This window comes from Eleutherodactylus coqui, chromosome 7 (assembly GCF_035609145.1).
Source record: "Eleutherodactylus coqui strain aEleCoq1 chromosome 7, aEleCoq1.hap1, whole genome shotgun sequence".
NCBI classification, from domain to species: Eukaryota; Metazoa; Chordata; class Amphibia; order Anura; family Eleutherodactylidae; genus Eleutherodactylus; species Eleutherodactylus coqui.
This window is the reverse complement of record NC_089843.1, coordinates 76,494,232-76,566,320: the sequence shown is the minus strand read 5'-3', so window position 1 is coordinate 76,566,320 and position 72,089 is coordinate 76,494,232. Positions and strand designations below refer to the sequence as shown.

The window sequence follows — 72,089 nt, the reverse complement described above, 5'->3', positions numbered from 1 at the left end:
CCCAAACAGTGTATACACCTCCCTCTTGTGACTAAGCCTACAAAGTGAACTCTGGCATGGCAGGAATATTCTTTAATGTATTCTGATTAACAACGGCCTTGAAGAAGTAGGAGGAGTGCATGACCAAGAAGGGGGCAGTCACCACTTCCATATGGCGTGAAGTCATCTTATTGTGGCAGGTGGGCTCACAGTTTAATCAAAATGGGTGCTAATAACCTCACATTTATAGCATAGATAGCAGTAATACAATTGAAATTATAGAAACACTACACACACTATAGCGCCCGCTGGCTTTTGTTGCATCTCCATATGTATTTGTCTTTGCAATCCCAATAGACTCATGTCTGCCTATTTATTTCACTTTGTTAGAAAGTGTTTATCTTTTGCATTGACACATAAGACGGGAAGGGATTTGTTATTTGTATAGCGCCAACTTATTCCGCAGCGCTTTTCAGGTAATTTATTTATTAGGATGGAAGACTGAGTCAACCTTGAGCCGGCTACCTAAACCATGCGAGGATTGAACCTGCAATCTTCAGGTCGTGAGTGAGAGCTTAGAACTGCATTCTGCTGCCTAAACACTCTGTGCCACACGAGGCTCAATACATGAGAAATAAACCCTACGGGCAAATGACAAAGTCCTAAGTAGAGATGAGCGAGCATACTCATTAAGGGCAGAAACTCGAGCGAGTATCGTCCTTTTCGAGTATCTGCCTGCTCGTCAGAAAAGATTCGGGCGCCGGCGGGGGTGAGCGGTGGGTTGCGTGAGTGAGCAGGGTGGAGCGGGGGGGATGAGAGAGAGAAAGATCTTTCCCCCCTCTGTTTACCCTCCCCCACCGGCACCCGAATCTTTTCTGATGAGCAGGCAGGTACTCGAAAAGGATGATACTCACTCGAGTATCTGCCCTTAACGAGTATGCTCGCTCATCTCTAGTCCTAAGTCATCTCCAAATTGGATGGTTTTCTGCTGGAGCTGGGCAGTTGTTGTATGAGGGGCTAATCACTCCATCAGGGCTTGAATCCATTGGCAGATCCTTTGGTGTTCAGGTGGGCCAGTATAACCCTGCCTGTAGAGCACTGCAAGTTTTTCTCCACCGCTCCCAATTTATAGAACTTTTTACATCTTCAAAATTTAGAAAATAATTTTAAAAATGCCATAAAAATATGCAGTTGCATGAAAGTTGTAACATATTTAGCGGCTTGCAACCACCCCTGCACCGGGAGAGGTTCATAAAACTTTTTCGCAACCATCAACCAGTACCATAATAGTTGCATTAAGCACTACTAACAGTAGGGTGTTATACTGTCATTTAACACGTACCGTATTTTATTTCGATTATACCAATACAACTGCCCGTTTAAGCCGAATGAATATAATTCAAGCATGCAAGTCTGATGTAAATCTGCAATAAATCAGCACATTATATTGTCCCTATTTAGTAAAGTATTAGGCGATGGTGATATAAGCCACATTTTGGCCGGATTTAGTATTTTACAGCATTTTGGCTCTGCAGAGAGGGGATGAGATAGAAACTGTGAAATCCACAAAATTCCATCTGTTACAATGTCATATCTATTACTTCACGCTCTGTTGGCTCATTGAACAGTTTTGTCATTTTAATTGGACTTTTACATATATTAGTACAGTGCAGAAATGTATAAACTCTTACACTAATGTGATCATCACAGTTAAGTGGAGATTTACATTATGGTCTTTAAAAAGGAAATCTATGAATGAAAATAATTGCGCCCAAAATAAATTAGTTTTGCAGATCATTTCTGATGGAAGCGTTCTTCTCATTACTGCATTTAGGCAGAATTCCTTGCAAACCTGTCGAAATCCTTAACCCCATAAAAACCAGAGTGATCCGGTAAGAAATGGGCAGATGCTTTGCACATGCAGTTGTCTCTTTTTATAGTTTCCTCTCATTGTACTAATAAGTTTTTATTTATTAGGGGTAATTTGTACAAGTAATAAAATAAAGCACCTTAATTATTTCAATTTATATTTCTTTAACTTTGTAATTTCAGGAATTCATACCATAAAGGATTAAAATGGGTCATGTATTTTGCATTAGTAATTGTTAATCTATCGCTGGCTCAATTCCAAAAGGTTCTACCGGGTTTCCCCAGAAATACATCCTACCCTGATAGTAAGACCTACTGGGGTTTTTTGGGGGAGGCTTGAAATATAAGGCCTCCCCGAAAATAGGACCTAGCTAACATGCCCCCCTCCCCCCAAAAAAGCAATACTCACCTGGTCTCCGGCGGCGAGGCACACTGCTGAGTCCGTCCCGTCTGCTATCTCAGCTTCTGCTGGTGATGGGGCTTTGAATAACCCGGCTCCAGCAAAGTGAGCGCTGTGATTGGCTGATCGAGCGCAAGCAGCCAATCACAGCCGGCCGCGATGAGCCAATCACAGCCATTCAGTGAATGACATCACTGAATGGCTATGGTTGGCCCATTGAGCGCCGACTGTGATTAGCTGCGGAAGCTCGATTAGCTAATCACAGCGCTTGCTTTGCTGGAGACGGGGTATTCAAAGCCCCATCACCAGCAGAAGCTGAGATAGCAGACGGGACGGACTCAGCAGTGTGCCTCACCGCTGGAAACCATCGGGAAGCCGCGGACTAGGTGAGTATTCCGTCACCAGGAAGAAACTCAGCTGTGAGACGAGGAGGACGCAGTTTACCGCAGTGCCGAAGACCATCAGGAGGCATCAGGATGCTACGGATCAGGTGAGTATAAGACTCCCCCCCCCCCCCCCGAAAATAAGACACTGTGCCCTTTTTGGTGCAAAAATTAATATAAGACAGTGTCTTATTTTTGGGGAAACGCGGTAACTCCTAATCTGAAAAATCTTCATGGTGGCACCTTGAATGTTTCAATGTTTTAAATGTAGAAATTTAAAGTATACATCTCTTCCTTAAAAAAAAAAAAAGTTTTTTTAATGTTATTTTACAATACATTAGGCTTACATGGTTGAGAGTTTTTTCCAATGTTAACATATTAGTTCCCTTGGAGTTAGAACACTATTCTGACTGCATGAATTGTTATAGGATAAAACGCATTCTAACTCCTGGTCTTAGCTTACCATTTAATATCATAACTTCGACAAGGACATTCCCTTCAGTTCTGGATGAGATTAACCCCTTGAGTGGCACGCCCGGAAATTTTCCGGGAGGAGCTCCACTGCTCATAGCAACATAGCCTGGAAGGTTTCCGGGCTATGTATCACTATGGGAGCTGCAGAGCACAATGCCACAAGCTGTGACAATGTGCTCTGCCTGCACAGTCCCACAGAGAACAAAGCAAGGGCTTTGAAAAACGAGCAGAAGATATTGCCGACATGCCGGCAATCTCCTGCACTGGTTTGTTTACAGGTTGCCATAGAGACCATCGGCTTGTCAGAAGCAAGCCGATGGTCTCTGTGGCAGGGAGAGCTGGTTGTTAGCTGTCAGAGGACAGCTAGGTACCTGCTCTTACAGCAGAGATCAGAGAAAACCTCCGATCTCTGCTGTGTTAACCCTTTACATGCTGCAGTCTATGTGACTGCAGCATGTAAAGGGCTGTCACTGCAGCATGTAAAGGGCTGTCACCATCGGACCCCCGGAATGTGATCAGGGGTCCTGATGGGTCCCTGTGGAAGTCCCCTAAAGGGACAAAAGAAAAAAAATAAATTAAAAAAAATAAAAAAATAAAATAAAAACACTTGTCTCCCTTTACTTTGTAAAAAATCAAAAATATAATCACACATGTGGTATCCATGCGTCGTAATGACCCAGAGAAGGAAGTTAATACATTATTTAACCCCTTAATGACATGGCCCCTTTTTTTCTTTTTTCCCCATTTCTTTTTTTCCTCCCCCGTTTAAAAAAATCACAATTTGTCCCGCAAAAAACAAGCCCTTATATGGCCATGTCAATGGAAAAATGAAAAAGTTATGGCTCTCAGATAGATAGCCCTGACCTACCACCAAGGCCAGAGGCGCTACCTCTCTGATCCTATACATATGGACACTCCTATAGCACAGCAGAAAAGACTAAATAACCTATAGCAAGGAAGATTGCACCTTTATTTAGAATGATAACCTGCTTATGCTAGTCTCTGATATTGTTTGCTGTCTAGCATACTGTGATTTCTGCATACACTTTGCAGTTTCACAATGAATATGGATGCGATTGAGTTACTAAGGAGATGCCAATGAGATATAGGTCATACTCCCCATATGGTACAGCAATCGCATCTATTATAGGGTCTTGTTACCCTTGCCAGCTAGATGCAAAAAATAAAAAGAGATAATACGCTTAATACCAGTAGAACATATGAAAATCTTTCTACTAGGTAGTAGAGCAACCTGTGAGCTTCATATATATAAAAAAGAAAGCTTAAAGAAATTCATGAGCAGAATATATGAACTGTTATTACAGTGCACTGAATAATTGCTTTTATAGCTCACTGAAGATGCTCAGATAAACGAATACTACTTACGTGGTCGGTGCTTACTTGCTTAAATAATCAAATAATACAGTGACGACATCAGCCACTGTCTTTCTGCTCCTCTAAATAGAAGGGCTATAGAAGTGAGATACATGATTTATGTTACTGTTCTTAAAAACGCTGGAACAGATACGACTACATACAGATGGTACTAACTAATAAGATCTCCTGATGATCCGTTCTATGAACGGTGAAACGCGTTGAGACTTGAGACCTAGACTGAGATTATATATAGTACTACTAGTTGACATCTGAAGTATATGAGAAAATATGAAGTGTTTGCTCTAAGAGTAATCCTGTTCAAAAGAAGGTTACTGTCTGTACCTTTTTCTGTACATTACGAAAGTATATAAGGTGATGGTATTGAGACATTTGGAGACAGTATAACACCACATATTAACTGCCTCTACCATACTATCACCTAAATAATTCCACAATCCTAAAATAAAGGAGAAATAAATACTTTCCCACTTTGCATCTTGCCATAAACACGTATCAAAAGAAATTTTGGGGTGATGATGAGAATTAATCCACCCCAATAAAATATTCCTAAATACGAACACGTGTAGAAGAAGGACACAAAGTTGGGGAAAAGTAATTAAAAAAAAGGAATTTTTGATCTATTAGTTCCTGCGTTTTTTCTTCTCACCACTTACCAGGAGTGTACCCATATCAGGGCCTCTTGATATATAGAAAACCGTGGTGATAGTCTCTTTTGTGAAGGTAATGGAATTTATTGCTACATCTCCTGCTGTTTCCATCACAGAAAGGGAAGCATAAAGATTTGCTTCCGTGTTCATACGCAGGTCTTCTGCTGCAGGAATATGCTTGCAGAATCCAACCTGTTTGTATGAGTCCAGCTTAAGCCCGGTGTCAGAAATGCCAGGTTTGGTAAATTTTCCCCATTATCTGAGCTTTCCATTTACATGAATATCCACTGGAGCAGCTTCTGCAATCAGAGCAGTGAGGGACCAGGGCGGCCACACTGGATCAGGGGACAGCTAAATGTAGCATGCTACCAACATCTATCACCATTTTTTTGTATCTCATGTGCGGTCTACTATTTATGTATCCGCAGCTATACATATAGACTTTCCCAGGGCTTGACAAGTGGTTTGGAAAATCTCTGTGTAGCGTTATTGATGTGCCTGCTGGACGACTGCCATGACCATGGCAGGAGTGACTATCACTCAACAACTACTATAACCTAGTATATGGCGATACAAGGAAAGGCAACCTCATGTTGAAGATCACTAAGCATATACGGACGGTAGTTTATCAGGTTATGCTTAGATTTACAAATTCTATAGGTAAATTTCATATAAGCAGTAAAAGAAAACTCCAGTAAACAATATACATGTACAAAATATATGGAAAACTCTGCTGAACCCTAAACCTGGACAGATAACTCTGGGAATAAGATGACTACAAATTTCTTAACAATTTATGGTTTTGAAACATTCAATCAAATTCTCTCTACCCAACTTTTCTTTAAATGACATAAAATGTTCCCATTTCCATAGATGTATGTAATCAGTGCAGTATACAAAACTAATCTGCACTGTAAAAGTACAATACAGGAAGATCAAACCTGTAGAAAAACATATACACCACAGCCAGGGCTAGTCATCTTTTTCATTTGCTGACTTGCAGTTACAGGTCGGTGCCTGTATTTTGTCATGCAGTCCCAATGGACGTATTAATGAAACCTAGTATGGATGTCCATGCAGTAAGAGCATGCCTAAGGTCCTACCACCCCCAGAGTCCTCTGCATCATCCAGTCGGGCTGAAATACTCTCCACTCTCCTAGTGTCCATGCTGGAAGCTACAAAAGAAGTCGAGGTGGACTGGGCACAGATTGCTGTCCGTGTGCTAGGGAGACGAGAAGTGGATCCTGTTCTTATAGAATTGGGCAGATTGCAGCTCAGGGTGGGAGGAGGACAGGCTACAAGACAGTCTTCTCTGTAGAAACTGCTTACCATGGACAAGACAAAATCAGATTTAAAAAAATCAACGGGTATAATAATCCATTTTCTCATCATTTAGAATGATACAAATAGTTTTGACCATGCTTATGCATGTTCTTTGAACTCCACAATGAGTTATTGATGCTATCCACCATTGATGTTTTAGTCACCAGGGTTATGTGTTCAGGGTTCCAGCTATCAAAGACTCCTACATTTTGCTGTTTAGGGAGCTTGAAAAAAGTGTTATTTACTAGCTGTTTGGTTACGTCAGGGTTTTTTGTTGTAGCTCCTTGCTGCACGTATCTCATCTTAAAGGTCATTTCCCACATAGCATGTGAGGCAGCGCGGAGGATTAGTGATATACACGCGGTGGTCTATATCTTAGAAGGCAATCAGGAGCTTCTGTTACTTGGCACAGCACTGCTTGAATGTGTAAGCAGGTCCTTAATCTACAGGCCCTTCATTCTCTAAGGAAATAGAGCATTGCTTTGGTTCACTGCAAGCATTAAGAAGCAGGTCTTAAGGCCTCATGTCCATGGGGAAAATCAGGCCCACCGCGGATTCTCCATGCAGAATCTGCAGCGGGTCCCTCCTTTCCCGGGAACATGAGGCCTGAAAATCAGAATAAACTCACCTGTCCTGGATGCTGCGTGTCTTCCCTCCGTCGTGGCTGGATCTTCTTTCTTCGGCCCAGCGGATGTGCTCGGCAAGCCGGCAGCGTGCCGCGCGCATGTGCCGGGCATATCCGCCCAGCCGAAGAAAGAAGATCTGGCTGCAACGGATCTGGCTGCAAAGATCCGCAGCATCTGGACAGGTAAGTTTAATTCAGGTACGGGTGTTCCGCGGATCCGGACGGCTTCCATAGGCTTCAATAGAAGCCTGCGGGAGCCTTCCCCGCGGGAGACCCGCACGAAAATGGAGCATGTCGCGTTTTTTTCCCGCACGCGGATCCGCGCCTGACGGGAAAAATGACATCCGCAGGTATTTAACTACCTGCGGGTGTCCAATACATCCCTATGGGGCGCGGATCACGCGTAAGGGAAAAACGCTGCGGATTTTAACCCCCGTGGACATGAGGCCTAAATACTTTTCTCCGTTAGTCAATTGCCTATTTATTTCCATGAAATGATGGCGTTTCACCATTATGCTGCTTTGCAGGAAAAAAAGAGGGGGAGATGTTTTCTGCACCACAAAAGTCAAGGCGAGGGGTGCGGGAGATTAACGGTCTCATCTTTATTGGGGGCACCAGTGCCCATTTAATAACTAACCTCAATAAATCAGACTACACAGGCTATGCTTGTTGTCTGTTACCAAGGAGACACATAGCTCTACATGACCGCTGTAGATACAGAACAGAAGGGAACATTTAACTCCTTAAAGGACACAGCCCATTTTGGCCATAAGGGCATGCCGATTGTTTTGGATTTTCATCTCCACTTTTCAAATGCTATATCATTTTTATTTTTATGCCGACATGGCCGTATGAGGGCTTGTTTTTTGTGTGGCCAACTGTAGTTTTTATTTATACCACTTCTTGGGTACATATAATGTATTGAATAAGTTTGCTTTTCCTGATTCTGCCATTTTTTTTGTTACACAGTGTTAATCATGCAGCATAAACAGTGTGATGCGGTTTTTCTGCGTGTTGCTACAATAATACCAAAATTGTATATTTTTTCTTAACTTTTGCACAAATTGTACTTCTGGAAAATATATATATTTTTTTAATTGCTTCATTACCTGGGTTTTGTGAGGGCTTATTTGTGTGCTGAACTGTAATTATTGGTACCATTTTGGGGTAAATATGGCTTTTTAAAAAAAATCATTTTATTGCGTTTTCTTGGGAAGCGAAACAAAAAAGCATTTCAGTTCCTTTTTTAAAAAAAATATATATATAGAGAGAGAGAGTTTGCTGGGTAGAAAAAAAAGTGTGTTTAATTTATTATATGGATGCAATTCTACTAAACGTGAGGGTTTACCATTGTTTTTTTTAACAAAGAGGAGAAAGTACGCAAGAGGCTTTTTATGTCCTTGTAGAGGACATCAAACGGTGATGCTATGATTGCACAGATAATACAGGCCATAGCAGACCCGGACGCCACTGTCTGATACAATTAAATGGCGGCGAGCCAATGACGTCACAGGTGGAGCATCCGCCCTTTGTGAATCCTTTATATGCCATTTACAACTAGCGATTTTGCCTTTGTGGAACTAGAGTGGGGAAAGCTCTATGTCAAAGGTGATAGCTTTAAAGTTTAGTGTAGACCAACCAGCTGCATGATCTTTGGACAAGAGATCATCATATCTTGGTCCTGAAGCTGGGCTATGAAAGCCATTGTGCAGAGTGAAGTGCATGGTATGACGGCGGAGTCACTAAAGCTCCAGTTTCCTTGCTCAAGTGATATCGCAAAGACTGCAAAACAGCTTGTAGGAGATCCCTCTCTTGTCAGATAAAGCAGATTGACCAGTGGGAATCTAGTTAAATTCCATAATCCATCCAATTTGAATAGCCATCAAACCTGATAGTGAGTATGCAATACTGAACAGGTCCTAGTATACCTCTCTTATGCAGACTATGATCTAATTTTGCATACAAGCTGCAGGGGAAGTGAGAAACTTGTTAGGCCATATGACCAATATGCCAGCCATTTTGAATGCTGCCATCATGGATTAAACTATTTTTTTCAATGGGAAGGTAGGTGTGTGATATATCAAACGGGCAGAGAATTTCACCAGAAACACAATGGTGTGCTTCATTTTAACATAACTTTATTCGTTCTCTTGCTTACACAGTGATTTGTCCTCATTACAGGCAATGTGAATGATGGCATTATCTCAAGCTGTTCGTGTTGGCATCATCCTTAAGTTAAGTGAACAAAGCACATGTGTCACCGCAGATTTCAATCAACACCACCCAACCAGACCTCCCATTACTCACAATGCAGTTGCCAAGCCTCTTTCCAAAATACCCTGTAGCTTGTGTGCAAAATTGGATTACCTTAGGCCAAACTGTTTTTATTCCATATGGGCGTTTCCACACTTTTGAGACAAGCTGTATTATCTCACACTGCAGATAGTTCAGCAGGAGGCTCATTATTCCTCCATCACATTGCTGTCAAAGCTGCAGAGACATGCTTAACTTAAGAAAAGAGGATCGGTTTATCCAAATTCGTTTGAGAACATTTAATCAGAGAATAATTTCAATATTTTATTCAGTGTTATGGATGAGTTGCTGAGCATTTAAAATACAGTTTACAGTATTGAAAGTGGTTGTCGGGAGTTGTAATATCTCGGTACAACCTTTTCCCCATGCACCAACATAAACCCACATATCCTCACCTCACCCCACTGTGCCGATGATCGGTCTGCGTTTACAGCTGCAGTCCTGTCCAGTTTACGGGACGTCACAGTGGCTGCAGCCAATAACAGAGCTCAGCAATCGATCGCTGAGCTCTGTTATTGGCTGCAGGCACTGTGACGTCCTGCAAACCAGACGGGACTGCAGCTGTAAGCGCAGACTAGAGCTGGGGACCGAGCATCGGCACAGGACACAGTGGGAGTGGAGAGAGATGAGTATATGACTATTTCTTATGTTACAGCACGTGAATGGGGGTTGTACAGAGATGATGCAATTTAGACAACCCATTTGAAGTCAAAAACCAGTAGTGGAAAATACTAAGAGAAGAGTATTATGGATCTGCACCTCTTCATGTTTTGGACCCATTCCTGGTTTTTGCTTACAAATGCTAAATATTGACCATGTCATGTATAAGTGGCCAACAATTGTAACATTTAATTCAAAGCAAAGTTAAAGTTAGGCTTTGCTCGCAGACCCTTAAGTACTGGATCAAACTGGAAAACAATGGATAAGAATGCATGTCTTACCTTTCAATCATTGCTCTATTGATTACTGCATAAAAAGTTTATTCTTTTTACTGTGCAGATTGCAGGTTCTCCCTACCAACAAGAATTTTCCAGTGAAACGGATGCACTGATAGCATTTGCCATAAGAAAAATTCTATTGACATAAACATACCTTTTGGCAGTTTTTCAATAGAATTAAAAAATAATAAAATAAAAATAGAAGCCCAAAGATCAGACTTGGCTCAGATATCTCCAAGTAGCTGTGATGATGCTAATGTAAGAAATAAAACCACCTGCTACAATATATATGGTGCAGAAAATCCTCTGCCTAAGAGGTCAGAATATTTCCTAATCGAGTTAGTGATATAGCTGTCGGCATCCGATTGGTTTTCGATGATGTTCGCTTCACGTAATGTATTTATCACTTGATATATTTATAAGGATCAATACCACTCTACAACTTTTACTGGTTTTGGCAGCCAGCTTACTAATACTTTCCACTGAGTCAAATGTGTTTCATCGGGTCATTAAAGACGCAGTAACGCTTCAACATCTATCGAGCGATAGAACTGTAGCATGAAAAATCAGGACTTTTGGTATAACTTACCGTAAAATAAATTTCTCGTCACGTTCATTGGGGGACACAGAAAGACCTTGGGTATAGCTTCTGCCACTAGGAGGCGACACTAAGCAGAAACGTGTTAACTCCTCCCACTAGCTATACCCCTCCTGCAGGCAATCAGCTAACTCAGTTTGTATGCAAGCAGGAGGAGCAGCCAGTAGGATACCAGAAAAGTATAAAATAGTTAATAAATAACAATGCTTGAGAACTGTAACTCATTCTACCACCATGTGCTGAGTACACTCCAACCAAGGGGAGTACATGTTACAGTTCTAATACCACACTGGGTGGGTGCTGTGTCCACCAATGTACGTGACGAGAAAGTGATTTTACGGTAAGTTATACCAAAAATCCTGATTTCTCGTCCGTATCATTGGGGGACACAGCAAGACCTTGGGATGTTCCAGAGCAGTACCCAAGGGGGTGGGAAATTATAACTACTGTAAACAGATGGCTCGGTATCCAGCAGGCTCAGAGATAAAGCAGAAACGGTACCATCCATCCACCGGAAGGGAGCAGCTCACAAGGAGCTTCGACGAGGCACACCCTATCCGAATCATATGTGCCGTAACACTGCCGGACGATACGATGTTCTCGGCACTGTAATCCTGTACTGCCGCGGAGTGGAGTTAGTACGAGGAGACGACCTCGGAGTCCAACGACATGACTTGTGTTGTCAGGAGGACCAGCAGGGAGAGCTAAGGCGAATGAAGAATGCTACTAGAGGGAATCTTGCACAGTCAGACAGAGCCACCTGTGATTGGCATGTTACTAAGATGAGCCGCCACTGATAAAAGTGTTGACCGAAGTCTTCATTGAAGTGGATGCAGATACTACTTGCCATGAGGGAATATGCAACAAGTGGATAATGACCTAGTCCTGATGACACAACGACCGTAGAAGCATACGCCTGATAGAGTCTCCTGCTCGGAAGGTGGACTGATAGCCAAGGCGAGCTGTACGTGACCTCAGGGCGTGAAACAACATCGTCGGTTACACCTTCTGTACAAATAGGCACCCAGAAAAGAGCTGTGGTGTCATCAGCGGCACTGAGGCCTTCTAGCTGTCGATCTGGCTGAACTGCAGCCTCCACCGAAATCTAGACTGTAAACACATCTTTCATAGACCTGTCATGAAGAATGATCGATACCAGACATCAAAAAAGAAAACACCCGTTGAGGTTCCCAATTGTGTCTGATCAGAGTTACACGATGACCATAGGCGGAAAGCTGGTGGGGAGGCTCACGTTTCCCTAGGTCAACTGTCTTGTGGTAGTCGTATGGGCAGCTGACCCCTGTCAGAATGTGCGGTACCTAGAACACTGGCACTGCTGTTCGGCCCAAGGCTAGACAGCTGAAGCGCGGCATGGCCCTGATGCCACGTATCCCGACAACCCCCACACGCAATGTCGGTTGTCTTGGTAGCTGTAGGGTGAAAGGGACTTTTACCAAGAAGTTCGTGGGCCCCTCCCATTCAGCCATGCTGTCGTTAAATGACCGTATCGCTGTAGATCGATGAGAAAGCAGCTCACTGAAACTGTGACATTCTCCACAGCGGCCACCTCCTGCTGAAGCCTATGGATATTCCATAGTCCAGCCTTTGACTACACAAAGAGTCGCCATTCCAATAAGGGTTGGCCGTTTACGAAATGTCGGAGCAAGCACATCCCTCTAATCGTTGATGTTATGGCAATATTGCACAATACGTGAATCTTGCTGGCTGCCCTGTAGAAACATCAGGAGTAGGGAGGGTGAGCGCTAAGCATTGAAAGCAGTATATGCATATACTGTTCCACAGCCTCCTACAAGCAACAATGCAGGAGGAAAAAGTGCAGGAGGATCGCTACATGATTCCAGATCCATCCGGTTGAAACGCTCTGGTCATCGGACGGCGCTGTATAAGGTGGAGTCCAAAAACTGAACCAGACCTGCCAGCGGTGTCTCCCCACCATACTGGTTGTAGAGGCCCTGTTCCAAATGAGAGGACTGTGACAAGTGGCATCTGTGTCTAGAGATGTTAAAATTCAGGACCAGTAACTCCAGAGGCATAGTCCATGGGCGTCAGAGACGGCCAACTAAGAACTGACCATAGATGGGAAGCTTAGTTGCTAACTTCCCACACAATTCGTCCCGCGAGAAAGAAAAATGACCTGCGTAGAAAGAATTTGTGGAGAATGCTCAAGGAATGTAGTTGAAGACCACTCTTAATTACAGAGTACGCGTTACGGCAACAGTCCTGCCATCCATGATAGGGGAGAATTCGTGGCCCATTATACAGCCAAATTTGGTTCTCCGTGGGATTCTGTTCCAACAGATCACATTCCTGCATTACAAATGCCATGAGTAACCCACGGCCACCAGGCCATGGCTGACGGATCTAGCTGTCCCGTCGTTCTAAAAAGCAGTACATGCTGTTTTGGTTCTGAAACTGCCTGGAGAGGGATCGGACCCCTAGTGTTTCAGTGTCTCATAGAGCTAACCGAAGGGGAGGATGGAACCGCAGAATTACTGTGCACAGTACTCTTGCCACAAGGAAGGTACCACGTATCAGCAAGCTCGGAGTAAGTTGAAGGGAAGTTGCTGAAGAACCATAGCAAATACTCTGCTGATGCAAATGCACCCACCTAAAGGAAGGCTCGTCAGCCATAGAGCGAATTGACTATGCCAAATTAGACACCGGAGGATGCATGACATTCCAATTCCTCGGCTTAGTGAAGCAGTTGTTGGACAGGCTTCAAAGTCAGACCAGAACTCTACACAGTGTTGCTGACCACCAGTTTTAAACAAGGTTATTCGTAAAACAAGATATTCTCCATCTGGGTGTAATGTCGTACTGTAGCGAGAGCACACATAGTATGTGGCTCTGGCCGGCTCCTGTTCGCACGTCATCCTGGACTTGGACACTGTTCTGAAGCTGCCTGCAGAGGACTGCAGGAGGATGTGGAGCGGAGATGGGGAGCGATGTCTCTGCTGAATACCTGTGCACAGTACCCTTTCATATGGAGGGTATCACAGGTCTTCGCACGCCCGGAGCCATGCTGATAACCAGGTTGAACACTGTTGTTCGTAAGACAAGACAATCTGTGGCTGGATGTAAATCTTGTACTGTAGCAAGAGCACCTGTAGTATGTGTCTCTGGCCACCCCTGTCCGCGTGTCGTGTCGTGTCGTGCCAGACACAGACACTGCACTATGATGCCTGCAGGGAACTGCAGGAGGGTCCGAAGCGGAGATGAGGAGCGATGCGTCTGCCAATTCCTGTGCTGAGTACATTTTCCATATGGGAGCTACCACAGGTCTCAGCAAGCCCAGAGGAACGCCGACAACCAGGTCGAACAATGTTGTCCGCAAGACGAGATATTCTCTGCTGGATGTAGATCTCGTACTGCAGCGAGAGCGCACATAGTATGTGGATCTGGCCGGCCCTGTCCGTGTGTCATCCTGGAGACGTCTTGCAGGCCACAACAGGGACTCTTTTCGCGGCAGCTGTACGATGCATGGTGGCATTGACAGCGACAACTGTGCACTAGGCGCAAGGTGCAGGGCCAATATTAACATAGGCCGCACAGCGCAAGATACAAATGGAATGCATTTCTGCGTAAAGTGGATGCAGACGTACTAGCCGTGCGTCCTGTTTCTACGGCGCACAAACTGCAACAAAAACGACCTGATATTTTTATTCTATGGGTCAGTATGATTACTACGATACCAAACTTGTATAGTATTTTTTTTTTGTAAGATATTTAATTTTTTTCAATTGTTTTCTGCCTTCATTTTGTGCGTGCAATAACTTTATTTTTCCGTCGACATAGTTTAGCAATGGCTTATTTTTTTGCGGGATCTCCTGTAGTTTCCGATAGTATCAATTTGGGGTACATACGACTTTTTGATCGCTTTTTATTAAGTTTTTTCTGGGAGACAGGGTAACTAAAAAAGTGTATTTCTTGCGTTCATTTTTTTTTTCGGACGACGTTCACCATGCAGGAAAAATAATGCGCTACTTTGATAGATCGGACTTTTACGGACACGGCGATACCAAATACATATTTTTATTTTATGATTTAGATTTTTTTAACATGCGATGCTTTGATCGCTCCTGCAGTATGACGTAATGCTATAGCATTACGTCATACTGCTTTTTCACAGGCAGTCTATCAAGCCACCCCACGGGGATGGCTTGATAGGCAGTCTGCTAAGGCAGCCCTGGGGCCTTTCTAAAGGCCCCCCGGCTGCCATGACACCTGCACGGCTCCCCCGATCTCACCGCGGGGGGCCGTGCGGGACCCCCGAACAGCGTTCGGGGCATTTAAAGGGTTAAAAGCCGCGAGCGAACAGCCGAGCGCGGCTATTGCCCGCGGGTGTCAGCTGCAATAAACAGCTGACGCCCGCGCTGTATGGAGGGAGAAAGCGGCACTACCTCCCTCCATACAAGTCCTACAACAGCAGGACGTAGTTTTACAATAGCGCCGTCACTAAGGGGTTAATAGTGTACAGAGCCCGATTATGACAGCACTGTGCACTGCAACAGTTCCAGTTGATATTGCAGGCATTCAATGGAGTGAACATAGCTTTTAATGCACATGCATAGACTGATAATAAACTGAGCAAAACGATTCCCACAGAAAATCCACATAAAGAGTAACACGTTCATGCTGCAGTCCTTTCCAGTCTTTTTTAGAAAATAGAACTTGCTTTCTTTCACCATCTTCTGACCACCATAACTTTTATTCTTACTTTATTTTTACTTAGGAGACTAAACAAGTGATCATTTGCTTGCTTGTACCCTATACTGCAATACTTCAGTTTTGCAGTATGCTATACATTTAGGGTACCTTTACACATAGCAGAAATGATGCAGAATTTCCAGTGGACTTGACCTCAGTCAGCTGTGGATACGCACCCAAGATATAGTGCTCCCCTCACTTCAAAACTCTGCTCTATCAGCGCTCCCCAGTTTACGGCGGCCTGTAGTGAATGCAGCACTGCTGGTCAGGCAAAGTCACTTCTGTATCACCTAACATGGGGCACTGCACTCCCTTACCGAGTACCGGGAGTGCTGACAGCACAAAAACTTCAGCCGATTTCAGTAATACAGCGCTTCCCTCATCTCTGTAGATACACGGCTCATTTCAAGTCAACGGATTTTGATTCTGTTGTGGGTTGGGGAAGTGCAGCGGAATTTCTGCTAGATGTAAATGTACTCTAAAGCTATATACGAGGGGCTGATAAGTCTTTGGCTTTACCCAGAAAGAAACTAGATAAGATGAAACTTTACATTTATTCCACATACTCGCCACTGATGTCAACACACTTCTTACATCGGTATTTCAAGTTCTGTAAGCCTTGCAAAAAGAAGGATTTCGGTTGTGCCTCAAACCAGTCATCCGTAGCAGCCATGGCATCAGAAATGGTGTGAAATGTGGTACCCTTGAGGTGTTTCTTCAGGTTTGGAAACAGATGATAGTTGGAGAGAGCTAGATCTGCTGAATAAGGTGGGTGGTCTACCAGCTGGAAGACTAGCTCCACCAGTTTTGCCGTGGTCGCTTGTGCAGTGTGAGCAGAGGCGTTGTCTTGCAAGAACTAGATTCCTTTGGACAGCTTGGAGTGCCTTTTAGCCTTCAGAGGTGCCTTCAATTGGTCCAAAAGTTCAATGTAATATCTTGCATTGATGGTGGAACCATGTTGAAGGTAGTCCACTAGCAGCCACCCTCCTTATCCCAGAACACAGACGCCATCACCTTGGCTGATTTTTGCACCCTGAACTCCTTTGGGCGAGGAGAACCACTGTGCCTCCACTATTGACTGATCCTTGGTTTCAGGGTCATACAAATAAATCCAGGTCTCATTCATAGTGACCAGTCGATCCAGGAGGTTCTTATCAGTCCGTAAACACTGACAAATGGACCGGGAAGTTTTCACTCGCATGCTTTTCTGATCTGTTGTCAAACATTTGGGGACCCACTTTCCAGATAGCTTCTTCATGTTCAAATGTTCATGGATAATGACAAACATCCACGAGAAATCCCCATGAGGTCTGCTATTCCTTTAGCTGAAATTGGCCGATTCTCCAGTATGAGGTTGTGCACAGCATCGACGATCTCCAGAACAACCACCTCTCTCGGTCATCCAGGACGTTCCTCATCATTGGTGCTGAAGTGGCCTGTTTTAAATTTGACAACCCAGTTCTTAACTGTAGAATATGAAGGGCATTGATGATCCCCCAATGTCTGCAACATATCACCATGAATATCCTTTGGGGACTTTCCTTGCAGAAACAAGAATTTTATCACTCCTCTGCTCTCATTTGTTGTGAATATCGCCTTAGACTCCGCCATGTTGTTTTCCCGTGTGCCTAGATCACTGTTGCCATAAGCTACAAACACAACATTTTGAAGACATATATTAGACACAAGGCTTTCATGTGATGTAACATTCGTTACCATAGAAACAAAAAAGAACACAAAGCCAAAGACTTATAAGCAGCCCCTCGTAATATATATATATATATATATATTTATATATTTATTGAATTACATGACTGTTACCTTGGCGTTTATGGGATCTGCTACATATTCATCATTTTGTGAGGTGGTGGGACATTTGCGTTAGAGGATAGAGAGTCTCCCTCCCCATTTGACCCTACAACTGTAGATAACAAAACTGCTGCAGTTGGCAACAGAAGACAGATGTCCACATCAACATGGTGGTGAGATAAAATTAGAGAGAGGGATACAAGTTCTGTGATCTAGTATGGAAAGGGAACCTCAGTTGCTGACTAAGTCTGAGGTCCCCCTTTCATACTAGATCACAGGATTGTGTTCTGATTATTGCACTTCTGGATAGCCAGGCTGAAACTTTGTTGCCATTCACCCCTAATATTTCAAGTTTATCTATATGCTTGATAAAGGGCATTTGAGCCCAAAACGTTAATGTTGCCTCAACTTTATGTGAACGTCTGGACTGGCAAATACATTTTTTTTAATGTGCATTCAAGATACAAGTGTGTGCTGTCCAAACCGTTATTTTTGATATGGATAGAGTCTGGGACACTGCACCACATTCAATCTACATAAGGGAGTGCTACCAAACCCCGTTTTATCCTTAAGCTAGGTCATCAATAGTAGATAAGCGGGGGTCTGCAGGAAGCAGATAGCTCCGTTCCCACTGCAGTGTGCAGGCTAAAGGTCCTTTTAGACAAGCCGATTCTTCTATGATTGAGAGCGATGTCAAAGTTGGCTTGCTGTCTCTTATGAAGTCTGTTTAAACAGGCAGAGGCATTGTTGGTTTGTTCAGTCTTTGACATTTGCTGTGTAAGACTGAGCAAGCACTGTTTAAGCGTAAAGATAACTGAGCGAGCCAACAACGCTTTTCAGGCCTGCATAAAATGGACGAGCGAAAAGCGAACGATTCTCATCAGTCGTTGGTTCGCCTTAGACCGAATGATTATCTTTCACTTTCGCTGGTTTGAACAATCTGTTCCGTCTAAATGCACTCTTAGTATTACAGGCAAAGTTCAAACCGAAGTGAATGGCCTGTAATACCAAGCCTGGCCACTGCAGTGGAAATGGAGCAGTCTATTTCCTGCAGAAATAATGTCAGTGCAAGAGCGCATCAGCCTAACAAAAAAGAGCTAATTTGCAGAGATCTTGGATAGCAAGTCCTCACTGATCTACTACTGATGGCCTATCTTAAGGACAGGTCATAAATAGTATACAACCGTACAGCCCCTTTAATATTATATTTTGGACCTGTAGGTCCTTCTCATGGAGTACCTTGTGACATCTCCAGGCTCCTTTCCGCTGCCCGCCCCACCACCTGCGCTAGCGACCCTCTCCCCTCTCACCTCCTCTGCTCCCTTTCCCCAGCTCTCATTACTCACCTTACCACAATCTGCAACCTCTCCCTAACCTCTGGCACTTTTCCCTCCTCATTCAAACACTCCATTATATCCCCTCTGCTTAAAAAAAACAACCCTGGACCCGACTAATGCTGCCAACTACCGACCCGTCTCAAACCTCCCCTTTATCTCCAAATTACTGGAACGCCTGGTCTACTCCCGCCTTACTCGCTTTCTCTCTGACAACTCGCTCCTCGACCCCCTCCAGTCTGGTTTCCGCTCTCTACACTCGACCGAAACTGCCCTTACAAAAGTAACAAATGACCTGATGACTGCAAAGTCGAGAGGTGATTACTCCCTACTAATCCTCCTTGACCTGTCTGCTGCATTTGACACTGTTGACCATAATCTCCTTCTCACTATGCTCCACTCTATTGGTCTAAAGGATACTGCTCTCTCCTGGTTCTCTTCCTACCTCTCTGACCGCTCTTTGCGTTTCCTTTGCTGGTTCTATCTCTGCTCCGCTTCCTCTCGCTGTCGGGGTACCCCAGGGTTAGGTCCTTGGTCCCCTTCTTTTCTCTATCTATACTGCCCCAAATTGGACAAACCATCCACAGATTTGGCCTCCAATACCATCTCTATGCTGATGACACCCAACTATACACCTCCTCTCTTGAGATCTCTGGACCATTCCTCCAAAATATCACCGACTGTCTGTCTGCTGTCTCTAACACTATGTCCTCCCTTTTTCTCAAACTAAACCTCTCTAAAACTGACCTCGTCTTTACACCTTCTAACCGACCTCCCCTCAACATCTCCATTCCAGTGTCTGGCACCATCATAACCCCCAGACGGCATGCCCGATGCCTTGGGGGGGAAGGGGGGGGGGGGGGTCACACTGGACTCTGACCTCTCCTTTGCCCCCCATATCCAATCTCTGGCCCAAACATGCCACATGCACCTCAAAAATATTGCTAAAATACGTCCGTTCCCAACCACGGACACGCTAAAGACGCTCGTGGTTGCGCTCATCCACTCCCGGCTTGACTACTGCAACTCGCTACTCATTGGCCTCCCCCGCACTAGACTCGCTCCACTCCAATCCATACTAAATGCAGCAGCTAGACTCATTTTTCTATCCAGTCGTTATTCAGACGCCTCTACATTATGCCAGTCGCTGCATTGGATGGCCATCCACTGCAGAACTAAATTTAAACTCCTCTACCTCACTCACAAAGCTCTGCATGGCGCTGCACCACCATACATCGTCTCCCTACTGTCAGTACACCACCCAGCGCGCTCACTCCGATCGGCTAACACCCTCAGACTAAACACCCCTGTAATACGAACCTCTCATGCTCGCCTACAGGACTTCACTAGAGCAGCACCCATCCTCTGGAACGCTCTACCCCAAGGCATCCGGACAATTCCCGATGCACGAAATTTCAGACGTGCCTTAAAAACGCACCTCTTCAGGGAAGCATACCAAATCTCCTGACCTAGTCCCTCGCCCCTCCCTATGGTGCTCCACCCTGTTTGCCTTCTGATAAATGATTTGTACATAAAATTTCCTATTGCCTGTGTTCCCCACCCCCTGCACCTCCTGTACCACCCTTAACCCATTTGTGTCTAACCCAATGTATCTCACATTGTAATTGTTGTATTGTTTTGCATTTATCCATGCCTGAAAGCGCTGCGGAATAAGTTGGCGCTATACAAATAAAGATTATTATTATCTTATCAAGCACAATTGATGCAAGACAACTGACTCTATATGAAAAGACAATAGTGACAATAAATGGAAAAGTAGTGTGACATTCACAAACGCTGTTTATTACATGTTTAAATACAAATCCGATAAGAAACAAGGCATCCGATATGTGTCAAAAAATACATAAAAAGTTTTTTTTTTCATTTTGCTTTTCTTACAAAAAAACATTTAAAAAAATATTAAAAATCACACGTGGACAAAGTTTTAAGTATAAAGTCACATGAAGTTAGACCAGATCTCCTCCTTCATAGTTCGTATTCTCCCATAATGTACAGGCTAAAAAAAAGTGTCTGTAAACAATCATAATGGAAAAGCCTTTGAAGCAATGCAATTGTCCCTTTCATGTGAACTTCAAAGGGTAAACCAGCATGGAGATACTACACAGTAGTTTCATGTTTCCATAGACCAGTCCTAACATTTCCATTGCTGTCTGTGTTTATAGGTGGCTCCTCGATCACTTCATCTTTAACCGGTTCATTTTGGACAGCCAAGTTTAAGCCGTATGACTTTTGCTGACTTTCGAGCTCCACGGCAATGGGTTCTCTCAAAATGTCTTTTTTGTGGTTTGCGGACGGAGGTTTTTCCATATTTCTGCTATACCTAGGAAGAGTGCTTCCAGCGTCGCTACTTTCTTGATGGCACTGGTTAAAATGGCGTTCCCTGTAGGCCAAATAAGCCCTCCTGCTACGAGAGTGCCCTTCAGAGTAGCTCTGGCGACTTTTTGGTACTGCATTCTGCACACTGCCATCAACACTGGTGGGAACGTCATATGCATATTCCCGAAGGACAGTGAGTCTACTGGACCGGTGCTTACTTCTGTTTTTGTGATGCCTAGACGGATGACCATTGGGGCGATACTGCACCTCCACTGGCGCAACGTGCATCTTGATATCATTATCCAAGGAATGTTCAGTCAAGCTATTGTCAAGTTGGGGTGCGGGGTTGACTGGCAAGGGGTTTGTGTTACATTGTGCAGCGGCTGCTTGTAAATTAGTCAACTTGCAGCCCTGGGAGGAGTTCTTGACACTGGATACGCTTTTATTGGTACAGGAAGACTCAGCGCTGCTGTTCGTACATTTTGGAGCGTCACCGTTAGCGGCAGAAGAGTTTGAAGGAGGGACGTTAACTTGCACCGAATATGTACTCCTACCTGGGCAGAAGGTGTTGATTAATGCCCGTCTCACGTCTTCCCTGTTCATACAGTGATGCACAACCAAAAAGGCACCAAGGCTTAAGCAAGTCACCCCAAAAAAGCAGCTGAAGACCAGGTCCATTGGATAATACAAGGAAACGGATAAAGCACCAAATATCCAAAGGGAAACATATAGGAATAAAGTAAGGCTGGCACCGAGAAGCTGGGCTTGGAAGGTCTGCTCATTCTCCAAGGCAGATGTAGATACCAGTGAAACGGAAAGTGAATCCGGCTGGTTCCCCTCCCCGTTTTCACTAGCTGCTAATCGTTGCTGTTCTTCTGTTTGCTCCTTCAATTCAAAGACTCTGTCGGGATGCCGCTTCAGCTGGATGAATATGCTAAGGAAGTACATGCAGTTTATAAATACGATGAAACTGGCAGGACCGTAGAAAGCTCCAAGGCTGGGCTCCCATGCCATCCAGCAACTACAGAGATGGAAAAAAAGAACAGCAACATATTTAGAACCACCACCACAAAGTTGTAAAATAGCACTTTTCTTACTAGTACCAATTATAGAAACATGGAAGACTAATGGCAGAAAAAGACCACATAGCCCATCTAGTCAGACCTTATACTATTACCATTATAGTTCTCTCGTAATAAAGATCTATACCTATCCCAGGCAGCTAGAATTTATGTATTGTTGATTTTCCAACCACGTCTGCTGGAAGTTTGTTCCCAGTATCTACTACTCTTTCAGTAAATATTTCCTGACATTACACTGATCTCCCCCAACTAATCTCAAATTGTGCCGCCTTGTTCTAGTATTTGGTTCCTTCCCTCCTGATCCTTATTTATACCTTTAACATATATAAAGCTTCCCATCATATCCCTCCTTTCCTCTTGTAAAGTAAATATATGGTAGTGGCAGGCACACAGATTACAGTGATATGTCTACTGTATCTGAGCAGCAGTTTTGGAGAAACTTTCATTCAATGAGTAGCAACCAGACACAGAACTAGTCCTGCATACTAATGAGCTGCAACCTAGCCACACCCACCCCACCCTGCCAGCCAATAATTGGCAGCTCTCTCTCTATGCACAGTAATAATCAGAGAGCTGTCAATCATGGGCTGGAGGGCAGAGTGGGTGGGGCTAGCCTGCAGCACATGAATATTCAGGACTACTTTAAGTAGTCCCCTATGCATGTGCTACTACTGACAAAATGCACATTTCTCAAAAAACTACTGCACAGTCCACATTTCAGACACATCACTAATCAGCGTGACTCAGTACCTTGTGTTGCCCTCTGAGAGGGGTGCAAAAATATGGTGACAGAGGCCAAGCCTTTCCTGATAAGTTTTGCTTTTGAGACCTTCCACCATTTTTGTAGTCAGTCTTCGGACTTGTTCTATTTTGTTCCATGTCTTTCTATAGATTGGGTTTCCAGAACTGAACACAATATTCCAGAGGGGACTTCACCAGACCTCAATACACATCACAATCTCCCTCTTTCTACTAGTTATACTTCCAGCTATGCAGTCGAGCATCTTGGTTTCCTGGCTGCTTGACTGCACTGTGGACTCATTTTAAGGCAGTCATCAATCAGAATCCCTAAATCCTTCTCTCCTGAAGCCCCAGTCCTTAGGATATACTCACTAATGGGCGGTCGTCTGGTTTCCATAGTTTTTAATGTTTGCTGCTGCTGTTATCCCGCATACAATGATAGGAATGCCACCTCCGATGAGATAGAATCTAAGAAAAAAAAAAAAAAAAAGAGTGAGATTAAAAAGGAAACAAAGAACTCCAAAAGAAATATTAAACTAAACACAAGCCAACACGAGGAAACACTCAGAGTAAACAACCATTTCCTTAATGGTTTCCTACTTCTGGTGGATTGCTAACCTATTTGACTTCATTGAAACCTCCCTTAAGCAAACATGATCATTTCATTCATCCCTTTCACGTGTGTATAGGACTTCAAAAGTGTTTTCCTTGGATAGGGTCCAAACGTTAAAGCTTAAAGAGGCTAACAAAAATAAACATAGGGCCATTAGGACTTCTGTGTCGTCTACTGGACGAACCTATAGAACTACAATAGGTTCATTTCTGTATGTATGAATGTTAACTACATGGATATATAAACAGTATATAGACAGTATTGTCACAGACAGACTTTGTATTATTACAAACCTCAGCATAGGTCTAGGGGGCGGAGGGAGCTCGTCTGGATCCTGACAGCGCTTGGCTTTTTTGGTGACTTGCTTGTATATGTTGCGCGCTGTTACTCCCACCCAGAGCACAGTGGCCAGGGTGCAGTAATGCAGAAGAATCCCAATCTACAAAGCAATGGAGAATTACTAACACATTAAAGCAAACCTGTTGTATTGATAAGTACTTGCAGTCTTGAGATCTGCAGTCTCGCACAAAGGGGACGACTATTGGTGGCCGTGTTTACACTGATCATTTGTATCTACATGGTGTGTTGCTAGTTGTATGACATTTATCACCACCGCCATCCAACAACTAGATGTATAGTCCGAGCTTTAACATGTTTCACCATAGATGGCTTTTATCAGGGAGCTAGGTTCATATTAGGCGTCCCATCTATGGCAAGATACACCAGCGCGGATGATAATGAGAAATTAATTTTGCACTCAGCGTGCACGACTGTATGCAATATTAATATGACAGTCATTTCAGAGCCAATCTGGAGATTTCATACATGACTGCATCAAACTAAAAAAAACGCAAGATGGTGGAGTTGTAGTGTGGATTTGTAACACTGCTTAGTGTATTCGGACCCGTAGTCATTTACATAATTAGTGAGGTTGCCTTTTGGGGTTGAGAATATATAACGGCCCTTTTACACGAGATGCAAGTTGGCTAAATGACTACAGGAGCGCTGACGTCACCGCTCAGGACTTCAGCGCTCATGCAGAGCGATTAGACAGGCTGGATTGTGGGCCTCTTGCTCAGCGCTTCACTTTCTATATGAAGCACTGAGCGTTTACACAGAACGAGAAGCCAGCAATAGTTTTTATGCTGACTGAGTCAGCGATAACGACTTACAAAAATGGGGAGTGATTTTTTTAAAATTTACATTGCACGATTATCGTTCAAGTTCATACGGTTGAACGAATTTTAAACGATAATCGTTACGTGTAAAAGGGCCATTCGTTTAATTGGAAATGGGTAAACTTGTAATTGCCTCCAGTAATGTCATAGTAGCCCATAGTCTTGTTATATAGAAAAGTTGAAACTTACAGCCTGACACACTCTGGCATCTTTTGTCTGGTTTATGCCTCCCACATAGACCGCGCAGGTCAGAAAGATGTGAAGACTGAGGTTGACCAACATGTGCCAGGTCTTCAGGCTAACCCGAATCAGGCTGAAAAATAAAACACACACCATGTACTTCGGTTAGAAGGTTAAAGAGCAACACTTAAAACAATCATTCACAGACATATAAGAGAGCAGATTATATATGTTCTGTTCCTATATAATCCAGACAACAGCCAGTTAATGCCAACTGAGCCAAGAATACATGAACCTATTGGAAGCAGCAGATACAGGGTGACAATCCATACCTGTGATAGTACAAATAACTGATGATCATCATCAGCAAGCACAAAAGCAGCACCACGGCGGACGCATACACCACTGGATGCAAGAGAGTCACGGGATGAGTGTCCACTCCGGTCAGATCCTTTATGGAAAAAAGGAACATCACAAGTCAGATTACAGGGCTGTCCAGGATTAGGTAAAAAGATGTGCCGCTCTTGTATATGGGATGGGTCTGGCAGTAAAGGTTAGCTCCAGTTTCAGAAAAATTAGATACGTCAGAAAGTTTTGATCGGTGAGCGTCCGGGTGCCAAAAACTTTAGCTATCGCTAAGACAAAGGGATAGAAGTGCTGAGCTGAGCACTGTGGCTATGCTTGTGTGTTAAGCTCTACTCTACGGGTTTGTACACTGGTCTGCTCACATCTCTGGGCATCAGCAGAGCGCTTTCACCCCTTTAGTCTCAGCATTTGGATTGATTAAAACGTCTGACATTAAGTTTTTTATTCTTTTAGAAACACTATGTAATTGATAGGGATGAGCTGCCGATATCCCATGAACATGAGTGGGGTTGTGTCTCGAAATAAAGCAGATTCTTTGATTTAACCCTATGAAATAATAAGGTAGAACTACATGACATGGCACAAATACATATACAGCCTTTCCCTCACACAGTATGGCAGTAGCAGGGATTCCTTACAAGTGCACATACTATTGATTTATACACTCATTAGTTCAGCAGTTGTTAGCGCCACATTGGAGAATATGAACTTGCTAATTGTAAATATGCTTCATGCATGGATGAAAGGTGGAGCCCGTGGTGCAGAGTGCTCGGATATACTTCGTACCATTAGTACTGCGTAGTTGCTGAGCGTGTGGCACTGTATTGTAGTTATATTCTCATCAGATGCTATGATACTGCAGCCTTCTGACTTCCAACCACCTTGTCCATTAAGAAGGTCAAAATCCCACTGGGCTGCCACAGGGTCCTTCCCATGAGCAATGCGACGGAGAGTGATATTAATGGGCACACTGGGAGGGTTCTTGTTTGGACCATCTAAAAGGAGGGAAAGAGAAAAAAAAATATGAGACACTTCCAGTCCTCCATTCAGTTTGGACATTTAGACCTCCACCAATCCCAAGAATAAAGTCCCCTCCTCCTCACTGCAAGCTCACTATAGATTGAATGGAGTGGCAGCTGTGCAAGTGCAATGCTGATCCAATTCCTCTTCAATGGGACTACCAAAGATAGCCAGATGCCTGTACTCTGCCATTTCCATCATTCCCTTTTATTAAACTTTCTGATAGTGAGAGTGATCAATGAGTGGAACAAGTTGTCACGGGAAGTGGGCAGACATCTGTCTGGGATTACTTAGTGATCCAGCATGGAGCAGGGAGTTGGTCCCTTCCAACTACCATTCTACGAAATGAACGAAGCAGCATTGCACATGCTCAGCCATCGCTTCATTCAATCCACATGTCACAGCGGAAGGTGCAGTAAGCAACAGCGAGCAGGACAAGGACAACATGGGACTCCTGTTCCCAAGATCAATGGATGCACAATAACTGTAAATCTTGGGAGTACCCCTTAAGAGTATGCTCACACGTAGCAGATTTTGGTGCGGTAAATCCACACCAATTACGCCAAGTTTGAACGTACCCTTAAGTGTTAACTATATAACTGCTTACATTTTAAACCTAATATATCAGCATATTTCTGTATGACACAAGTTATTGTTACAGCAGGACTTGGGGTGCTGCATCAGCAGGCTCAGTCTACAGACAGCCCTAGAGTCCTATCTAGAACTGCACATGGGTCCCTCAGTATACCCAGTGAAAAGATCAACGGGGGAAAAGCCAACATTGATCATGCCTCAAACACCATACATTGGAGCATGAGTTCAGCTGGAGCCTAGCAACTACACTAGGGTGGCATGGGGAACTCATGCAGAGCTTAAGGCCCATTTACACGGAGTGATGATCGCTAAAAAAAAAAATATATATAACACAAGCATCCAAGAGAACTACTTTAATACATGTTGGAGTTATGTGAGGACTGCAGCTGGGAAACACTGCTAAGACATTTTAATACAAACCTAGCTTGGCGAGAATGACAGGCGTCACTACGGAGTGTCTCCTTCCGTCTTCCTGGAGGTGTGTGGAGTTTCCTGTGGTTGGGAAGAGCTTTCCATTTCGGAATGCGATCAGCTGCAGCTTATACACAAACTCGTCCGCCGCTCGCCTCTCCCGCTTGTCTTTAGGTAGAAACAGTGCTGCCGGCAGCTGGATGGAGGCCTCCACAACGGTGTTCTAGGAAAGACACAAGGCAACTGATAATATATACAAGACGTATCCATGAAAGGTGTATCAACACAAGTCAATGGGATCAGAATCTCTGCCTAATGCATAAAACCATTGCCAGGGCTCTTCATTCCCAATGATCTGCTCTGTACACCTAAAGGGCCACAGAACCAGTTTAGCTGTAACCAGTTGGCTGACTTATTTATTTTACTCCATTTTTGTCAACTTTTTATTTCGTGTGGCCTCTGCATTCAATCCATATTTGCTGTGTCAAGTTTTTTGTCTATGTATGCCAAAAGAAAAAAAAAGAAAACCGAAAACACTCCCAATCCTTTTTTGTTTCTGCATCTTAAGAAAACACAACAAAAACCAAAACACAAAGTCTGCACATGGATGACACCCGTCTTCTGTCCGTTTTTTTTCCTCTCCCCATTGACGTATATGGACAGTTCTCATCCATAAAACAGATCACAGTAGTGCATGCGATGAGTTTATTAGGGCGTACACCCCCAACCAAAAATGACAAGTATTTCATGGACCAGTATATTTAAGACAATAGCAAAAATTTTTATTATGCAATACTACTTTTAAAAAATAAAAATCTCTTTTCAAAAGGCTTTCTAAACTTGTGATACTTATTTTTCACAATGACAGACCCCCCCCCCCCTCACTTATTTTTAATTATTTTTTTCCCCCCATGACTTGTACTTGCAATTGTTGGAATGCTTACACCATATACTGCAATACTCTAGTATTGCAGTATATGGTATTTCCGCCAGCATTCTATTAGGACTAGAGATGAGCGAGCGTACTCCTTAAGGACAGATACTCGAGCGAGTATCGTCCTTACTGAGTACATGCCTGCTCGCAAAGATTTGGGTGCCAGCGGGGGGTGAGCGCTGTGTTGCGGGAGTGAGTGAAGGGTAGAGCGAGAGAGAGGGAGATCTCCCTAACGCCCCCCCCCCCGCCAGCACCAGAAACTCTGCGGGCGAGCAGGCAGGTACTCGGTAAGGATGATAATCACTCGAGTATCTGTCCTTACAGAGTACACGCGCTCATCTCTAATTAGGACACACTACAGGCCTGTCTAAATAGGCAGAGTTGAAAGATGAGAAGAAAACAAAGACCTTTAATAAAGTTTCTCATAATACTTTTTCTAGACTATTTGTAAACTTAAATAAAAACAAAACGAAAAAACAGTTTTTTGGTAGGTTTCTCGTAATTACATTCTCTCCCTCTTATTTTCACAATGTACTGTACATTTCACATTTGGGCAACAGGACAACATGTGAACGTTACCTTTAATGCCACCACACTGAAGGTACTGGACATATTGCATTTGAAGCTCAGTTGTTTATCCAGGTTTCCATCTGGATCTCTTCTCCCAAAGTCGGCCAATACTGTGCGGTCAGATGCGGCCAGCTTCTGGAACACCGTGCAGGTCATGCCAGTGAAGAGGGTGGATTTAATCACATAGGCTTCCAGGGCAATGTTTGGGGAATACTGGAGAATACAAAGAAAAGCTTTTTCAGAACACCTTTACATAAAACGAAGCTCCCAATGTGTGACATAGAAGCAGAGCATATGTTCTAGTGCATGTCTCCCTGTCCTAGTGGAGGGGCGACATGAATTTTTCGTAATGTTATCATGCCCCCAGTCAATCGGAAAGCATATTTACTCTCCAATTTTCCTAGAAAGGGAGTGAAATGATGAGCACTTACTTGCTCATGTAAATCACTTCTCTACACAGTTAAACCCCACAGATGCCACAGTCATTGCTGACCGTAGCATCTAAAAACTTTTTTTTTTTTACAGAAAAAAATAAATAAAGAAAAAAAAAACTTTCCCCTTAAAGGGGTTCTGACATGACGAGAAAAAAAATACTTACCTTGCCTGGCCAGGACCGCTCATCAGGCATGTCTCCTCCATCTGGCATCTTCCTCTGTAGCTACTTGAAGCAGAGCTGGGGCGGTCAAAATGACGGCTTCCTGCTCTGCCCCGTCCGTGAGCCATTTCAAAGGTCACCGGACGGACGCCACGTCACAAGCAGTGCTTGCTGTGGACGGCCCGTCTGCCCTGGCTGAGTTGGAAGGTCTTCTGTGCATGCGCGCTATCGGGAGTGGAGGGTGTACCGTTCTGACTCCTGTCTTCTGTGCCTGCGCGCAATCCTGGAGGGGTGTGTGAGGCCAATCACATTAAAGGAAAAGTGAATATGTATAAAATGAACTGCAATGGGCAGTGTCTACTACAGGGGACAGTAAGCGCTTTCCCTTTTTCCTGCTATTCCTGCAGTTACACTCTGTCTTCGACCAGCAATAGAACTGTCCCCAGCTTCACATTGTTAGCTGCCGCCCACAAGCGTCACATGACTATCTGTGGGCAGGCAGGCTGGCTGTTCTCTCCACGGCAACCCTGGAAGGAGGAAGCAGTGTTCAAGCTCAATGCCTGCTGGGAGATGAGCCCCAGTTGCACAACAGCACATGCTGATAACAAAGGTAAACATTAGGTTTTTAAGCTAAAGCAAGCCAAATATCGTGGGTTCCCTGTGTCCATTAGGCAGACCAGGGAATAATGGCTGTTAAAGCATAAAAACATTATTCGTGTCAGAAGCCCTTAAACAAGACAAAAAAAAAAAAAAAAAAAAAAAAAAAAAAAAGTATATTCGTTTGATTCTGTGACATCCTATACAGATTCCGTATTTTCCCCATAGACTTACTGTGGAGTATACTTGTGCCCCATTGGCGAGACGGTAAGTAGCAATTCGCTGCAAACACTGTACTATACGTGTGCAGGCACGGGCATCATCCTGTGCCTTTAACAAGACATCTTCATCAGCCAGCATTATGTTACTTGCTATATCAACCATGACATCGCCAAGCTGGAACGGGAGAGGAATTAGACACATCATGAACCAAGGTTTATCAGACAGACCGCCACTCACATCAACATCAGTACAGATTACGACGACAGTAATCCTGAAGGGGATCACGCTCTACAGACAATCCATAGAGGGCCAGACACTAAACACCGCTCAATCTCCACTACAAATACTTTGGGGCCAAGAAATCAACATTAGATTAATTTCCAATTGCTACAGTAAAGTTCGATATTTAGGCCTCCTTCCTACGAGCGTGACGGGCTCCGCCGCGTAATATTCCGCAGTGAAGCCCGTAACGGCGCCCCCCAGAGACCCCATACTTACCAGCGGAAGATAGCGTGAAGACGCTTCCCCGCGCACCGCCGTCGCATCATGTGACACGCCCACCGCGTCACATGACGCAGCCGGCCGTGTCATGTGACGCGCCGGCCGCGTCATATGACGCGCGGCGGTAGGCGGGGAAGCGTTTTTTCACGCTATCTTCCGCTGCTTGCAGCAGGAGATAGCGTGAACGGACGGCTTCCATTGACTGCAATGGAAGCCGTCAGCGCGTACACCCGCAGCAAATAGAACATGCTGCGGGTGAGAACGGGAGATTTCACGGTGCGTAATTCTGCGGTGGAATTACGCATCGTGAGCATTGTGCTATTAGGTTCAATAGAACCTAATAGCAGGGGGCAACGCAGCGGATTTTTGCCGCGGATTTACGCGGCGTAAATCCGTTCGTGGGAAGGAGGCCTTAGGGCTCCCACAAACCGCGTTTTTTTTCACGCAAATGTCAATGGGACTTTCTAATGTTAAAAACGCACTGCAAAAGTTTGTGCTTTGCGATTTTTGTGCGATGTGTTTTTAACATTAGAAAGTCCCATTGACAATTGCGTAAAAAAAAAAAAAAACAACACAAATGTGTGGGAGCCTTTAAGCCTCATGTCCATGGGCACAACTGAATTGCCAATGATCTGCAGTTCAATATGCCCATAGACATTCATGGTGCATCCGAAGGTAATCAAATACCTGCAGATGTCGTTTTCCCCATTGTGGACAAATCGCAAGCGTGGGGCAAGCAAAAAAAAAAAAAAAAAGCAGCCTGTTCCATTTTGTGTGGTTTCCTGCGCCCACTGTTTCCATTGAAGTCAGTGGAAGCCGCCCGATCCACTGTGTGGCCGTGCAACGGGAAAGCAGGATATTTAAATAAAAGACATGCCGCATGCATGCGGCGCCTGGACGCATCTGCCATGCAGAAGAAAAAAGATCCAGCTGTGAGGGAGGAGACCTGCACCACGTCCAAACAGGTGAGAAAATGTCTTTTGTCCTCATGGCTGCGGGCACGGCTGGAATCTGCTGTGGGATTCTGCACTGGGAATTGTGCGTGCCGTGAGGCCTCAGAGTGTGTTCACACATCGCTGATTTGTTGTGGAATTGGTCACAGATTTTGAGGTGAATCTGCAGGAGATTTAACCCTTTCAATTTAATTCAAATTTAAGGAGTGAAATCTGCTCCCGATCCACATCAAAATCTGCAGCACATCAGTGACGTGTGAATGCATCCTTAAAGGAAGTCCGTCACCCAATTTTTGGGCTACTAAGAATATACTGACAAACTTGTGCCATTATGAGAAATCCATCGTTACCCTTTATCCGTTTCCAGCATGTATCGCTTCTTAAATGTTGTGGTTCGCATTATGCAAACAAGCTTTGTCCTGCCTGCAATACAAGCGCTCACCTTGCCCATCATCAACAAATGGGTGAACAGCTAGTCATTAAATATTAACATTTATTAGATGTGCATGAAAACCAATGTGCACAAAATGCCAAAAAACACTCCAAGCAAAATATAGCAAAATCAACCGGGATAGCAAATGGGTAAAGATAAATAGAAACAATTTCCCCAATCTGTAGACTATCGAGTTCAAGGCAGCCAGGATCCATTCATCTTAATACCCATCAGGTGGCGTGTAGTGATACAAATAAGGCATTACCAGGGTGTGACCACTAGTATGCCCTAATGGCTATTATACACAGGGAAGGTCGTACCTTGACAATTCATTAAACTGTGATCCCTGCGAGGTAGGTAACAGTGAGTTAGGCTCCCATGTACATTTTTACAGTTTAGCTTCTTTGACCCTCGCACACTAGGAACTCCTTTCCAGGGTCACCCTTCTCAGTGCGGATATTCAGTCGTCATAGGGCTTAATAGCAGTTAGGATATATTAGGGCAAGTGATGCCTTTTTCATGTCACTACACACCAACTGATGGATACTAGGATGTATGGATCCTGGCTACCTTGGACTCCGGCAGTTTACGGACTTTTTTCTACTTGGCTTTACCAATTTATATCCGGTTAGATTTTAATAGATTTTATTTACAGCATTTAATTATTTAGAATTTTGTGTACATGTGGTTTTAATGCATATCTAATAAATGTTACGTTTTAATGAGTAGCCGTTAACCCAATTTTTGCATTGCTGCTGGTGACTATTGGGACATTGTGTGAGTCTTTACTGCTCCCTGACGATTGTTGCCAAAACCCCCCATTGTGTGTGATGTCTTTAGCTCCGGCCACTCAAGATGACATGCGCTCTGTCAATGCGTCTGCGCCCTAATGAGCGACCAAGCGAATCCGCTGTAACTCCTCCTCCTTGGGACAGATCGATGTCACATCTATCAGCACAGTGACAGTGGAATGCATGACGTCTCCAGCGGGACAGGTCACCAAGCATAGAATGGGGCAGATTTTACAACAATCAGCAGGGACAGAGTCCAGATCGCAGGCAGCGGTGGAGTAGTCAAAGCTAGTTTGTACATGGTGCATGACAACATTGAGGAGCGATATTTCGAGAGTGGAGACACACTGGAAACCTATAAAGGTAACAAAGCATTCCGCATAGCAGCGCACATTTACAAGTAAATTCTGTTCGCAGCCCAAAAATGAGGTGACAGAGTTCCTTTAACGTAGTAGGAGTTGAGCCAAATGACAAATTCCACTTTGCTACATCTATACCAGAAAACACGCAGACAACGGTGACAAAAAATCTGTAAAAACATCAAAATACAGAAAAAAGTAATATGCTGCACCTCAGCTCACTGTATGATCCCTACCTTCTCTTATGTGGAATCTTGTGTAATATACCACATAGTGTATACTCCACTTCACATCTTGCATTATTATAGGACAAGGTTTCGTGTTTACACTTACCTCTTTGTATTTATCTGCAAAACGCCCAAATTTTTCAATCATTTCCGCCACAAAGATGACATCCATCTTGTCCGAGAAGTTGGCGGCTTCCACGGTGTACGCCAGAAGTTGCTTTGCAGTTGCAACAGCATTTGTGAGGTTAAGGGGCATCTGAAAAATAAGCAATCACAAGATCAACCCATCAGAACACTATCTTACTGTACACGCTGCCACAGACTTGCGGACACTGCTCTACAGGATGCCCTCAATGGCGCCAACGAGGAGATCGTGTGCACCCACTAAGTGTCACATTGCAGCACTGGCTGAGGAGTTGATTCCTTTTCAACTTTTATAATACTGTACTTATACAATGTTTAATGGGTACAAAGGCACCCTTCGACTCTAGTAGTGGATCTTATAGATGTCCTCAGAGGCGTCAGTTCTAGCGATTAACCCCTTGATGTCAGCCACACAACTATTTATGTCTTAACTGCATATGCTATGTGCAATTAGCATGTATATAGACATCCACCATACCTGCGGTGTATGGAGAGGGTAATCGGTCGTCCTTGACCGATCAACTACCGATTGCGGTTATTAACCCTTTAAATGCCACTGTCAATTCTGACAGCGGCATTTAAAACATCCCAAATGGCCTCCCATGATAAGATCATGAGGTGCCATCCGGATGTCATGGCAGCCTGGTGCCTTCTGAGGGTTCCCAAGGATACCATAATTGTTTGCCTATTAAAAAGGAAACGGTCGCCAACTATAAGCATCATAAATCAAATTATAGTGCCCCTAGGCACTGATGTGGAGACCGGAGAGCCCCTTTTCATACTCACCTGAACCCGCGTTGCTACGGTGTCCCCTGGCAAAGGCAGTGCGCACACAACCAGCTTGCCCATTTTCAGAGGCTGTGCACATGCATTCCCATCAAGATGAATGGCAGGTGTGTATATACAGCCTTATGAGTCAAGTTTGCTGTTTGCACAGTCTTCGCCTGGGGACAATGCATGAACAGGAGACCGGGTGAGTATTAAGAGACGCTCCACAGACCCCGCATCACTAATGCTCTTGGCGACAGGTTCCCTTTATATTATATTGTATAAGCAATCAAACCATCCCATCCCCAAGAAAAAAAAATTGAATAAAAAGCAATCAAAAGGTCATATGTTCCCCAACATGGTACCAATAAAATCTACAGGTTGCCTCAACGATGGAAAAGTAAAGTAAAGTTATAGGAGCTAAAAAAGGTCAAAGCTTGAATTTCTTTTTAAAGGGATACTGCCGTCTCAGCAACTATGTGAATCTATTGCTCAAATTCTTTAACCTTGGCAGATAAAGGTTAACTGGGTATTGCGGTGATGGAGCTTTTTCTTCGGTTTTCACCCACTGGATGAGTGAAAGCAGATAGATCTTGGGGGCCTGACCGCTGGGACCCCCACACTGATCCTGGGAACAGGGACCCGTGCCCCCCCCCCCCCTATTTTCCAGTTCACGATGCACAGCTGCATTTCTATAGTGGAGGATGGAGCCGCTAGCCACACATGCGCAGCAGCTCCATTCCTCTCGGTGGCGCAGGCAGATAGCCGGGCACTTTGCTAATCTGTCAGCCGCCCTGAAATGAATGGATGAAAACTGGACAAAAAAAACAAAAACCCCAAAACTTCCCCTATACAGTTAGAGGTCTGGACTTGTCATAAATCAGCAGCTTTGGATAACTTTATGTTAAACTAATGTTTCAGGGGGGCTTTATGGTCACCCTTTTGTTAAAAATGCTTAGTCCTACATAAAGGCTTTAAATGGTGAACTATAAATCCTCCCCGTACGGGCGCTGCTCTATGGCCATGCAGAAACAATACCTGATTAAACATGTACAGAACTCGTGTAACATCGTTGGCATACTGGCATCGAGAATAGTCGTCTTCTGCCCAGAAGCCTCCTCTGTCACATCGTCGCCATGCTCGGATATCATCTTGCTGATTACCAGGATAGATGCCACCTCCGGCGGAGTACCGTGTGCACAGTAGATATGCAGTGATCCCTGCCAATGTTCTCGGCCACCTAGCAGGTTATACAATTACATATCACTATTAGAGTCTTGCATGATCAAAAGCTACCAGAAACAATTAATGGGTTAAAAGGATTCTGTCACCAGGTTCATGAAGTTTGGCTAGGAGCTGAGCTCCGAGTCACGCAGGCGGACCATGCCAGCTTCTAGCTGCCCGCAGCATGTAGACTGACAGATCTCTCCTCTTGTGTGTATGGGGAGAGAAAGCTGTCACTCTGCATGCTGCGGGCGGGGTGAAGCTGGCATAGTCCGCCTGCGTGACTCGAGCTCGGTTCCTAGCCAAACTTCATGAACCTGGTGACAGAATCCCTTTAATTGCATATCAACTTTCCTTGTAACAGAAAACCTACATATAAAAGGCTATAAATAATATCCTTGGAGTCATCCAGTAGGTTTATGGAGTGACAATGGGGCACGTTCTAGCCCTTAAGGACATAGCTCCGTGCCGGACCACAGACATAGCAGAGCTCTACACCACAGTGGAAAGACACTATAGTCCTTACTACTTACACTGCAAAAGGCGTAAAACAGATAAGCTGGCCACACACCTTAGATAGCGGTAAGCGGATATAACCATTTCATTGTCTCGTTCAGTACCATAAGAGACAGACTTTGTGAGTGCTCAACAGCCATTCCACTCATCCGGGGAGATATAGGACTTCCTTTTGTGAACAGTGGCGAGCAGAGTGGTCAGCTCCCAATGGTCAGACACTTGGCTTTATCTTGACGCTAGGGAATAAGCCGAAAACTTACCCTACCTGTTTGAGAGAGAGGACCCTGCCGGCAAGGGCTTACAGTGTACAGGGGAAGTAGACAGTAGGTGCTCATCTTGTGGTGTCAGTAGGACTAGTGTAGGTTGTAGGGTTGTCTTAGGAGGTGGGTTTTCAGGTTCCTTTTGAAGTTTTCCCAGGTGGTTGAGCATCTGATAGGTGACGTATGGGAGAACGCCTGGAGACGATTATGTAAGGAGCACAGTAGAGAAGAGTAGACATGGTGGTCTTGCAAGGACTGTAGATTATATGTGGGGAGGTATTGGGATATTAGGACAGATGTGTATGGGGGACATGTCATGGACAGCTTTATATATAATGACTTGAATTTAATTCTCTGGGTAATGGGCAGCCAAGTAATGGAAGGAGAGGTGGATAAGCTGGGCAGCAGAGTAGAGGATGGATTGGAGGGACACAAGGGCATTTGAAGGGAGGCCACAGAGGCTACTGCAGTAATCTAGATGGAAGATGACGAGAGCATGCACCAGCATTTTTGTTGACTTGGGGTTGAAGACCGACCATATCCAAGAGATCTTTTTGACGTGGCAAGGGCTTGTATGTGCGGTTTGAAGGAGAGGGTGGAGTCAAACGTTAGACCGAGATGGCGGACTTGTGGGACCGGTGATAGTATGGAGCCGTTGATTGTGATGGACAAGTTCGGTGGGGGTGTAGAGTAAGGTGGAGAAAAGAGGATTTCAGTTTTCCCCATGTTAAGTTTTAGGAAGCGAGAGGAGAAGGAAATAGCAGATAAGACCCTTCAGGACAGAAGAGGGATTCTGGATAGGAGAGGCAACATTTGGGTTAGAGAAGTAGATTGGAGTGTCATCAGCACAAATGTGATATTACTTCCATGTGCCCAAGTAAAAAAGCAAACCACACAAAAACTTCCACACTACTTTGGCCATCATCATTATGCTTGTAAAGCGATAGACCGCTGGGTATTAACTTGACAGGCCTCGCTCAATTAGATTGTGAAAGGCATGTCTTGGCAGCTCTTCACAGCGCCGCTAACTAATCCTCTTCCTACTTTGACCTTCTCAAACAACATTTATGGGAATTCCAACAGCAACTCTGAAGGTAGAAATTAGTGAGTGGAGCCGATCCATAGCCATTACATGTACTGGAGAGGTCTATAGTGAACAGCAATTCAGTCAAAGCCAACAGTGGTACGTCCATGGGTAGCTGTGTAGAAGAGATATAACGTCAGGTCAGGTCCAGCATGTCTGACCTGAATCTGCTGCACCAACTGAAACATGGAAATACCGGACATAAAACTTATCGTACTACACAATGACTGGCTTGTCTCTTTTTGGGAAATAATGAGCCCCAATATTAAAAAAGGGAGTGTTGGCAAGTGTGAAACCCAAGGATAATATTTGCCATGGATCTACATGAGTTAGCTCCATTCACCATCGCTGGATTGCGGGCTTGTCTGTTTGTGTAAATGCTCCCCACTCTAGAAGGTGAAGTGCTGAGCGAGAAGCCAGCGATCAAGCGGTAAAGTCTTTCAGTCTAAACACTCTGCACGAGCGCTAACGACCTTAGGGGTAACGTCAGCACTCCTGCAGTCATTTAGCCGACTGTCGGCCCATGTAAAAGGGACATTACTGAGAAGAAGCACATGTTGCATCCAGTGTGTCAAGTGTAATTGTGTATGTGAAACACTCAATGCTTACTTACAGCTCATTCAAAGTAAACAAAATTAATAATAAAACAGAAACCCCAAACTAGGAAAAGTTCACCAACCTGAAGTCCCCTTTGTTATTTTTGACCCTTTCCATAGGGCAGTACTGCGCTGAACTCTCCAGTACCACAATATCCACAGTCCTGGTGTTATTACCACGCTTGCTCTGAACCCGGCAACCCCAGTTCCCGGTTGATCCCGCTTGTATATTGGAAATGGTCAACGCACTAAAAAGTAATAAAACGGTGTCAAATTCATTTAGCATAATTAACATACTAAACAATTCATAAAGGGAAATTAGAACAGCGTGCTAAGTGAAGGATGATCGTGCACTTAGTGGCAGTATGCTGCCGAACCAGATGTGGCAACGCTTTTATAGATGAAATCCAAGGTTCCACCTGTGATAACGCTACATGTATAGGCGGCCTAAAGAGAAGCCGTTTATACGCAGGACATGCATGTAAAGTCTAACTGCAAGTAAATGGTACACTTGTTCATTTCTTATGATCTACATGAGGAATATGAGATCTGAACAGACTGTCACCATTCTTTTGCACCTCGCCCTGAGGACAGGACAAGGTAATGACAATCACACCGATAGGTCTGCTGTGTAGGTCTGTTCACTCGTTTTTGAGAAACTTGCCTTTTATCAGTGGCAGCACATGCAGAGGACTACTTAAAAGTAGTCCTGGGTATTCATGAGCTGCAGACTAGCCACACCCACGCCACCCTGATGTAACTACTTCTGCACCACCCTGTATATTATTATATAGCATAGAAAAGAACGCTACCTGGCAATCAGTGAACAGTTGTGGATCATGTTCTTCTGGACGATAATACCCTGCGACTCGTCTGTTTCCACAATCTTCCCATCTTGATACCACAACACCTGCATGTCCTGGTCTATGTAGGAAGCCATGCACTGGAAAGGGAGGCTATCCCCTTCAAAGACCACTTGGCGGTGAGAAGGAGTCATGTAAAAGGAAGGCAACTCAAGAGGTGAATCTGGAAACAAATGGAAAAAGCACAGTAATCAAAAGGTTCTATATTAAAATTATTCTTCAATCCAAGCACCAGCAGCTGAGCGATCTCTGAAGACACACGCTTGGCTTATAACATAGACCCTTCTATAATGTGTTTATTAAAATCTGCTATATTTGATAACGATTCTGGGCCATCTTTTTTTAAAACTCTGCATTGTGCAGTCCCCCAATTGTTCCTCCTGGAAACGCATGATTAAATTGACAACTGGGCGTTAACATTCTCTTTGTTAAGGTGTCCCTACAGGGCCTGACATGGTCACCATGGATTGGACATTGCTAGATTGGCCTAGTGTTTCCCCTTCATTCACAACACCACCACCAACTTGGAAATGTAGGGATAACCTGACAGCTGGAGTAACGGAGGGATGGCTTAATGTATTTATGAAGATGTTCTAGCATTATCACATGTGGAATACAAGTAAACGGGCAGGTAATGCTTCAAAGACTAGCCTGCGGCTCTCTATTAGCATTGCCATTTGATATTTTTTATTTAAATAGTTATTCCCATTTCTTAAAGTAATTGTGGGGGTCCGACCTCTGGGACCCCCACGATTCTAAGAACAGTGATGCTTACAGACACCTGCTGTCCAGGGACAAACAGTGAAGTGGTCACTAAACAAGTGTTGCGCTGCCCTCATTTTCAGGATTGCTGGGGATTCTAGCGATATGCCATCACTTTCTGAGCTGGAAATACCCTTTAGAATGCCACTGAATCATGACTGTGCCGCTTTACATACGACATGCCCTGCAAACGTTATAGGATGCCGAATGACAACTGATGCTCTCTGCAACCACCGGATGGCGTATAAATCTGCATCAAATATGGCACTTGTGGCATTACATTCCTGGCAATCAATGCGCCAAGTGCCGTAGGTCCACAGAGTGCGTCGGTGCATGGCAGACAATATAAAGGGAATGGTGGAATTATTGGTCGATTACCCTTAGCAAACAATGGCGTGTACGTGACTATAATTTATTGGAGGGGGGGTTCTGAGACAGTTCTTTAAATCAAGCCTATTCTTTTGTTTGCGCTAGAGACGTATTTCAATATAAGTTTGTGTCTCCAGCAGGTCGGGTCTCGTTTTATTTATCCCTCTAGATGTATTTCACCAGCAACATCCGCCACGTTAATCTACCCATAGAGCAGAACGTGAGGTCATGCCTCGTTCTTGTAAAGCCATCAACATGACATGTGCAGCTGAGCTACAGAGGATCAATGGGAAATGAAGAACGCGCACGTTCAGCGATTACTCCGTGCCCAGCGGAAAACGGGCAGGAATTATTTTCTTTTTGTACGAGTAGGAACCGGGAGAGGATTGTGGACTCAGTTATGGTTGAGCTGTGAGGAAAAATCACGGTTAAAGACGGTGGATTAGAGAACAAGTGAAGGTAAACAGATCTGTACAGGAAGGTGAAGGCAGTGAGAGAATGTTTCATGAAATCACGCTCTGGAATATGTGAGCAAACAACTTTAGGGCATGTTTACAGGGGAGTTCCCAGAATTAATATTCATCTCCTCATCACAACATAGCTCAAGAGTGTCTGATTACTTTCTCACTATGGGGCTTGACGGTGTGATCCAGTAGTTGCATTAATAATACACCAAGATACCCGTATTGCAGTGTATTATCTGTAAATGTTTTACTGACAAGGTATAATGCTAACTTAGGGCACTACACGTGCTAAACTGTCTGAGTTAATGGAATTTTACTGTAACAGAAGTAGGAATGGTTTTCCAAAGAATATTTTTGGTATAACAATTTGCAGGACCCTCACCTAGTCGGATAAGTATGCTATGTCACTTTCCATTTAAATCTATGGGAGATATGTAACCGGGAGAGTCAGCATGCATTTATAGTTACTACTTCACAGGGAAACCAGGCCCTCCCATGGTCAGGATCACGGGGGTCTAAATCAATCCTATTTATGACATGCGATCAACAAGCCATAAATATATTTGTACGACTTCATAATACACCTGTGCATCACTTAACACCTTCCCACTTACCACAGGTCAGCTGTTCAGGCTTCACCACTGTTATTGGCTGCCCTTGCAGAGACTTGGGGTAGGAACATTTTGTCTCCCGGACCGTTATATTCTTTGCTTTGATCCACCGCAACATCCACAGAAGATTACAGTCACACAGAAGGTAGTCTGTCTGAAATTCACTGCAAGTAAACAAAAAAGGCAACAATTAGAACTATCTTTGGTTACAACTTTATTGGCCGGCCCCGCCTCTATTCTGGCAGCGCTTTCAGCAATGCCAGCCATCATCGCTGCTGTGTAACAGCACAAGAGAGCATCGCTGGGACCAGTGTAAGAGGGCCACAAGTAACCATTCCCCAATATACACTACTGACATAAGATCGTTAGCTGACAAGGATGTAGGATACGGGGGGGGGGGGGGCACAACTTTTCCCAGTGTTTTTTTGCACACGGAACTCTAATGGGAATCCAGGATGCAGGCTACATGATTCACTAGCCGTACATATGGAATACATCATGACTAAACGCTTCCCAAAATTCTAAGAGCTAAAACAGAGATCTTATTTCCAAATGACACCCAAATCCACAAGTGACATCAAGATCGATCGCAGCCTGTTCCACTCATGACTGCCTCTGTACAGCCTCCAGTGACCACATGGGGGCAATAAGGAAACCATTCTTCATGCCATGGTACCTCCTACAAATGAGAGAGGATATGTGCCCTCCGTCATATTCAGGAGGTCCCTTTTTTTAAATCAAGCGAGCAGTTGCACATGTAATTAACCCTCGCACCTCATCAGGACATTTGTTGACTTGTATGTTTAGCAGCACATGAAGATTTTTAGTCTCTGAACTTTTGCCGATTTTATGAAGATATAGGCATGTAGACCTAGGCACAAGGCACATGTATGATGTCTGCACATCCCGTACCCTGTGCCCACATGGGTCAAGACATCTATGGAGGCCAAGAAAGCAGGCAAATCTCTTCACTGGCACGAGGAGAAGATGCAAGTAAGTATTTTTCTCATCATTGTGGTCCTGATCCGCAGCGGCAAATTCACAAACAAATCGTGTGAATTTACCGCTGCCAAATCCCCTACGGCTTTACTGTGGACAATTGCCTGTGGAAACATAAACTTAGGGCTCAGTCACACGGGCGTCGATCCACCCGTGTTCCTGCACAATAAGACGGCCGTACTGCAGGTTTGGACGACTCTCCGCACCGCCGGAAGAAAGAACACATGGCCGGCAATGGAGCCGGTCATGTGTTCTTTCTTCTGGCGGTGCGGAGAGTCGTCCAAACCTGCAGTGCGGCCGTCTTAGGGCTCAGTCACAGGGGCGCCGATCCACCCTTATCGTGCAGGAACACGGGCGGATCGGCCCCCGTGTGACTGAGCCCTCAGAGTGACTTTAAAGAAAATATTAGTGGACTGCATACATAGCAATTAATAAACATACTCCTCCAATTACATTTCCAGCAGTCGCTCAACGATTATTGGCAGGGCTGCGGGAATCCCACTTCCCCTGCAGACCCATCAGCAGAAGACAGGCTGCTTTACAGCAGTCATTCTAGGTCAGATCTGGTGGCCACGTGGACCCAGGATACTTACAGTGACTTTAAGGCAACCAGGTTAGCAAACGTTTCTTGTGGCAGTGAAGAAAATAAATTCCCAGAGAGATTTCTAGAAAGGAAAATACATACAGTTAGTAGTCAGGGTAAATAAATCCACTACCAGATTACAGCTTCATCCTTTACTTCTAGTCACACCGGGAACAGTCATTGGATATCCAAAGGGCATCCTGTGCATTATAGGACCGCAAATTAACCTAATGACGGTAACAAAGCTCCAAGTCACCAATTAATTACTGGAATGAGCTGCCAACCGAGAACCTGTAATTATACAGATACGTTACACCTACAGGTACAGCTTCACACAACGGGAAAGGCTGAGCACTACAGGCGGAATATAATGGGGCAAGGGGGGGGGGGGGGGATGACTGCAGGGTCTATGGCGGAAAATCATGTTGGTGCAATCACTGTGCCAGGCCCGGCACCGCTTGTAGTGTCCACACATCATTGCTGGAGGTCAGTAGACTTTTTAGGCAATTTCAAACAAGCGTATGCACATATAGACTTGCTTCAGTGCCCTGAATTTGCACACGCATCAGCACATAGTACTGCACTTTTTGACGTACGCAGGGCCTGTTCACAAGCTTGTGCGATCTCTCTCCTGAACGAAGACCTTTTTTCTAAAATACTGTCAAGCAGATTATCCCTTCTTCCCCATCCAGACCAAGTGGGCTTTGTGCCCCTTCATGAGGCACAGGACAATAGGAGGAGAGATTCATATAATCCATTATGCCATGGTCCCTAAAGGACCGATGTTCCCGTTTTCTACAGCTGCAGACAAAGCATGAGACAGGGTCAATCAGGACTATGTCGGAGACCCTTTAATTTGTTGCCCCTGGCAGTAACACGCCGAGTTAGATTTCAACGTCCAGAGTGAAAGCGAATGGCTGCTTTTCAGACCGGTCGCAAATTTCCAATGGCACTTGGCAAGGCTTCCCCTTCTGTCCCTCATATACACATCCTCATTTTAGAGCCACTACTCTGTCATAGCCGCTTGAACCTGGACATTGTGGGAATTCAGGTGGGTGGGTAGATGCATAAGGTAGCATATGCAAATGACTTGCTCTTTTTTTCACTCACGTCCCCACCTGAAGGCGTTTTTACACGCAACGATCACACAAAATTCGTTAAAACGATGGCTTTTCAGTGATAATCGTGTGTAAATGCTACCATTGTGCACTTTTCATTTGAATGATGATTTTTTAGTTCAGCCTAAAAACCATTGTTCAGACCACATGCTGGGAGGAGATAACATTGTATTCTCTATCCAGGCCATGGCTGAAAACAGTCCACAGGCTGTTACCTATACAGGAGCTAGAGATTACATTGTTTTCTCTTTGCAGCCCCTGGTTGAACAATAGAGCTAATTACAGAGCTCAGACCTCCTGCTGATTTCTGCAACAGCTCCCAGAGGCTCATCTGCATGCAAATGAAGCTGATAAAGTACTAATGGGCATTAGTTCCTATTAGTACTTTATGCAAAATGATCGCTCAAAGCGGTTATTCTCCTTATCTTTTGAACAAATTTTAAGCAATCATCTTTGTGTGTAAATGGGGCTTTACTCTCCCTAATCTCATCACTGATCTTCATAAATATACACAGTTATCCAACTTTGAAATAAGTTACCAAAACGCAGAGGTCCTTAATATATTCCCCTTCCTCAGGGATTTAATACATTCCTTCTCATTGACATCAACTGATCTTCCCTGTGCTATTGGAGGAATAAAAGAATGCAGGCTATCTATAAGCAGAGAGATGGTGAGGGAACACTGTGAGACTTGAATTTATTTAAGTTAGCTAAGTCCAGATGAATTACATCCTAGGATACTAAACAGTATGTATGCAAATACTTGGATAAAAATGGAGTAATTAACCAGAGCCAGCATGGGTTTGTAACAAACAAGTCATGCCAGATGAATCTAATTTCCTTCTATGATAGAATCACCAACTTGGTTGATCAAGGAAATGCAGTGGCTATAGGATATATTGACTTTAGTGAAGCATTTGACAAAAGTATCTCATACTATACTTATTGAAAAAAATGACCAAATATGGGATTGACAAGGCAACTGTTAGGTGGATTCAGAACTGGCTGAGTGATCGGACTCGAAGAAAGGTCATAAATGGCTGCGCATCCAAGTGGAGGAATGTAGCGGTACCACAAGGCTTTGTCCTAGGACCAGTGTTGTTCAACATTTTTATAAATGATCTGGAGGATGGAATTGATGGGAAACTAATCAAATCTGCCAACGACACTAAGCTAGAAGGGAGAGCTAACACTAGGGAAGAGAGAGAGAGGGTATTCAAAAAGATCTAGAAAAGCCTGCACAGCGACTAACAGTGGGCAGCGACTAACAGAATAGTATTTAACAAGGAGAAATGCATAGATCTGGGCAAGAAAAATCCCTTTCAACTCTACCATTCATTTCGGCGGTCACAGGATCAAATTAAATATCTTGGCATTTATCTTTACTGGCCACATTTCTTCTTTCTATGAAATAATTTGGGGCTTATTCAGACCTAGAGGCACTCAGGAAAAGTTAAAGAACTCATGGTTCTACTGGACTGCGTTTCAAGACTCACAGGAGTTTAGAAGGACTCAGTTTACCCAATGAACCCCTTAACTCCTCGCACTGCATTTTAACACTTCTAGGTGTCTCTTCCCCCTGTGATAATGCTTCTTTCTCTGTCCTCTTTTTCTTCCTTCCTCACTTTAACCCTTTCTTAGGAGTTTTCCCCTCCCCATCCATTCTTGGAAGCCTTAGGGTGGTTTCACACCTGCGTTGGTTCCTTCGCAGATCTGACAGAAAAAGCTCTGCATGCAACACCTTTTCTTCTGGCTAAAGGCAGGGCAGCTGAGTGGAAAGTGAACAGCGCTATTATAGTCAATTCAGTGCCGTTTGGTTCCGTCCAGAGACTGAGCCATTCTGCCACAAGGATTCCCCTTTTCTGCTCCCCGAATGGAGCAGAGAACCAGAAGCCTCGAGAAAAAAAAAATGTGAAACCACCCTTACTTGCCCTTGGCTCTTGTATTACCCACATTGAACTGATGGCATTTAATGCCCGTTTTGTGTTACGCATCGTGCTTCCATTACTTGTGACTGCTTTGGGCTGCCCAAAGGTTACATTTACCATGTGTCTTATTATCCTTCTTCTTGCCAGGTAATTGGCCTGCAGGCTGATGACTGCAATCAGTTTATTTTTTTTAAATAAAAAAAAAAAAATACAAAAAAATCTGGACAACCGCTTTAATAACCTCGGTCCAAATAAGACAGGGTAGCAACACTGCATAGACAGATAAGACTCCTCTCCCTGGTCTCTGGGGTGGGGGACTGTACTCCATCACTTCTTGGAGACTAATGATCTATGACATTTCTCTACTAATTTCAGCTGCCATAGAGCGCACACTCCCTGCTACACCACCTATACAGACAACGCAGGAGGAAGGGGGTCTGCAATATGGCCACCCGAAGGCAGATGCAAGATCTAAAGAGAACACATTGCTGTTCAAAAGACGAACATCGAAGTAATGATACAAATCAAATCCACGAGACATTCCATGTAAACCAATCCGGCATGAAGTCCACCACCTACAATGCTACACAAATTGTTCAAAAAAGGCACCAAAAATAAAGTGCGCTTCAATAATACACTTTCCTTACAAACACGGGATTATGTGGAGTGAGCAGCGCAGCTTGTGTGACTGCAGTCCCCTGGGGCCGCTTTCTGGAAGACACACAATTAGTATCATCGCACATCTTACCACATTTGGTAAAAGTCTCATCCTCTCCAGAGTATTAGGTCCAGAATATTTAGGATCGCACACTATAAATAATTTCACAATGGCTCAAAACGGAGTAAAGGCATTCTGCTTCTGTATAGTCACCGACTACATACATGTGGCATCACTGTAATCGTACTCACCTGCACAATAATGTTAATGTGTAACCTTTACCGCATAGCGAACGCCGTAAAAACAAACACCAAGAACACTGGCAAAATTGGGGGGGGGGGGGGGGGGGGGGGGGTTTGTTTTCTCCCATTAACCCCTTAAGGACATGGCCTATTTTGGCGTTAAGGACCAAACGATTTTTGGTATTTTTTCATCTCCATTTTTCAAAAGCCGCAACTTTTTAATTTTTCCGTCGACGCGGCCGTATAAGAGCTTGTTTTTTGCGTGGCGAATTGTAGTTTTTATTGGTACCTTTTTTGGTTACATAGACTACATTGTAAAACTTTTATTACTTTTTTTTATGATCGTAGAAGGAGAAAACGCATCAATTCTGCCATAGATTTATTTATTTATTTTTTTTAAAGCGTTAATTATGCAGCATAAATGACACTTCATTTTTTTCTGCGGGACGGTACGGTTACAATGATACCGAAATTCTTATATTTTTTTAGGTTTTCCCACAATAAAAATCCTTTTTTTTGGAATTTTTTCTTTCTAAACTCACTGCATTCAAAGTCCTACAACTTTATTTTCCCATGGACGGAGCTCTCTGAAGGCTTATTTTTTGCGAGATGAGCTGCAGTTTTTATTTTGTACCATTTTGGGGTACACACGTTTTTTTAAAATCACTTTTATTGCAGTTTTTTTGGGAGACAAAATGCTAAAAATTAGCATTTTGCCTCAGTTTTTTAGCATTTTTTAAACGCTTTTTGCTGTGCAGGATAATAAGCGCGTTCAATGTATTGTACGAGTCATTACGGACGCGTCGATACCAAATATGTGGAATTTAAAAAAAAATAATTTATGCCAACATGAGAAAGCATAAAAAAGGGTTAACTTTTTTTTACATTTTTATTTTTTGTACTTTAATTTTTTTCTTTTTTTCTCTACACAATCTGTGACCCTCTGAGGGACTTACACTACAGCACTGCAGATCGCTACGATAAGGCATGGCAGGACTTCTCTCCTGCCATGCCTTATCGCTTACTATAGCAATCACAGGCTATGGCAATACAGGACGCCGGTATCTGGGGTCTGTAGCCATAGCAACCAGCCGGGATCTCGCAATATTATTGCACAGAGGGAGCGCGCTCCCTCTATGAACCCTTTCCCTGCCGCAATCTACTTAGACATCTCCGATGCCCCCCACTGTCGCAGCGGGACGCCGGCTACTAGTGACAGCCGACTCCCGCTGCGGGATAGCGCAAGATCTGCTATGATCTCGCGCTATCCCCATGACGTAAAGGTACGTAATTTTGCAGGAAATACCCCGCTTCCATGACGTAACCCTTACGTCATGGGGTGGGGAGGGGTTAACAACCTGCAAATTATTCTCAATATTTGATATAGGATTTAAAATACTGTCATTAAAAAAAAATTGCTATGGCTTGTCATGAACGCATGAAAATTGGCAGTGTCCTCAAGGGGTTAAAGTACTTACCTGTCAATCAACGATTTAAGGCAAGAGTAAGCCTATTTGGCCCGCTGCCTAGCAAACATCACAGCTTAGGAATGATTCATAACCACAATGAAGAACTCTGGTTTTTGTCGTTTCCCTTTAAGCCAGCCATAAATAATACTATTTTTTGGCCCACTTTGTCCCCTGTAGGCAATACTTACACTTTTGTCAGAGACTGTGCAGTCCGAGAGCAGAGAGCCTTGATGTTTTTGCAAACTGATGAGGATCGCAGAGGGTCGGATCTCCACGGATCCGACATTAGTGGCCCATCCTAACAATATGCTACTCAAGTCTCTGATGAGACAACTACTTTAAAAAGGGAATCTGTCAGCAGTTTTGACCACATCAAACTCCTAACATTGCCAACTAGGGTTAAACTTGATTTCCCAGGACCTATGTTGCAAATCCTACTGCTAGGATAACAGATGGAAAAAAAACTTTATGAGCTGTATGCTAATGAGTTGCCAAGTGTTTGCTGGGGGTTCCTGAATCGGGAAGTGTCCTGCCTTCTCAGCTGCCAACTCTCTGCAAACCCTCCCCTCTCCTTTTGATTGACATCTCTAGTGGTCTCCTGCTATGAAGTGCTAATCCAGTGAAGACTGCAGGAGCAGCCAATCAAGAGAGGAGGGGATGGGGAAGGACTGCAGCCAAGAAGTCTGGAGACTTCACTGGTTCAGGAAGCCTTGCTATTAAAGGACCTAGTTCAGGCTAGATTATGGCTAAGGCTGCGTTCTTGAGCTTGCTGAGGAAAAAAAAAAAAAGAATTGACATGTCATTTCTTGGTGTGGTTTCTGCACAAAAATCTATAAATCGGGCAGCAGAACAGAGATTTGCCCCATTAACTAGGGCTTAATCCGTATGCAGATCTGCATAAAAAGCCTCAGAGTTCTGCCATGGATTAAACAGTCAGTTCTATGTAGCAAAAAGCACATGTAAACATCCCCATAGAAAATGGATAAGGAGACCATTTGCATTACTTTGGGGGGTAAATTCATACTAGTTCATTCATTTATTCGTTTTCATTCAATATATGATCACTTACAATCTAACCAGGTTGGGGAGTCCCTTAAACATATCCGCATTAAGGCATCCAATCCTATTATTGCCAAGATCTCTAAAAGAAAATAAAAGACAACTGGTTACATGTATATATAACCTTAATATTTTCTTTATATGTTACCATTTATGGATCTTATGATCTGAAAGTAGGTGATCCGCTGAGTCTGGGGATGTAAGTATTATACTTACCTTCCTCGCCAGTCCCCGACGGCTGCTGTTGCATCGAGTGATGCTGCCAAGTAATCTGCCCATTATGAAATCAGACTGGGCAAACTACCTAGCGTGCCACTCAATGCATTGAAGAGCAGCTTTCAGCACTGACACCGGGGAAGGTTATCGTATAAATACAAAGTTGTTTGAAAAGTTAGTGACCACTTAACCCCTTGAGTGGCAGGTTTCCTATCACCCTGTCGTGCCCACCAGGGCAGGTTTTTTAAAATGGTCTAATCATTGAATTTCAACTAGTTTTGCAGTTGCGTCTCAAGAGCCATAACTTTTTCATTTTTCCATTGACATGGCCATATAAGGGCTTGTTTTTTGCGGGACAAGTTGTGATTTTTTAAACAGGGGGGAGGAAAAAAAGAAAAAAAGGGGCCATGTCATTAAGGGGTTAAATAATGTATTAACTTCCTTCTCTGGGTCATTACGACGCACACGGATACCACGTGTGATTGTATTTTTGATTTTTTACAAAGTAAAGGGAGACAAGTGTTTTTTTTATTTTTTTAATAATTTTTTTACTTTTTTTTTTTATTTTTTTTTTGTCCCTATAGGGGACTTCCACAGGGACCCATCAGGACCCCTGATCACATTCCGGGGGTCCGATGGTGACAGCCCTTTACATGCTGCAGTGACAACCCTTTACATGCTGCAGTCACATAGACTGCAGCATGTAAAGGGTTAACACCGCAGAGATCGGAGGTTTTCTCTGATCTCTGCTGTAAGAGCTAGTACCTAGCTGTCCTCTGACAGCTAACAACCAGCTCTCCCTGCCACAGAGACCATCGGCTTGCTTCTGACAAGCCGATGGTCTCTATGGCAACCTGTAAACAAAGCAGGACATTGCCGACATGTCGGCAATATCTTCTGCTGGTTTTTCAAAGCCCTTGCACTGCTCTGTGTGGGTCTGTGCAGGCAGAGCACACTGCCACAGCTTGTGGCATTGTGCTCTGCAGCTCCCATAGTGATACATAGCCCGGAAATCTTCCGGGCAGTATCGCTATGAGCAGAGGAGCTCGTCCCCGGAAATTTTCCGGGCGTGCCACTCAAGGGGTTAAGGGAGGTCTCTGGAACTAAACTATCGATGACCTATCCTCAGGATATCAGCATGGGTCCGCTGCTGAGGATCCCCACCGATGACCTGCCCGAATAGGCCGTGGTGTGCGCACGAGTACCGTGACCTTTTCTCAGGAATGGGACATCACATTCATCAATCACATAGGACTGATCTACTCTCAAGTCATTCAAGTGAATGAAACTAAGCTGCAATACCAGGCACATCCACAATAAATGTATTGCGCTATGCAGTGAAGTGACAGTGACGCTCACCTGAGCTCCATGGTAGTTTCAAACAGCTGATCGGCAGGGATCCAGAGCAGCGGACCCCAATCAATCACATACTGATGATCTATCCTTAGGATAGGTCATCAAAACATTAGTCCTGGAAAACCCCTTTAAACAGAGACTTGTGTATCTCCAAGCCAGGCTGATTGGAAAGGGAACAAAATGGGATGGTAGTGTGGATTTCACTGAAAGGACCCCTGATACACATTACAGTTCTTTTGGTTTTAATGTGAATAGTCCCAACCTATACATAGGCATGTACATAGCTGTCCCATTCATTTAGTGGACGTGCCGTCAGATTTGGTTAGAGGATTGTATGCCTCCAAGATGAAAGGCAATGAATGACAATCCATGGCCCCATGTAACTGGCGAAGATCTCAAGGCATGGACCCCCACCAACGCCATCCTTTGAGGAGAGACCCCCGTTTGTCAGTGCTGGTTGCATTTCTTTATACTCAAAAGATAACTTACAGCCGTTTAAGAGATGCAAGTCCCCAAAAGGCACCGGGTTCTACTGTGCTGATCAGGTTATTCCGAAGATCCCTGTAAAGAGAGGAGAATACAGATTAGACAGAGGCATTTCTACTGTATAGTCACAGTACATGTACAGGACACCGACAAGGGCTATAGGCCATAACCGGAGAGTTCAGCAGCGCCTCTACAGATGTGCGGGCAACGGACGGATCGTCAACCGCTCACCATGTTTAAGGCAAGTTGAAACAAAGCGACCAGTGAATACACTCCGGTTGTTGGCGGTGCTTACACTGAGCCGTCGCCTACGTTCACTCTACTGAGAGACTAATCCGACAACAGCTGTCTGCCGTGAAGCCGCTCTAAGGCCTCCCTCACACAGGGCGTTTGCAGAAACGCAGCGTTTTGCAACGCTGCGTTTGCTGCAGATTCCGCCCCGTTTCAGCAGCGCTGGCATACTTTGCGCCAGCGTTTTGGCTGCGTTTTCAGCTCGGCTGAAAACGCAGCCAAGAATGCTGAAAAGAAAAAAAAACTAAATACTCACCTAGCCGCTGCAGTCCGGGTCGCGGCCGCTGCTCTCTGCCGCTGATCCGGGCTCCCTCTGCACTCAGAAGTCTATTGCCGGCAATAGAGTGCTGTGATTGGGCATCGAGCAAGCGCCGACAACCAATCACAGCCCTTCATTGACTGTCTAAGCCAATCAGAGCTTGCCGGCGCTGATTGGCTGAGACAGTCAATGAAGGGCTGTGATTGGGCGCCGACAACCAATCACAGCACTCTATTGCCGGAGCCGGGGTTCTCAAACCTGGCCTCCGTCAATAGACTTCTGAGTGCAGAGGAAGCCCGGATCAGCGGCAGAGAGCAGCGGCCGCGACCCGGACTGCAGCGGCTAGGTGAGTATTGCTTTCTTTTTTTCTCTCCACCTAGCAGGGACTGATTTTCGGGGTGAGGGCTTCTATTGCAAGCCCTCACTCCAAAAATCGGCGAGCGGTTAACGCTGCCAAAAACGCGGCACCAAGTGTTGCCGCATTTTCAGCAGTGCTAAAACCGCTGCCCATTCATTTTAATGGGCGACGCAGGGCTGAAAACACCCAAAAATAGAACATGCATCGCTGTCAAAGCGCAGCGTTGGAAGGCGCTGTATTTTCAGCCCTGTGTGAGCAGCCCCATTGAAATGAATGGGAGTGTTGTACAGCGTTTAGCGCTGGGCTGAAAAGGCAGCGCTAAACGCTGTATAAAACGCCGTGTGTGAGGGAGGCCTAAGGGTGCTTTTACACGGGACGATGTATTGCGTAACAGATGCCAGGCAGGTTGTCCCAATATTAATCATTGCGGTGCTTTCACACAGGAATGAGCATGGCTAGTGAATGGACGCGGAGGGGGCTGGTGACCGTTCCGGCCACCCGCCTCCATTCACAGTAGCCAGGCAGTCGTTCATAAGGGATACCACCCGTTTACACGGAACGATACGTCTTTCAGAAACTAAACGAAGAAGGGGAATGAACGATTTCTTGTTAGTCTTTCATTCAGTGCGTGCATATACACTGAATGATAAAGTGATCAGATTGCAGGAATCCGAATGAGAATAGTTTTGTGTAAAAGCACCATAAGATACTACATGCTGATTCTCTTTGACCGGCTCTGCTCACATGTGCCAGGCTAGCCTATTCTACCAAATGTAATACAAGCTCGTTACAGTGCCACAGCCTGCAAATGCTGATTATAAACTGTCCAAGGCAAGTTACTCACCAATAAAAAACAAAGAGGTTAAAAAAAAAAATAAATAAAATGAATTGGATAAAGCTGACACATCCATAACAACATCTATTGCTTTGGCCATAGTAGGAAAAGATTCCAAGATTTGTTCTCTAGGAGTTTTATTAATAATTGGAGACTCCAGCTGACCTAATCATACTTTACGGGATCTCGCTACAAAGGAAACAACAATAGAGGGCTAAAAAGAGATTGTAGCTGCCTCCCAACTCTTTTTAAGGCAAACCTCAGCTCTATCGAAAGGCCCTTCTAAAGATACTAGATCTTCAAGCGGAAGAGCCGATTTCTTTGAAATCTTTGCTACTGATGCCTCACGTTTTGGAGCCTTACCCCAATCTGTCACCTTTTACTCATCAAAGGGGTATTTCCTTATCACAGACTGAGAAACCTAGAACCCTCTATTCAGATGTTTCCACTCTCAGTGAAGGGTTTTAGTCTAAGGCTATTAAACCTTTGCTCCTGAACAGAACAGGACTTTCTCATTTCTATCCAATGCATTGTAGATGTAACTGCGATAAGCAGGAGATCTGTATCATCAGAGAGTGGTTCACCAGCTGGTTCATCTTCAGCAGAACCACCATAAGACCAGGAGACTTCTTCTACAATTATGGCCTCATGCACACGGCAAGACATTTATTTTCAGCTTGCGGAATCCACAAATCAAATCTGCATGTGTGCGTGGAGCTGTTAGAGGTACTATTCCATCTCCCTTATGTGGGTGGAGCTGAGGACGCTCCATGCTTTCCTATGGGCGACTTGAAGAATGAATCTCCCGCACGAGTGCCAATTGCGAGTTTCCGCAGTTCAAATCCACCTGTTAGCATGAGGCCAAAGTCTGATCTACTAGAATCAGAAATATTTATATGAGCAGATTTAAAGGTGAGGAGATTTTACACTTCCCCACCCCCCGAGGCATTACGAAGAGGTATTAGTGTATCTTGACGCCACCGGAAGCTAGAGGTTTGACAGGAAGAACGCCCCTCTCACACCCCCAGCTCATGATAGGGTGAAGGTAGAAAGGTCCTAGCTGCACACTGCTTAATGGCTAGCCGCCATTCTTAGCCTCACAGTTATTTCGGTTCTTAGCCATACATTATGAGCTGTCAATGCTGGCATGTAACACCAGTTACATGCCAGCTTTAAGAAGTTATAATGTAAGGCTAAGAAGCAAAGTAACAGTGAGGCTACGGGGCAGCCATAAAGAATTGTGCAGTGATAACTCTATGCGTACCGCCCGTTCCCGGCTCTCAGCCGGGCCCCCTCCTCACTACTGCATTAGTCGGCAGCTCTTGCTGCGTCTGTGCTGGCCGACGACCGGTCCCCTGGTCACCCCCATGTTGTCGCTGGGGCCGCATGTCTCGTCTGGCTTCGTCGGGAGAGCCTGCCGGCCTGCGCCTTTATGTTCCCTCACGGCTGCTCCCCCGCTCAGCGCTCGCAATTTGGTCCGCCGCAGTGAGAGCCGGCGCTTGTGTCAGCTGTATGGCGCCTCTGATTTCTTCCGTCCGGTGCCTCAGTGGTGACGAGTGGTCACTGCTCCTAAGGCACCAGCACTCCACAGCTGACCTCACATTTGTTCCAGCCAGCGCCTCGGTTCTCATGAGCGATCACCGCTCCTAAGGCACTGGGGCTCAGCATAGGGCTGGCAACGGTGCAGCAGGAGCGGGGAGTAGAGGCACACGGACGCTTCACCAGGACCCCCGAACACAGCACAGCGGCGCCCAAAGCAGAAGAGCTGCTGCCAGATGAGGGGCAGAAACGGAACATCAGGAGCGCCGAGCACTGGGAACGACCGGGGAGCCTGCAAGCCGGAACACAGTTACACTGGCCTGCCAGGACCTGTAGTAGGCCTTATTTTTCAGCCAAGCAGGTACAGGGAGTGTCACCCCTTGTCACTCTTGACTCCACCAGGACTTCCTGGTGGCATCAAGCTACACTAATACCTTAGGAAGGGCTCTTCCATAGACCCACGCACTTCCGCCTTTACAATCTCCTTTATATTGTAAACCAAAGAAGATTCTTCAGCTACTATTTTATCCACAACACAGCTGACACAAGGCTTCACTGGAAGCAGAACGGAGTCCCATTTACACAAAGCACATTCTCTACTTTTAGATTTGTTTAAACCCGTCTTCGGACTATTCCTAGAGCCCAATAATAAAGCAAAAAAAAAAACAAAAAAAACGGGAGGACTTGGTGTAGCTACATCGGCACAGCACACCCTTCACAGTGGGACCTGTAAACTTGTGGAGGGAATGGGCACATAACACGCTGAAGCCAGGGGGCCTGTCCGGGTAAAACGTATAAATTGACGAAGAATGCTGTGGACCCTGCATACTCAGGATTGGTATCCCATTATAAGAAATAACCCTATAATAACCAAAGAGATGCCACTAGGCCGATTTGCATCAACATAAATAGCCTACTCAACTAGGGAAAGGGTGGCTATTTGTGGCTGTCTATTGGCCAGAAAAAGGTACAAAAAAACTGCTATATTTACATGTCTGATGACATCCAGGCAAAGACGCCAACAAAACATCACAACCATTGCAACCTACGTTCTTGACTCTTCGCTGAAGTGAGCTCCCTACATTACAAGCACCTGGGACACATTGGGCTCAGGCTATAAAAGCCACCCATAATAAAGTTAGATGGAAACTTTCCCCAGTTCCTACAGTTAGGATGTCTCACATGGATTATGAGAAGCACACAAAGCACACTGGGTAAAGATAAAACTGGCCCGTCCCGGGACAGCGCAGACACACGGGAGCCGTTTTATTAGCTCTGTACACGGCAGACAGCAGTGCCAAGAACAGAACCCCCCAGCTGTGGGGATACTTTTACAGGGAGGCTACAAGTCCATTCAGTGTTTGGCGATCATAAAACCATGACTTTTAATAGTTGGCATTTATTAAAAGTATTAATAAAAATAAATGAAGCAGGCGAGTAAATAGAAAAATTAAAAGTAACGCTCCGGGTGGTACATTTGTATCCGATCCAGAGTGCATAAAAAGCAGCAAGCCTTGTAAAATGTATGGAGTGTTCTTGGACTTGTCCCCTAGAGAGTCAATTTCCTGCAGCGTAAAACATATCAAAAACCACAACCCCCTCATCCCCCAACAAGCAGGGATCACTTAAAGCTGCCACTCCGATCATACCAGCGTATACCCACAACACTTCATATAAACCATTGTCGGGAGGATAGACTAGTCCTTGTAAGCCGCAGACTGATTGCCCATCATAGCAGACTGTACTGGGTATAATACTCTGGTGATGCATCAGTGGCATGGCAAGCACGGCATCATGCCACACTGCCCTGCTAAATGCTGTAATGTTATATGGTCATGATAATGTAGTCAGGGCCATGCCATGCCAACATGCTTTTGTGGGCATTCAAGCAACGCATGGCTGCAGACACTGTTCATATCCGCATCGTGGCTTCCATTTATAGGGTAAACCGCAGCACAGTTCTGATCAACACAAGCAGCGTCCAATGGACTCCACTACGGTGCGGCTACACAACGCATACGTGACAAAATCCACACGTTACATGTAGATTGATCATAGATTCTGCTGCCACTGATTGTACGGGGTGAATTAGGAGGTAATTCACCCAGCTGGTTCGCCCTGCACTCATGTTTTCTGCAGCGTGGAGATTGTATTTGTTAAAATATCATCCATTATGCTGCTAAGTAAATGCTACTTCCAAAAAAACATGACAAAAATTCTATTCTACATAATCTGCAACTGACCAACCATGCCATCTAGTGGCTGTTCTGAAAACCACATAGAAATAGATGGAATGTCATATTTGTTACACCATGCAGTAGAGAGGTAGGACCATTCTCTTAAGAAATATATGGAAGTATCATATATGATACAAATAGTAGTGAAGGGTCAAAGGGGTATTACCAAGCTAGTCTTTCCATAGGCCTGAGTCTACGGAGACAACTGAGGGATTTGTCCAGTATGGCTTCCATAGCTCTCACTGAAATGAATAGGAGATACGAAACTGGCATTGCACTATGCAATTTCCAGATTTACGCAACAGTGGGGCAACACTTCACTAAGAGCCATACAAACAGAGCTGGGCTAAAGCCCTCGGACGTTTCCAGCAGGTGCTCAGCACCGAGCACTGGGTTGTTAGGCCTCACGTCCACGGGGAAAATCAGGCCCGCCTCGGATTCTTCATGCAGAATCCCGCAGCGGGTCCCTCCTTTCCCGCGGACACGAGGCCTAAAAGAAGAATTACTTACCTGTCCGGACACTGCGGATCTCCCCTCCGTCGTGGCCAGATCTTCTTTCTTCGGCCCGGCGGATGTGCTTGGCACGCCGGCAGCGTGCCGCGCACTCAAATTTATTTTATTTTTTTTTAACTCCTGCTCTTCCGCACCGGAGGGCAGGCATTTAGCTGCGGTTGTACCGTGGATCCGGACGGCTTCAATAGAAGCCTGCAGGACACCCACACTAAAATGGAGCATGCTGCGGATGTTTTCCCGCACACGCAATCCGCGCCTCAAGGGAAAATGACATCCGCAGGTATTCAATTACCTGCAGGTGTCCAATGGATTCCTATGGGGCGCGGATCACGCTGCGGATTTTAAATTTTACTTTAGCCGTGGACATGAGGCCTTATGCTCTGGCAAACAAAACAGCCAACAAGTTTTCAGAACTTTTCAAGACATAAGATTAGAAAGACCTCTTTGCAATGTTGGAGCTTCACGAATGACTGTCTTTTTATGGCAAGTGATTAGTCAGTAGGGACCGATAATCGTCATGTGTGGTCCTTGCCATCCATTCAAACTTTTTACTATATCAAAACTTACAGCCTCTCCAGGAAGCCGAGCCCCTCGAAGGAAGCGTTCTTCAGTTCTGTGATCTTATTACTATTCAGGATTCTAGAAAGACAAATAGAAAGAACATTGATCAACATAAAAACAACAAAAAAGTCAACTTTTTTCCCCATGATATACAATAAAATCCCTTTAATTCAGCATATCTTTGTCTAGCAATCCCATTATTTCTGAGACCGAAGTGTTAATCTTCCTGGACTGCCCCCTCCACCACGGGTATTGTTTTAGATGTAAACCATAATTGTAGATGTGTGAGCGCACACCCCGTCCGCACGTAGATGTATCCCTTTAGGGACTGCTAGCACAATGCCGTGTAGCTGGCCTGGCAGGGAGCGCACATATTTCGGGGGTTGCATAATGACAGAATACATAGCTGACAGGTCTGAACAATGTCCCGTCTGTCTGCTCATTGCCGAGATGCTCTCCAATTAATACATGTCAAATAAGTATAAATGCCTTATAAAAGGGGGCTTCAACTTGCACCACTCCCGTTTTTGAGCCACAAGTGGAAAACAAAGTGGGTTCCCGCTTATGAAATCCATAACCCTTGAAGTTATACAGAGAGGGTCTACGGCTGCCTGTCCACGGGCGCTAAATCACCTGCGGATCCCACTCTGTAAAGCTTTGCATAAGGCTGCTATGGAAAGCGCAGCGTCGGTGTCCACGAGTGGAGAGTCACAGCGATTCCCCGCTCAAGGGGGGGGGGGGGGGGGTGATTGCCGTGATTCTCCGCGGTTATCCTATTAGATAGGCTCATCTCGGAGACCTGTCAGTGCTCCCCCCTCTCCTTCCCTGCAGCAGAATATCGCTAGCGATGTCCCAGCCGTGGTCAGGGGGCCGTGCCTTGTGTGATGGAGATGTCGAAAATATTGTTATCCTAGGTGGATACATTTGGAAATCTACGCCAAATACAAGATTACTATAAAAGAAACAAAAACTTTCAATGCAATATAGACCAAAACTGTTAAAAAAAAACGTAGACATGCAATATGCGTTGTATTATAGAGGCGACTAACTTTCTGTGCGGTCGGCATCAGGAGCGCGCCTGCAAAGCAAAAAATGCAACATCTGCACCATTGGTGCAGATATGGAGTCAAAAATCAGCTGCATATCTGCAGCTTCAGTGTTCCCTCTCACCTTGCAACTCTTTGTGCTGTCGGCACGGCTCTCACTGGCGGCCACTAGAGGCCACCAGCGCAAAGAACGGCACGGTGAGGGGGGACACAGAAGCTGCTGATTCCAAGTCAAAATCTGCACCAATTGAGCAAAAAAAGGCTGCAGAATTTTCTGAATTTGCAGCACTTCCACTAGGTGTGACTATACCCCAGGCAGGCGACAGGTTCCCGTTATAGACCTATACTAAAACATGCAGGTATTTTGGTCACATTAATACCATTTTGGTTTCTATAAACCATTCAAAATGTCTATTTTTACAGTATATTAACCATGTAGTTAAAATACTAATTAAACAATCAGCAAACCTACAAATCACTTACTAAGCCCTATAAAAACGGAGCATGTCTACACCTAGAGGAGCACGCGCTTCACTTGGCAGAAGAGGCACTTCTGAAGCTACTTGCATGAACAGCAATTCCCCAAGCAGATATCACAAGAAGAGGTCCTCCAGCTCCTCGACTAGATATCACAAGAAGAGGTCCTCCAGCTCCTCGACTAATACCTTCTCAGACTGGAGGGGTCCTATGTTGCCACTAGACCAGAGCCTGATTGGTTACAGCAGCCTGTACTGTGTGAACAGTCTAGCCGGCTGTATATAGGATACTTGTGCTCCTCCTTGATGCTATAGGGACCCACTTGGGGAGAGCGGCGATACACCGACATGTTTCTTAGGAGTAACTTTCCACCATACACAATTCTTTATAAGGGTGGGACCTCTCGTATCTCTGCATTATCCCTCATGTAGGTTTTCTTGGCCAGCAGTGAATACAACGTTAGATGTCCTTTTATATGAGACGACTGTCAGCGCCAACAGCCGACCCATGGACTGCCACCTGACTAACGCTCATGCTTAAACACGAGCGATAGTCGTTCAAGTGAATAGAGACGACGCGGGCCGGGAAGCATTCCAGCCGCCTGCCTGCATTCATTGAGTGGCAACTGCTTACCCTGGCCGATTGTTGCTTGCTTTCGCTAAAAACTAAGTGACTCCAACAAATGAACGATTTCTTGCTCACCGCCCAGTTGGTGGCCACATGTACATGGGACGATTATTGCCCAAATTCGCTGTTTCAAGGAAAGATTCTGACGATCCCCCCACGTAGAGCGGCATTAGTATATCTTGACGCCACCAGGAAGTCCTGGTGGAGTCAAGATACACAGTGGGGCGACGCCCCCTCAACGTGATTGGCTGCACAAGTGCTTTGGCTATAGGTCCTGGCAGCCCACTAAGCAAAGGGTCCTAAGGAGCAGTATTCAGTGGCGGCCGCAGTAGGCACTAGCACTAGCCTTCAAGCCTTTCCCCTGGTGGGCGACTGACATGTTAAAATTTGGCCCAGCAGCAGAGCGAGCCATGCCCCCCTCCCCACGATGTGATGTGCACCTCGCCAGCCTCTGCAAGGAGGCTAAAACGGCAGCGGAATAGTTGGCTGGCTGCAGAGGAAACGTGGCCACCTTCGAACACATTTCATGCTGTTCGGCACCCTCACCAGGGAGGCAACAGCGGCGCCCACACAAACAGTGTTAGCAGCCGGCAGACCAGTACAGCAGCAGTCATGGGATGGCACACAGCCTCCGGCACATTGGCAGGAAGTGTGCGCAGGGGAGCGTCCGTCATTGACCTCAGAGCTGCTGGGCTGCGGGGAGCAGGCAGATGCTGGAACAAGTACATCAAGCTACAGGGCGACCGGGACTAAGTCTCCATCCTCCGCTTGGCCGGGAGGAAGGCACAGAAGGCGCGCAGGACACAGCGGTGAGTGACATCTGCCACGTCTCCATAGCTTGCAGCCGGCCATGCTGCCTTACACTCTGGGCCAGCTGCAAGCAATGCACACTGTCCTGCTAGCACCTTACAGATTGACCATATCAGGAGCTGGGGGTGTGACAGGGGCGTTCCTCCGGTCAAACTCCTAGCTTATGGTGGCGTCAAGATACACTAATACCACGTAGAGCATCGTAGATCTAGAAACACAACCAGTAGCACTTCCCGTTTTGCCGAGCCCTGAGCTGCACTGTCTACAGCCCGCAGTATCCGGAGGGAAGAACTGTGTAGCATTGTGCTCTACGGAACTTACTGCATGCAAAAAGGGGCTTTATTTTAATAGCAACACTTTGGGGGGATAGTTCCGTATAAGTCTTGATGAAGGGCTATCACACTAGGCAGGCTCCAAAATGTCCAAGGTGGAATCCACACTGATCGACAGCTTAGAGTGACATGCCGCAGATTAAAAACTTGTAGCGTGTACCAACTCTGCAGGGATTATTCAGCGGTGATTCAAAAGTCAGGGCCACCCAGAATATCTTCTCCATGAAAAGGAGTACAAGTAGGAAACTTTGTAGAACACAGATGGTGGGGGGAAAACATTTTGGCACTATGGTGGCACCCGTCAGCCATCTAAGTGGCAACCATCTTGCATTCAGGAAACTTCAATGGAAAGAAGCACATGGGATACATAATTTAGGATAGAATTTCATTAGGAATTGGCAGGTGCAGGCAGCTTTTCAATACCTGCAACCACCTGAGTCATGCATGATGTGATGCCGAGTACTAATACCGTTATGTTGAAAAAAAAAATTATAATTTAATTTATTTATTTATATAAGGTGAAACACTAATTGCACGTCTTGCAGGTGCCACGTGATGCCATTAACAATCCAGGACAGAATTGAGATCATCTTGATTGCCAGTAAGGCCTCATGTCCACTGGACAATTAGAATTGCAAAGTCCGCACGGGGTTTCCGTGGGAAAGGAGGGACCCGCTGTGGGATTCTGCATGAAGAATCTGTGTGGGCCCGAATTTCCTAGTGGACATGAGGCCCAATACAAGTTCACTTCTGCTGGCCAAGACTTTCAATTAAAAACGACATCCAGTGAGTATAGGAACTGTCAGGAATCTGATAGCATGTAGACCAGGGGTGTAAAACAGGTGGCCCACAATGCCATACTGTGCGGCTACAAACATCTGGACAAAGAAGTAGTTACATGTGGCTGCTCATATGTAGTTTATATGTCCGGGTGAAGAGTGGCGCCCCCCGGGCAACAGTACTAAGGGTGCACTGTGTAGTTATGTCTGAGCCCCCTATATATTAGGACAAGTACTAAGGGGGCACTGTGTAGCCATGTCTGGGTCCTCTATATATTAGGACAAGTACTAAGGGTGCACTGTGTAGCAATGTCTGTGTCCCCTATATATTAGGACAAGTACTAAGGGTACACTGTGTAGTCATGTCTGGTGCCCTATATATTAGGACAAGTACTAAGGGTGCACTGTGTAGCCATGTCTGTGTCCCCTATATATTAGGACAAGTACTAAGGGTACACTGTGTAGTCATGTCTGGTGCCCTATATATTAGGACAAGTACTAAGGGGGCACTGTGTAGCCATGTCTGGGTCCCCTATATACTATGACAAGTACTAAGGGTGCACTGTGTAGTCATGTCTGGGTCTCCTATATATTAGGACAAGTACCAAGGGTGCACTGTACAGTCATGTCTGGGTCCCCTATATACTATGACAAGTACTAAGGATGCACTGTGTAGTTATGTCTGGTCTCCTATATATTAGCACAAGTACTAAGGCTGCACTGTGTAGCCATGTCTGGGTCCCCTATATATTAGGACAAGTACTAAGGGTGCACTGTGTAGCCATGTCTGGCCCCCTATATACTAGGACAAGTACTAAGGGTGCACTGTGTGGGTCCCCTATATATTAGGAAAAGTACAAAGGGTGCACTGTGTAGTCATGCAAGGTCCCCTATATATTAGGACAAGTACTAAGGGGCCCCTGTGTAGTCATGTCTGGGTCCCCTATATATTAGGACAAGAACTAAGGGTTCACTGTGTAGCCCTGTCTGTGTCCCCTATATAAGTCTCCTGACCCGATTGGCTCTCCAGAAATGAGTATATGAGTTAGAGGCATAATATCAGGGGCGTAACTGTAGGGGGTGCAGAAATAATACTCACTATCGGGCCCAGGAGTCTTAGGGGGCCCAAAGACTGCCCTGTTACATACCCATACACCAGTATAATAAATAGCACATGATAGACAGGGGGCCCTGATATAGATTTTGCTTCGGGGCCCAAGGGCTCCTACTTACCATCCATATGTGTGAAAGCCCTGACCAACTGACCACTAATTCTCTAACTTCCTGATGTCGTACAAACATGAAATTTGGCAAGAGCATTCTTTAGGTCCTACATAGGAAAAGTAAAGGGGTCACAACTCGATTCTTTAAAGGGGTTGTACACTTCTGGGGTAATGCACTTTGTAATGTACATTGTGCATTATGAGCCATACAGAAGTTATTCACTTACCTGCTCCGTTGCTAGCGTCCTCGTCTCCATGGTGCCGTCTAATTTCAGCGTCTAGTCGCCCGATTAGACGCGCTTGCGCAGTCCGGTCTTCTCCCTGCTGAATGGGGCCGCTCGTGCCGGAGAGCTGGTCCTCGTAGCTCTGGCTGGAATCGGCAATGGACCGCACAGAGCCCACGGTGCACCATGGGAGAAGACCCGCGGTGCATCGTGGGTGAAGATCCCGGCGGCCATCTTAGTAAGGTAAGGAAGAAGACGTCGCAGCGTGGGGATTCGAGTAAGTACTAAACGTTTTTTTTTTAACCCATGCATTGGATTTGTCTCGCGTCGAACGGGGGGCCTATTGAATAAAAAAAAAAACGTTTCGGCGCGGGACAACCCCTTTAATGGCAAGTGCAAAAGTATTGGCACCCCTGTGTAATGTAACTTCCCCATGTCGTACAAACATGAAATTTGGCATGACCATTTTTAGATCCTAAATAGGATAAGTAAAGGGGTCACAAGTTGACAATTCAATGCTAACTGTAAAAGTACACCCCCATGTAATGTAACTTCACCGTCTTGTACAAACGTGAAATTTGGCACAAGCATTCTTTAGGTCCTAAGTGAAGAGCGTGGGAGGGGTGGCACATTCTGCAGAGGGACACCGGTACATGCAGTCTGAGGAGAATCTAACGCTCCTCTATGTGTGTACATATTTTATACCTCGGTTATAAAATTACTTCATAAAATTTTCAGTACAAACACCACGTAAACACCTGTATCAAATTAACTCGGGTGAGGCCAGGTATATCAGCCAGTCATATATACAGGCAGTTGTAGTTTATAGGACTTATGAGATGCCAGGCCATTACTTCCTCTTCTATCATTTACAATGGGGAGAGCCACATCTATTGTCACCTTCTCTCTGGGGTGCTGATTAGTAAGGTATTGGGGAGTGGGGGGGGGGGGGGAAGGGGGATTCCAATTCCACAAACAGGTGGGACTCCTGCAAGTTACTTAAGATATACCATGAGTGTCTCAGATGGAAATACCCTTGAAGTGGTTCAGTATGGCCATGTGGCCCTCAGATCAGAAAAAGTTGTGCACCCCTGGTCTAGGACAAAACGATAAGTGGTTGTACGGGCAGCGCTTCCAATCCCCAGGTTTTGACAGGTGTTTGGTATCAAAGTTCTCTCCCAGCCATCTAGATGTTCTGCAAAGTTTCTTACTTCCTTATCCTTTCATTCTGAAGTTATTCTGGTTGTTAGATACTCTGCATATTGTACTGGATGTATAGACTGACTGATGGGACAGCGTCAGATGAGCAGTGTAGATCGTACTGGAGGGCCGCACGCTGCATATTGTACTGGATGTATAGACTAGGACTGGTGGGACAGCACAGGTCCGGAACCAGATCCAAAACATACTACATATGAAATATAAAATATATGCCCCTGCCCCTATTACGCTACCACTAAAAATGCTGCCATCCTGGAAAACCCATATAAACTCAAAGAAAGGAAAAAAAAACCGCCCAGCATTCTGCTTTTATTTCTGAAAGTCATATGGGACAGTTTTATGATTTTAATAGCAGACCCCTAAATGTCCCACCATTTCCATATACTCCTGCTCCTTATAACACCCCCGCACCTTAACAACACAGCAAGACGTCTGTGCCGCACCAACACTCCACCAGAGGCTAGTAGTCACCATGTAATCAGCTGTATTCCAGGACATGAAGCACAATAGTGGAACCAGTGCGGGCATGTACTGTCAGCCGGAGGCTTTATGTTCTCCCCGACTGATGACTAAAGAGCCGCCACTAAACTTCTCGGCCTTTGATGTGGTTTCTAAGAATTTTCCACTTTTAGGAATCATTTGTGAAGTTTGGTAACGAACAATGACCCAGGAGGACTAGGGATTGAGCCCTGCAAACCATAAGACGAGGAGACCTCCTCCCAACATAAAGATAGACCGGCAGGGAAGAGTCCGTGATTATCCACCACACCATCTATATATCAGCCACTGGAACGGACTGCTGGGAGCTTCTCTTCCAGGATTCACTACACAAGGGGTGGATGAACATCGTGCAAAACCAGGCCCTCCTATATAGGGCTCATCATAACAATGCAAATCCCACATGTGGTATTATTGTATCTTGACGCCACCGGAACTAGGGGGTGAAGACAAGATACACTCCCAACAACCAACGCCCCCCGCTGGATTGGCTGGCCAGGGCAATGGGTGGGCATCATCTCCCCAGGTTGCTGCAGTGAAGGTCCCCTCTGCCGCTCGGGATTAATCCTTGCGTATAAATCACTGGTGAGAGTAGTCCAAAACCGATGGGTGGTCCCCGTGAGCCGCTGAATGGCAGGACGCCCTGCGGCACAGCTGAGACCCACACCGATCCTTAGAGAGGGGTCCAGCACTGCACCCCCTGCCGTGACGTGGAGATTGCATGAAGTGGTGGCGAGCCTGCGTGGCACCGCTACATTTCAATACATTTAGACCACCTAACAGGCTTTGTTTATGCCAAATATTGCACCAACATTTTGGCACAATTTAGGCCCTGCTAAATGTAAACCTACCCTAAAGTACGCTTGTGTCAGACTGGACTACACCCTGGAACAGAAAACCACCCTACAGAAGTACTTTCTGCAAGAAGCATTAGGTGCAGCGTGGTGCGGGTACAGCCGGCCAGCCACCGTGCAGAGGGCTTTACCAAGGTCTAAGACCTGTTAGCATGTAACATATAGGGATCACAGGTGCTGCAGCACAACCTCTATGGCAGCAGGCTGCGCCGGGCACATGAGCCGCAAGACTGGTTTACACCTTAACCTCGTTACATAGTACAACCCTATCTCCAACCAGCTATAAAACTCTTCTTAATCACCAAGTTATCATTCATTAGGCAATAAGCGGCTCATTAGTAGATGGCCTGTAAGAGGCCCTGCATACCACGGGGTGAGGAGGAGGAGAAGGCCCTGCATACCGCGGGAGACGGAGGAGGGGGCATTTACCTGAAGGAGCTCCAAAGTCAACTTCGCTCATATTCTTATATATGTACCAGGGCAAAGTCCAGGAGTGAGGCTGCTGGCAGCGGCGACACGGCAGCGTGCATACAGGCGGACAGGACAACCTGCAGGTAGGTAGCTCCGGTGACAGAGCAGCGTGCATACAGGACAACCTGCAGGTAGGTAGCTCCGGTGACACAGCAGCATGCATACAGGACAACCTGCAGGTAGGTAGCTCCGGTGACACAGCAGCATGCATACATTACAGGCGGACAGGACAACCCGCAGGTAGGTAGCTCCGGCGACACAGCAGTGTGCATACATTACAGGCGGACAGGACAACCCGCAGGTAGGTAGCTCCGGTGACACGGCAGTGCATATACATTACGGTCAGACAGGGCAACCCGCAGGTAGGTAGCTCCGAATAGAGAACTTCACAGTGAAAAACCGCCCCCAAGTTCTGCGAAGGCTGTGCACAGGATGCGGTCCGCAGTACGAGCCACGTGGGGCACTCCTACAGTCTGCCGCACACGGAGTACAAACTCCAGGAATCGGCACGTTTCTGTAAGCGCTGACTCCGTACCCGCGGTGCCCGGTCACGCCCATCTCCACCCTTCAGATACCAAGGTTAAAACCCGCAGCAGATACTCTACAAAAAACGTGCCAAATCGCCACCTTTGATGCACGGGTCTGCCCACGGCGCATGTGAAGCCGGCCTTGGGGGCCAACTGCGGAGCCAGAGCGCACATACAAGAGGGAGCCATCATAGCGAGCGCGGATGTACTACAAAGCCCAGCGGTAGGGGAAGAGCAGCGGTGCGGTACAGTGCTGGCTGCGGAGCGCCGGCAGACACAGGATAGGCAGCGCCCGTACAGGAGGACCACCAGAAATACACTGATGACACTAGTATATACCACACAGGGCGTACAGTAGTATATACACTATAGCACACAGGAGTGTACGGTATGTGCCACGCTATACGGCAGTATATATCTAGGATACAGGAGAATACTATATATAACATAGTATACAAGTAACATACACCACCCAATATAGTACATACACCTAGAATACAGGAGTATATACTAGTATACAACAGAATATAGCATATACCACACTATACAGTGCATACACCTAGAATACAGGAGTATATATCACAGTACACAGGAGTATATCGCATATACCACACTATACAGTACATATACATAGGATACAGTAGTATATAGTACACAGGAGTATATAGCATATACCACACTATACAGTACATGTACCTACGATACAGGAGTATATAGCATATATCACAGAGTATACAGGAGGATACGGTACATAGGATACAGAAGTATATAGTATATACCACACTAGTACCTAGGATCCAGGAATATATGATATATATTACACAGTACACAGGAGTATATAGCATATACCACACTATACAGTACATATACCTACGATACAGGAGTATATAGCATATACCACACTATACAGTACATATACCTACGATACAGGAGTATATAGCATATACCACACTATACAGTACATATACCTACGATACAGGAGTATATAGCATATACCACACTATACAGTACATATACCTACGATACAGGAGTATATAGCATATACCACACTATACAGTACATATACCTACGATACAGGAGTATATAGCATATACCACACTATACAGTACATATACCTACGATACAGGAGTATATAGCATATACCACACTATACAGTACATATACCTACGATACAGGAGTATATAGCATATACCACACTATACAGTACATATACCTACGATACAGGAGTATATAGCATATACCACACTATACAGTACATATACCTACGATACAGGAGTATATAGCATATACCACACTATACAGTACATATACCTACGATACAGGAGTATATAGCATATACCACACTATACAGTACATATACCTACGATACAGGAGTATATAGCATATACCACACTATACAGTACATATACCTACGATACAGGAGTATATAGCATATACCACACTATACAGTACATATACCTACGATACAGGAGTATATAGCATATACCACACTATACAGTACATATACCTACGATACAGGAGTATATAGCATATACCACACTATACAGTACATATACCTACGATACAGGAGTATATAGCATATACCACACTATACAGTACATATACCTACGATACAGGAGTATATAGCATATACCACACTATACAGTACATATACCTACGATACAGGAGTATATAGCATATACCACACTATACAGTACATATACCTACGATACAGGAGTATATAGCATATACCACACTATACAGTACATATACCTACGATACAGGAGTATATAGCATATACCACACTATACAGTACATATACCTACGATACAGGAGTATATAGCATATACCACACTATACAGTACATATACCTACGATACAGGAGTATATAGCATATACCACACTATACAGTACATATACCTACGATACAGGAGTATATAGCATATACCACACTATACAGTACATATACCTACGATACAGGAGTATATAGCATATACCACACTATACAGTACATATACCTACGATACAGGAGTATATAGCATATACCACACTATACAGTACATATACCTACGATACAGGAGTATATAGCATATACCACACTATACAGTACATATACCTACGATACAGGAGTATATAGCATATACCACACTATACAGTACATATACCTACGATACAGGAGTATATAGCATATACCACACTATACAGTACATATACCTACGATACAGGAGTATATAGCATATACCACACTATACAGTACATATACCTACGATACAGGAGTATATAGCATATACCACACTATACAGTACATATACCTACGATACAGGAGTATATAGCATATACCACACTATACAGTACATATACCTACGATACAGGAGTATATAGCATATACCACACTATACAGTACATATACCTACGATACAGGAGTATATAGCATATACCACACTATACAGTACATATACCTACGATACAGGAGTATATAGCATATACCACACTATACAGTACATATACCTACGATACAGGAGTATATAGCATATACCACACTATACAGTACATATACCTACGATACAGGAGTATATAGCATATACCACACTATACAGTACATATACCTACGATACAGGAGTATATAGCATATACCACACTATACAGTACATATACCTACGATACAGGAGTATATAGCATATACCACACTATACAGTACATATACCTACGATACAGGAGTATATAGCATATACCACACTATACAGTACATATACCTACGATACAGGAGTATATAGCATATACCACACTATACAGTACATATACCTACGATACAGGAGTATATAGCATATACCACACTATACAGTACATATACCTACGATACAGGAGTATATAGCATATACCACACTATACAGTACATATACCTACGATACAGGAGTATATAGCATATACCACACTATACAGTACATATACCTACGATACAGGAGTATATAGCATATACCACACTATACAGTACATATACCTACGATACAGGAGTATATAGCATATACCACACTATACAGTACATATACCTACGATACAGGAGTATATAGCATATACCACACTATACAGTACATATACCTACGATACAGGAGTATATAGCATATACCACACTATACAGTACATATACCTACGATACAGGAGTATATAGCATATACCACACTATACAGTACATATACCTACGATACAGGAGTATATAGCATATCACACAGTGTACAGGAGGATACGGTACATAGGATTCAGAAGTATATAACACTAGTACCTGGAATACAGGGGGATATGGTATATATTACACAGTATACAGCATATACCACACTATACAGTACATATACATAGGATACAGTAGTATATGGTATATATCACACAGTATACATAAGTATATAGCATATACCACACTATACCGTACATATACCTAGGATGCAGGAGTATATGGTATATACCACACAGTACATGTATCCTAGGTACAGCAGTATATACACAGTTGTGGCCACCTGCTGTGCCCCTCACACCGTGCATGCTGGTACTTGTAGTCCCCGTGAAGGGCCCATACTCACACGGTGGAGGTCCGGTTGGGCAGCGCTCCCAGCGGTAAGGTCCTCCCGAGCTCCGGGGTGCTGCACACCACCTTCCCCACGTCCACGCCGGTTGCTGCCGTCTTCGCCCCCGTCCCCCGGGATTTCCCGTCCTGCTTGCACCCGGGGGGCAGCGTCCACTCGGCCGCCACCAGGGAGAGGAGAGCGAGCAGCGCCAGGCCCGGGGCCTCCATCCCGCCGCGACTAGCAGCCCGGGCCGGAGCGGACTGTTCTCTGCGGCTCCAGAGTCTCCGGGCTGCGAGCGGGCGCCCCCTGCCTGCGGAGCGGAGAAGGCTGGACGCTATGGACAGTCCTCGTACAGACGGGGAGGACGCTGCGGTGATTCCCGAGGCCCGGCCGCTCAGCTTGGGAGGTCCGATCCCATTACTGCCCCGGGCCGTAGTGAGGAGGCCCCTTCCTCTCCATACACACAGCTGCTCCAGACCGTCCTCCCCCCACTCTCCCGGGATGGTCTCCTCCTCCCCCCTGTCTCCTCCTCTCCAGGCACAGGCATGTCAGCGGGAAGAGGGGGGATCCCGCACTGGTGTGCACACAATGAGCGGGGACTGCCTGCTATAACACGGGGCTGGAGGCGGAGGGCGCAGATAGAGTAGTTTATATACAGTGAGCAATGTACAAAACTACTACAGTGTGTTATATACAGTATATATATACCGTATGTACAAAACTACTAGTATGTTATATACAGTATATATATATACCGTATGTACAAAACTACTACAGTGTGTAATATACAGTATATATATAGTAACCTGTGTACAAAACTACTACAGTGTGTTATATACAGTATATATATACCGTATGTACAAAACTACTAGTATGTTATATACAGTATATATATATACCGTATGTACAAAACTACTACAGTGTGTTATATACAGTATATATATATATATATATACCGTATGTACAAAACTACTACAGTGTGTTATATACAGTATATATAGAACCGGATGTACGAAACTACTACAGTGTGTTATATACAGTATATATATATACCGTATGTACAAAACTACTACAGTGTGTTATATACAGTATATATATATACCGTATGTACAAAACTACTACAATGTGTAATATGCAGTATATATAGTACCGTATGTACAAAACTACTACAGTGTGTTATATATAGTATATATAGAACCGGATGTACGAAACTACTACAGTGTGTTATATACAGTATATATAGAACCGGATGTACGAAACTACTACAGTGTGTTATATACAGTATATATATATACCGTATGTACAAAACTACTACAGTGTGTTATATACAGTATATATAGAACCGGATGTACGAAACTACTACAGTGTGTTATATACAGTATATATATATACCGTATGTACAAAACTACTACAGTGTGTTATATACAGTATATATATATACCGTATGTACAAAACTACTACAATGTGTAATATGCAGTATATATAGAACCGTATGTACAAATCTACTACAGCGTGTTATATACAGTATATATAGTAACCTACGTACAAAACTACTACAGTGTGTTATATACAGTATA

General features: G+C 44.8%; 1 protein-coding gene across 1 annotated transcript; it reads right to left on the bottom strand.

Annotated features, from left to right (window-relative positions):
• Positions 1-20,605: 20,605 nt before the first annotated feature.
• On the bottom strand, positions 20,606-71,019 carry ADGRA3 (adhesion G protein-coupled receptor A3). Its single transcript, XM_066573231.1, has 19 exons — positions 70,528-71,019; positions 57,897-57,968; positions 51,301-51,372; positions 49,250-49,321; positions 42,776-42,847; positions 41,187-41,347; positions 38,927-39,140; positions 38,198-38,362; positions 35,473-35,674; positions 33,629-33,778; positions 30,271-30,432; positions 28,854-29,057; positions 27,350-27,563; positions 26,102-26,310; positions 25,282-25,400; positions 24,959-25,082; positions 23,885-24,030; positions 23,351-23,446; positions 20,606-22,176 (listed from the first exon to the last, which is right to left on the bottom strand). The coding sequence occupies exons 1-19, from the start codon at positions 70,737-70,739 to the stop codon at positions 20,937-20,939; spliced, it is 3,906 nt and encodes a 1,301-aa protein (XP_066429328.1). The 5' UTR covers positions 70,740-71,019; the 3' UTR covers positions 20,606-20,936.
• Between the last annotated feature and the right edge of the window lie 1,070 nt (positions 71,020-72,089).

Excerpts from the sequence above, each read along its gene's own strand:
- ADGRA3 (XM_066573231.1), bottom strand. The coding sequence starts at position 70,739 with ATGGAGGCCCCGGGCCTGGCGCTGCTCGCTCTCCTCTCCCTGGTGGCG. Across the intron at positions 41,348-42,775 it reads CTGGTTGCCTTAAAGTCACT|TGAATTTCAGACAGACTACC; the intron begins GTAAGTATCCTG and ends GTTTACTTGCAG. Across the intron at positions 25,401-26,101 it reads GCAACTACGCAGTACTAATG|GATCTGACCGGAGTGGACAC; the intron begins GTACGAAGTATA and ends TTTTCCATAAAG.